Source organism: Macrotis lagotis, chromosome 1, assembly GCF_037893015.1.
Source record: "Macrotis lagotis isolate mMagLag1 chromosome 1, bilby.v1.9.chrom.fasta, whole genome shotgun sequence".
Taxonomy (NCBI): domain Eukaryota; kingdom Metazoa; phylum Chordata; class Mammalia; order Peramelemorphia; family Peramelidae; genus Macrotis; species Macrotis lagotis.
The window spans coordinates 676,274,222-676,346,310 of NC_133658.1; positions in this window are offsets into that span (position 1 = coordinate 676,274,222).

Here is a 72,089-nt window from a genome sequence, read left to right on the forward strand (position 1 = left end):
ACATCTCCAATTATCCTGACCCATATCCGACCATGGACCCAGTTGGCTCCAGAGGAGAAACTGAGGCTAGTGACTTAGCACAGCATCTTCTCACTTAAAACTGAATCAATTGCATGTCATGACATCACCTCCCTGATGTCATGGTCCTCTTTGAGAGGGAAGGATAAACAAAAACCCATTGTCCCAGTGATGAAGGAGAGATCTTAGAGAAATATCTGCCTAGCCTTTCCTATATATCTGTGCTTGTCTGGCATTTTCTGTGGGCCTCTGACTTCCTCCTCATCTTTCAGTCTAAACTTCTTCCCAAATAAGATAATAGAAAGCAATCTCAGCCCTTTCCCACTACCCCTTCCTCCATCAGTTTGGCACTTAGTTTTCCAGAGTAGATGCCTGAATCAGGTCAAATCCAAATCCAAGTCCAAATCCACCTCCTTCTGAATCCTCCCTGCACAGGATGTGGAAGTTTTTTCCTTGTGAAAGTTCTGTCCCCTCTCTTCTCCATGTTACCAGATCCATGCCATCCCAAACCCAACTCCCTATCTCATGGCTAATTCCTTTCCCCTGACCCTCAATGTTCTCACCAACTCAACTTGTAGCAGTTTCTTCTTTGCTTAATTTCACTACTTCTACTGAAACTCACTTTCTTTTTTCTTGCTGTTTCCCAAAAGAAAATAACCTGTGACCTTTTTTTCAGTACGTGGAAATTTTGTGGTAACCTGTGAATTAAACTTTTAGCTTTTCCATACTTTCCTGAGTCAGAGAGACTTTGTGATTTCTTCACCCATAACAAATCCTAGCCAACTTCCAGACCTGGCTACACCAGGAATTCATCTCAATATAGATAAAGTTGAATATTACATTTTTGTAATAATTGCTATTTTAGCCATGTCTATTTAGTTTTAAGGTTCTGTATTTAAAAAAAAACAATTTCATTGTTTATTATTATCTTCAGTAAAATCTGTAAGTCCTGGGGAACTTTCATGAATTATTTATAATTATCTCTTATAGAAAAATTCATTCCCTGTTTCTCAGATTCATCTCTCGTCAAGAGTTCCAGAACAAATTAACAAAGAGTATCAAGGTATCACTGTAGTTTCATGAGGGAAAGTGTTAATAATTACAGGATCAAGAAAGACCTCATGGAAGAAATGACCATTGAATTGTGCTCCAAAGGAAACTAGGAATTCAGTGGAATAGAAGTGAAAAGGCAGTACATTCCAGATACTGTTCACCATTAGTTCAAATGCTTTGAGATGAGTGAGTATAATGAAGGAAAAACTACTACACAAGTTTGATCAAAAATGAAAGTTCGTGAAGTGGGATAATATGAAATAAAACTGTAAAGGGTAGGATCTAGATTGCAGAGGGCTTTAAATGTCAAGCCAAAGATTTCATATTTTACTCAAAGGCAATAGGAAGCTATTGAAGTTGTCTGAATGAGGGTATAGGGGATGGTTTTCAAAATTGTGCTTTAAAAATATCAATTCAGCAGTGGAAGGTGGTTGGAGAGAGAAAAGACTGAAGGCATCTATGTGACCCTGGGCAAGTCACTTAAACCTGTCTGCCTTGCATTCAGAGTCATCTCCAGTCAACTTTATTCATTTCTGGTCACTGGACCCAGATGATTCCAAAGGAGAAAGTGAAGCTTGTAACTTAGCACAGCACCCCCCTCACTCAAATCCAATTGATGTGCTTGTCATGACATCACCTCCCTGATGTCAAGATAGGAAGCTATTTCAATAGCCCAAAAGAAATGTAATAAGGGTTTAAATTAGAATAGAAGTTGTATGTGGTGATAAAAGGACAAATGCAGAGAGATGCTGTTCAAATCAATTATTGGAAGATTTATGACCACAAAGTGACAAAACTTTAGAATTTACTTTAAACAAAATTAGGAAATAGGCAAAGTACATTTACAATACCTTCTTCCCTCTCTTTCTAAATCCTTTAGCTGTATCCTGACACTCCATTTTCTCTGCTCCTTGGCTGTTGAGTACCTTCATCATGCTAACTATCCATAATCATTCAATTATGTTTCTCACTGATATTTTGTTCTCCTAGGGAGCATCCCATTTTCCCTCATAAACTACACAAAATTTTCCTCTTCCATGGAAGTTGATCTCTGTTGATAGTAGAAAAAAACATCTATATTAACTAATATTGAAATAGAAATGATTCTTAGACTTGAGATACTATTACTAAATAAATACTAAAATTATTTACATTATCAAACATTAGCATATCAAGAAATGAATCTCTGTCAGGGATGTGGTTTGAGTTAAAAGTCTTATTGATGTTCCTCAAATCACCTCACATAGGTATCCACTTAGCCTGTCCTCAAAAGAATGACCTTGAACACTTTCATATCCTATTTCTATTCCATTCAAGTCTCAGAATCATTCAGTGTCCACACAAAACTGTAAGGAGCTGAAAAGAGAACATTTCAGTCAGTCAAGTGATTGCTATGTCTACTTGTGCCAAACAGGTGATTTGAGAGACTTTTTCACTAAACTGACAATCTCCTGATTGTTTTTGCATCATATAGTAATTTGTTCTCTCTTCTCTCAACTTGAAGCAGTATCATTGCTTCATGCCCTCACTTAGCCCTACAATACTGGATCAAGAAGCAAGAGACTTCTTTATAACATCCTATTGGTATGAAATGGTTTTAAATAATGTCAAAATTTCTAAGTCTTAGATCCTATATTGCATGATTTCTTCCTGTGACCAAATAATTTTTTCTTAATATGAGATAATACACACACACACACACACACACACACACACACATATATATATATATATATATATATATAGTTGTTGCTGTTGATGCTCAGTCATTTTAGTTATGTGTAACTTTTCATAACATCATTGGGGTTTTCTTGGCAGAAGTCCTTGTAGTGGTTTGACATTTTCTTCTCCAGCTCATTTTATAGATGATGAAACTGAGGTAGACAGGGTTAAGTGATTTGCTCAGGGTCACATAGCTAGAAGTGTCTGAGGCCAGATTTGAACCCAGGAAGATAAGTCTTCCTTAATTTGGACCCAGTTCTCTATCCATTGTGCTACCAAGCTATCCTATTTAATGCATAATATGTGGGTATACATACATAAATATGTATATACATATATGTATGTATACTCACACATGTATATATAGATGTAAAAATAGATTTTAATCCTGTATTTTCTAAATTATCTTCATCCCTTCTCTCTCTCTCTCTCTCTCTCACACACACACACATACACACACACACACACACACACACACACACACACACACACACAAACCCCTCACAGAGAGATCTGTCAACCTAATCTCAAGTCCTAAAAACACACAAATGCATATGCATGAATATATGCCACAACCATTTTCTCTTTAAGTCAGTTCCTGTGTCCTTTACTTAGTATGTAGAACATCCAGAAATATTTGAGACCTTGATAAAGGTCAAATTCCAACAACAAAAATCTTTACTTCCAAATACCCTGAGACAGCTTTTCAAGAAAGATATTTTCATTCCAGGATCACTTGGGTCTGAAATTGCTCTCTTCTCAGGAGCACCTTCTGCATTCAACATGATTCAAAACTTAGAACAAAGTTCTTATTTGCCTTGGATCAATTTATCTTCAGCTATCTTTTTTTTTAATTGAATAAAAGAGTAAGAGTATCTTCTGGTGTCTGAAAAGTACATTCCAGTTTGAATCCTAAAAACTAGCTTCTATGAAACTAAGCAATTTCACTGTCTTATTCTCATGCAAAATAAATTTCCAGTGAGTTCAAAATGAGCATGTTGCTGTTATGTTCTCTATAAACTGAGGAGATTGGGAGAGATGACCTCTAGCTCCAAATCTACTATCCAATGATCCTACATCTCTAAGTTCGGGCTGAAAAGACTAACCTCTCTGCAGCCACTTTCATATACAAACAAATACTTTTTAAAAGTTTTTCATAAAAGCTTTTGTCATAGATTAAACTGAGTGAATGTTACTTCCATTGCTCCTACAAAAATCTTGTTTCCCAGTCTCTAAATTTAGGGTCTAAAGAAAGCTGGCAGAGTATTGTTATTTTTTAAGAATATAAACTGCTGCATACTTTTCATTTTGAAAAATCCTCACCAAAATCATTTTTTTTCCTTCTCTGGCTCACAAAGTCATCTGCAAATGTATTGTAGGGAATTGGCAAATGACTCCTAGTAGACCCAGTACTTGGGCATGTTATTAATATGGTTTGGGGAGTGTTTATGTGAGTAATCACTTAAAGTGCTAAGAGTTGGTTAGTGGAATATGGATATTCAACCAGGGAATTTAGGCTGCTATGTTGATTACTTAGGTCTTTGATTAATTTCTTTGCTAAATAGATAGATATGCAATTACTTTGAGCTAAGGCAAAAATGGGGGGGGTTCCCTTTAAGGACCAGATTAAGAACAATGAGTCAGCCCCCCCCATTTCTCCCCAAGGCTGCTCTTATTCACAGCCGAGTTAGATACTTTTGAACACAGTCCAAGAACAAAGCTCTGGGTTTTCATAAGGATGAATTTTTCTAGGATTTCATTTTCCTGAGAAGAGAAGTAAAACATAAAATGACAATTTTAGGATATCCTAACTTCAGTTGAGCTTGTCATCTGTTATTCTTAAAGTCTTATTACCATGTAATGAATGATGCCTGAGCTATACTAGAGTGACCTAGAGCAAGTTCTTGAGCTCCTTGGACCTCAGTTTTCTCATATGTGGAAGAATGGAGTGGATGGATTTTTAATTTCCTCCAAGCTCTGAATTTATGGTCTAAGAATTCTGTGACTGACAGACAAAAGCATTTCTGAGGAAAGGGAGTATGTACTTATCCCTCTTCCCACATTAGATTGTCAGCACTGGAAAGGAGAGCCTTTGTCATGTCATTTTATCCCAGTGCCTCTCATTTAGGAGGATCTTTAAAAAGATTTGTTCAGCTATACAATTATAATATCAAACAACCTGAAGAAGTGGTGAAAAAATTGTACCTCCTTCTTTTTAACTGAAGTGAGCTTCTATGAGTATGGAAGTTTGATCCCCAGAAAGATAGGAGAAAATCCACCTCAACTCACTGTTTTCAGGAATTCATGGGTATGGACCTTTGCATATCCTATCAGACAGTTGATTTATTGTCTAGGTTTGCCAAAATGCTTTTCTATGTATATCTCTTTATAATGTTATATGACAAGGTTCGGTCCACTCAGTAGGTAGGGGGTGTGAGGGAAAGTTGGCATATTTGAAAAGGGAAAAGTGTTAGACAAATAAAAATTTTAAATACATTTTAAATGCTATTTTAATTGACTCTACATGTTTTCATAATGCTGAGATTCAGATTCTGTAAAAATTCAACCAGCTCCACTTTTACAAATGGGAAAACTGAGTCACCAAGTGGGATATGCCTATAAAAATTCTATTAAATAGTAACCATATGAAGGCAGTTCACCTATCCTGAGGATGGCAGAAATCCATTTTCACCACATGAAGAAGTATAATGTGAATACACACTGGCCACAGGCTCTGATCCAAGAATATAGCTCCCAAGAAGCGTAATCTTGGAATATTTAAAAGAAGGAGATGAGGTTTACGATGCCTTAAAGCAACTTATAGCTTTCCTAGTCTTTAACACACATGGTTGACCAGTGTTAGACAGAGGAAGACCTATGATCAAATTCTCCCTCTAATACACGCTTGCTGTTGTTGCTTATCTTTTCCAAGAATACCAATGTCATCATGGTATATTGTCATGACCAATGCAAGAATTGAATTTAAGTGAAGAAAAGTTGCACAAATAAAATAAATTCTCTCTTTGAGGGTCATCAAAGTCTAGTGACAAGAAAAAAGTCAGGAAACATGTCAGTGACCTTGGATGCAGTGGATGACTTCGCATCTTTAATGCTTACCCAAGGTCTAAGTTCTCCATCTACCCATCCTGCTAAGGGATGGGTGTGTATCCCATGCTTGTGATCACACACACACACACACACACACACACACACACACACACACACACCCTCTCTTCCTCCCTCTTGTTTCCCACAAGCAACTCACAACAGATTTGAAATCTTTCAGTTATCCTCCACCTGATTCAGCCCATCTATCAAGATGATCAAGATGGACTACTAGGGTGTATGTACTGTATATACTATAATTTTCAGACCCACAGTTCAGAATTGAGCACCAGGTAGAAAATAAAGTGTGTTTAAAATCAAAGCTACAGACAATTTGTCAATTAAATCTATTAAATCAGAGAAAGTTTCCATTAAAGGTTTCCTACACCCCTACACCAGTGAAATCATTGATATAGACCCAAAAAAAAAAAAGAAAAAGCTTATATACAACTGATTACTAGTGTTTTAGGAAATCTAGAGGCAAACAAAGCAACTTTTTCTCATTTATCTCCAGAAGGGAAAAAAGTTAATTCCTCCTTAATAATTTAAAGCGAATTAGTAATAACAATAATAGTAATTAGAATTTACATTTATACAGCACTTTTATTGTCATCATTTCATTTGATCATTACAAAATCCTTCAAGGATTATTTTGCTCATTTTACAGATAAATAAACTGAGGATTAGAGAGTCGAAAAATCATATTAACAAAGTAGTAAAGTTAGACTCAAAACCAAGTTTTAAATCCTGCTCTACCATACCAGATTATCTTTCAGTCAACAAAGTGAAAAGAATGAACAGTATACATGGGAGGAGACCATACATTTAGCCCTTAAATTCAGTAAAGGAAAGATGTGGTAATGTTTAAACTACTTTCTCTGCATGAGTAATCATATACCTTCAGCAGGCTATTCTTTTCAAGCACATTTGAACTGCATTGATAGTTGAATGCATTAGACATCTTAGTAAGCAATACTTAAAGATAAATAAAAATAAATAAGTATATATTGATATCACACTCTGGCACTATTCATTTATGGTCTAAATGACATGAATTCTCTCTGAAAGGTTAAACTTAGAAGAACTGGCAGCCTCTCCAATCTAACTATGCATAGCAGACACTATGTAAATAGCTGTTGTCAGAAGGCAAAGAGACAAGTGTCAATTATGTTCAATTTGACTGTGACTGTGTGGGAGTCTTCTTACTCAGACTCACCAAGAGTTTCAGAATCAGATATGAATGCAAAACTCAACCTTTTGTTTATGACTAGCCTTAGCAAACATTCCCCACTTCTCTTTAATATGCGCAGTTACAACAGGCAGGCTGTAACAGTGCAGAGAAAACAGACCAGTCAGAAATACCCAGGCGCAAGTCTCATCTCAGACTACGTGAACCTGGGCAAGTCACCTAAACTCTCAGAGCTCTAAATAACTCTCCAAGTTTCTAAACTGTGGAGAGAGTAATAGCATTGGGAAAAAGAGTTTCCTTCTCAAGAGATCTCTAAAGAATAAACAGGTCTCCTTTAAAAAAAAATTACACACATGAATTGAAAATTGAAGCTCCCAGACAGCTGCATACACTAAAGAATTACATAATTACCATATCCTATGAATATATAGGAGGCAAAATGGACAGAACAACTCGAGTCAGAAAAACATGAACTAGCTGTGAGACCCTGGGCAAGTCACTTAAGAAGGAAATGGAAATCTTCTCCAGTATCTTTGCCAAGGAAGCCTCAGATGGAGGTACAAAGAGTCAGGCATGACTGAAATTCACTAGACAGAAAACAGTAATAATATGATAAAAATAAATAGAATTCCTATCCAGCCAAAAAGCTTCTGTATGTGTTTTCGACTCATTTACAGATTAGAAAAGAGTCAGGTCATGAGAAGAATAGTTTTAGTGGCATGGATTTCTCTGACCAAGATAAGAATTGGGGTCTCCAATAGAGATAGAGGGGTTTGAATAGTAAATGAATTCACATAAGTCCTTGGATTTTAAACTACTCAAGATTTATTATAGATTGCTGCAAAGTAGACAGATTAAAACTTTTTCTCCTCCTAGAGAAAGGACAGACACTTTGAGGATAGAAGTGAATAACAAAAGTCTAAGTGAGTTTGCTTGAAAGATAGAGAGAAAGAGAAAGAAAGAGAAAGAGAAAGAGAAAGAGAAAGAGAAAGAGAAAGAGAAAGAGAAAGAGAAAGAGAAAGAGAAAGAGAAAGAGAAAGAGAAAGAGAAAAGAGAAAGAGAAAGAGAAAGAGAAAGAGAAAGAGAAAGAGAAAGAGAAAGAGAAAGAGAAAGAGACAGTCAGGGAGAGCTGACTGGGCTAGGTAGGGTAGTAGCCTGGACTGGAGTTTAGGCCAGGTTTTTATAGTCTTGACCATTATCTGGGCACAGAGGACAAAGGGGAAAATTTCTTCCCCCCCCCCATATGATCAAAACCGGTTAGAAGCTGGGGGTTAGGGATGAGAAGACAGGTACAAATTTTACATTTAACAATGGAACAATATGAGTCAATTTACATCTTGGGAGCAGATAGCATTCTACATTTTAATGAAATTTAACAGCATAAAAGATTACAAAATTTGTTTCTAATTACAAATTTCCTATATTCATGATTCTCCGCATCAGGAGGATCCTGGGCAAGTCATTGAACATTTAAGTTAACCCAAGCTATTTTCTAAAATTATAAATTACAGACAGGAATTTACATATTGGGAGCTCTCTACACTGATAAAATCATTTTTGTTGATATTGTTATTGTTGTTATCATTGGTCAGTCAAATCTGTCCAAATCTTTGTGATTCCTTTTGGGGGGGATTTTCTTGACAAAGATACTAGAGAGCTTTGCCATTTCCTACTCCAACTCATTTTACTGAAGAGGAAACTGAGGCAAACAGGGAAAAGGGACATAGTTAAGTAAATATCTTAATCCAGATATGGACTCAGGAATTCCTAACTTCAAACCAAGCATTCTATCCACTATATCAAGTGGAAGGAATTTAGGTCAAACCAGAATGAATGATTAAGATGTTAAACTGATTCAAGAAATCTTCAATTGCATCACTCTGATTTAAGTGAAGAAATATAAAAAGAAGAACTCTAATCAGTGATATCTTAGAGTTCACTGGAAAAATATCATAATAATATAATGAATAAGGACCATCTTTAAAGGTTAAAACTATGGAATAATCAAAAAACAAAGCATTTAAACTGGCAAAAAATAAATAACCTGCTTTATTCTACTCATGGTTTAATTCCTTTTTTTCCTAGTTAAAGTTTAAAAAAGAATCTACTAATTCAAAAAGATAAATGATTTTCTTTAAAAAGTGAATACTTCTTTAAAACATCATTCAACAACTTGTTTTCATGCCTTTACTTTGGGGAACTATGTCTGCCTTACCATACCTCTTCTGTACTTCAAGCCAATATTCAACATCTCTCTCCAGATTCCACAACAAACAACTTTTCTTAATGATTGTTTCAGAATTGGTGCAGAATTACTGCATCTTTATCCTAACCTAACATGTACACCAATTATCTTCATTTTATTCGAACCTCTAATTCCCAAAGCTGGTAGACTGCCAAACAAATCCACTTCAGCATTCTTTCTTTTTAATTTAATACAAACTTCTTGTTATTCATATTCAAATACTCTAAATTTCTATTATCATTATGTGTCCTACATGGGTGATCACAACTGGCTCCTCATCACAGGTGTAATAATGCCAGCGCCTGCACTTTCTAAAGCTAATGAATGCTTTAAAATGACTGTTTGTGGCTCACAATTTTAATTCTTTTCAAAACAACCACATTTTCAAATGAGGCTATCTTTTCTTGCAAAATCCCTTGCTGCTACAAGTCCCATTTTCTTCTCAGATGTTATCTTGCCTTTCCCACTATTGCTCAGAGCAATGGAACCCTTTCTCTCAGTCTACAGAGATTTCCCCAACCTTGCAGGGGGGGGGGAAGAATAAAAATACAATAAAAGAATCAATAAATATGCCATTATTTGGACAGATGGCAAATAACATAAGCTAGATAAAAAGAGAGAGAGCTATTAACAAGCTTCCTGGGGAAAAAAACAATAACGAGAACTCTGGTTTCTTTACTAGAGATTTTTGGGTTTTTTTTTTACTTTTCCTCATTTATTCTTATTTTTTTTAATCTCACCAATGAATTTATTCTGACTAGATACACTGTTTTGGTTGCTATGCCACTTTCAAGATGAGTGACGTTAAAAACAGGTGCAACCTGTAGTCTGTTAAGAAGAATGACATGGGCTGGAGTGACTTTCAGCAAAGAGTTTCAAATTCTAGAATCACATAAATACTACAGTCATTCTCATTCCAGTCTGCCTGTCTGTCTCTGTCTGTCTGTCTGTCTGTCTGTCTGTCTGTCTGTCACTCTCTCTCTCTCTCTCTCTCTCTCTCTCTCTCTCTCTCTCACACACACACACACACACACACACACACACACAGCTAATCTTTTCTCCCACTGGGAAACAGAACTCCAGAAAAAAAATCTCTCAAACAAAATTCTAATATGACTTACATCTATAATCTCTCTAAAAGAGATTCACATAGTCCCTTCTAAAAAAGTATTCAGTGAACAAAATAACTGTTAGGTTTAGAGTAAATATGCATTTCCTCTGTCACAAAAAATGTATAGCACAATAGACTTGTAACACCTTATGTACTTAAAACATAAAACAATAACCCATCATTATCATTATCATTTTCTTAAAAAATAGAGGCACTTTATATCAATGCTGAACTGATATTTCACTTTTATCTATTTCATGCTGTCTCTGCAATTCACAAGGTCTACTAGCCAGTCAAGAAAAGGTCATTAGTCCAATTAGATTCATGATCTTGTCTTAGTCTTCTTTTCTGAGAAGAACTATAATAGCAGAGAACACTTCCTGTTTGTCACCTGGCGCTAAATCAAGAACCCAGTAACTCTTAAACTCAAAAAATAGCCACAAATATTGAAAAAATTCATCTCAGAATCATTGGATGCTGGTCATTGACTTGTTTTCAAGGAGAAACACAAAGGCAGAAGAGTGAAAGGTCTTAAGGTACAATCTCAAGTTCACCTAACTAAGCAAGCATACGTTCTTATTGTTGCTGATGGGATTTGGGGTCACCAATAAAAGATAGAAATTGAGGGTTACTGAAAAAACACAAGAATTCATATGCTTCCTGAGATTTTAAAACTGTTCAGTATTTATTGTAAAATATTGCAAAGTAAACAGGTTAAAACTTTTCTCTTCCCAGAGAGTCAAACAACAAAAGACACTAAGAGAGGTTGTTTGGGAGAGAGAAAGAGAGAGAGAGAGACAGATAGACAGAAACAGACAAAGACAGAGACAGAGACAGAGAGAAAGAACAGTGAAGCAGAGCTGACTGGGCCAGAGGGTGGACCAGCCCTGAGTAGGGGTCCAGCTCAGGTTTTTATAGCCTTGCCCATTATCTGGGCACTGAAGGCAAAAGGGGAGATCCTTCCCCCCCCCCCACTTATGTGACAGAAACCAGATAGAAGCTTGAAAGTTGGGGGTTGAAATGGATACAAATTTTACATTTAACAATGAAATAATAGGAATCAATTTATATCTCAAGAACAAAGAGACTTCCACACTTTAACACGATTTAATAGCATTACAGATTATAGAATTTGATTCTGATTATAATTTTTCTACATTCATAATTCTCTGCATCATTATCATTACCATGCATGTGCTTGTAAATATTATTTCTGTGGGAGATGAGAGAGTGGAAGGAAAAAGGACAGAACCTCCTATGTCTACTTACTAGAAGTCCAAAGAAGAGTAGACAAAGTCATAAGATGATATTCCCTGAAAGAGAGAAGGTTGAAGTCTTCTTTTTTTAGTCCTATTTTAGGGAATGATTCTGCCTGCCTTAGGCATCAGTCATCTCTGACAGAATAGCCCAGTGATAGGGAACAATGAGGTGTTATTGGTGTCAACCTAGAACTTATTTCCATCAGAAAGCTGGGAGAACATAATTCCACAGAAAGACCAGAATAAATACCCAGCTTCTGTAAGATGGAGCACTTCCAAAGGAAGTACCTTAATCCTACAGGTTACTCTGTTATTTAAAAAAGGAAAGATAGTAAACAAAACAAATGGGCTTACTAACAAAGAAAATAAACAGACATTTGTCACTAGAATTAGTTTCATTTGAAAGAGAAACAATCAATTTTAATCAGAGGGAAACCATGAAAATAGCCTTCCTAAAAAATTACAAACATACTACTCTACATATGCTCAAAAAATCATACCTTGTACTAATATAACTTGGAGTCCTCCATTATGAATCTGTTCCTTTTGGAGAAGGAACATTAGTCTCCTCTCTTTGAGTTCTTTTAAGACATAAATACTTCTGCAAGAATAAGACTGAATTTATTCCATTAAATTGTCAGATCACCAAATATCTTCAGATAAATGGCATAAAGAAGAGATATGGGATAAAAGACAAAGACAGAAAGACTGGGACACTGAACATAAATTTTATCTTCTTAATAATATCAACTAAAGAACCATGAAAGACCTGCTTTATGTCATATTCTGGTTTCTAATCACTTGAGGTGGCTAAGAGTATATACTGTGACCCTCTCGACATAAAAGCAATTAGTTGTACATGGGTATGACAAGTGATTTCTTAATTATATAACAACTGTCAACATAAGACTTCATTTTCCCCACCAGTTAACTAAAAGTGTAGTGTAGTGATCTACTTAAAGCATCCCTTATCCCAGCCTTCTCCAATTCAAACTACAGCTTGCATTGATAAAATTCCACCTTGGGCCAAGATCTTTTCCTTCTACAACCTCAAGATGATTCTTCTCAGAGGTTCAGGAGATAGGACCAGAAGGGGGGGGGAGGTCAGGGGGAAGGAGCAAAAAAGGGGGGGAAAAGGGAAAAAGAGAAAGCAGAGATAGTTTTTACCTTCTTAAATTTTAAGATGCAAGGACCTTGGTAAGTAAAATAGTTTTTACCTTCTTAAATTTTAAGATGCAAGGACCTTGATAAGTAAAGGTTTTACAACCAGGAAAAGAATATTCACAATGTAATGCTCACAATGTAATATTCACAATCAATGATAAGTGCAAAGAAAAATAAAACAATGAAAAAATAAATGTTATGTAATTACAAGGCCCAAGTTTAGCCCTCAAGAGACATAAATAGGTACTTTCTTCCACCCCTTTACAGTTGAATGTCTTTAAGTTCCAAATGTTTCAAATGTTAGACATTTTCGGTGTTTATTTGGTCTTTTTAATTTTTTCCCTATTCTTTTAAAAAAATTCTTTAAGTTATAACTCTTTGAAAAGAGAAAGGAAAGGAAATGTAGGTGATGAAAAACTAAAGGAGATCAATAGAAAATGTATTATTTTAAGTGAAACCAGGTTGATAAAAATTTTTCCAGTACATAGTGTTAAGCATAATAATATCTCAAAACTATAAAACTGGCTTAAGATTGAATTCCTTTAGAGAGTATTGTCTTCACATACCAATTAGTAAGTTAGAAATTAAGACTCCAAGGTATCTCTCCCTATGTTAATAACAAACTTAGGAAGACAATAAGTAAAATACTGAAAGATTATCCTGCTAGGAAGAGGAAAACAAGAGTTCAGATAATATTGTACAAAACATGATAATCTTTGAGGTCCATTTTTGGGCAGCAATATTGTGAAACTTCTGTTTAGGCCACTAAGGAGGTTAATGATTTTCCCTATTCTCTGTTATATAAAGTCGAATTTCTTTCCCAGTTTGAGGTGATCATCTTGAATAGTCTCCATCTATAAGTTAGATAGTAAATCCCAGAGAATAAAACTTCATATCTAATTATATTTTCTGTTATTTTATGTTAACCCTATATTTTTCAGGTTTACAGGTTTTAGAGTTGACAATAGTCAGTATCTAGGAAACTGTGCATGTGATTTTCTGTATTATCACTTCCTTAAAGACTATTTTGAAGATCAAATTTTGACTGATATATTTTTTTTCCTGCTTTGCTTTGGAGTTCTAAAATGTGTGGGCTCAGATATTTGAACTATGTCCAGTACCCACACTGTGAACTTCTGGAAATGGCATATTCCCCAGGCCACCTAAAGAGCAGGTGCAAAGCCCCCATGCTGATCTGTAGTGGGGCCAGCTCCTAAGTAGCTGCCACAATTCCAGTCTGGGAAATGAAAGAGGAGGAGGAGGAAGGGAAGGAGAGGGGGAAGAGGAGGAGAGGGAGGAGGAGGACGGGAAGAAGGAAAGGAGGGGAGGAAGAGGAGAGGGGGAGGAGGATGAGAGAGCAAGGGAGGGGAGGGGAGGGGAGGAAAATGGGAGGAGAGGTAGTAGAAAAAGGATGAGTAAGAAGGAAAGAGTTAGGAAAGGGAAGGAGAAGAGAAAGGAGGAAAAAAGATAAGGAAGAGGAAGAAAAGGGGTGATGGGCAAAGGAATGTGGAAGGGAAAGGGGAAGCTGTTTATACATTCTAGATATCACATCTTCTCAATTAGATCTCATCAAATGGAGGCAACTACTGGGGATGGGATAGTGGGAGGTAATTATTGCCCTCAACAGAACAAGAGTTTGCAGGATGTCCTCTTCATTAAGATGCATTAAGTGCCCATTTGCATTTTCTCCCAAAGCCTACTTAACAAAAATTTTCAGTTTTGAATGTGATCAGTGGTCATTTAGTTACATCACTTTCCTAATTCCTCCTGAATTAAAAACAGCTCTCAGTTCTGAAAGCACATTATTATCCTTATGTCAGTTACTTGTCTTAGATCAAAGATTTGTTTTCAACTGAATCCTAAAAAAAGAAAATTAAATTTAAAAGCTTCATCATTTCTATGCTATTTAGAGGTTAAATGATTTTTTGAATGTGTTCCTCTTTCCTGTCCCATGTTACACATAGTTTTGACTTATAGTGAAACTGGTCATTAATGTGCTTGTGACCGGGCACCCCTCAGTAGTTCATAATGTTACTAAAAATTTATTCATTTTTTGACAGCACTTTGAACTTAACTACAATGTCAAACCTTTTTCTCTGACCTTTTAGTTATTATTGGTTCCTTCATGGCACTACTGAATATAGACTTCAAAAGCAATGGATGTTTAAAGCTACAAAAATATCTCATCCTCATCAACCTTTGAAAATATTAAGTGCTCCCTTCCTTCCCCTTGAATGTTCTGCTGTACTCTTAACAGAATAAATTTTTAATGAAATAATTTCCTGAAAACATTCAATATAGAAAAATAGGAATCTGTTAACTGAATAATGTTCTTATTAAAAGGAAAATACCACATACACACAGATTGAGTACCTACACAAAAGTGCCAAAAGATCATCCTGGTCAGTCAATATAGCCCAAATGAAGAAAAATATTCTGAGAGCAAAATCACAGATGACTCTTCTTCAGGTTGCCATCCTCTGATATAATCAATATTTATAGGAGAGAAATCAGAGACTAAAAGAGAAAGAATAGGGAGTGGTGATAAAACACTTATGGTTCAGTTAAAGAGAAGTAGGAGATCACAGAGAATGATTTCTGTTTTTTCAGTAAAGTAAGCTCAGTTCTACATGATGTCTTTCCTCATCTCCCTTGCTACAAACATATTCCCTCTGAGTTTTATCTTCCATTTACCCAGTATATAACTTGTATGTGCATGGTTGTTTAAATGTTGTCTCCCCCATTAGAATGTGAACTCCTTGAGGACAGGGCCTCAGTCATTAGTACTAAGTAGACCTGATACAAACTAAGCACTTAATAAATATTTGATGACTGACTATAAGAACAGTTGAACACTCAATCATTCAACAAATATTGGATCAATCATCCAATAAATATTTAAGTGCCAATCACTATGTTAATTACTTGACTACTTGTTACTTATTAACTTATTATTATTTATTATAAAAAGAAAAAAAATTTAAAACTGCTCATTGTGGGGTATGAGATATATTATTAGTAAAGAAGGAATGAAAGGACTGTCTGGCAATTTTGCAAGGACACAGAGAAGATTAAATAGCATAACTTGGTAGCAGAGCTAGTCATTGTGGTTCTAGGACTCTCTTCAGCTCCATCTATCTCCAAGTATATTAAAGTAGAAGAGATGGATAGTTGAAAACAATCTGGATCCCTGGGTATGACAGAAATATCGGGAAAAGGGATATATTCAATAAATTATTAGATTCTTTTTCTAATGACCTTGTTGAAAAAACAAAATTTTATATTGACACCACTAGCAAATAATAGAGAAAGCTGGGTGAAATGCAGGATATTGTATTAACAAATTAATAGTCATGTTCTGGGTGGCTAGGTGGCGTAGTGGATAAAGCACCGGCCTTGGAGTCAGGAGTACCTGGGTTCAAATCTGGTCTCAGACTTAATAATTACCTAGCTGTGTGGCCTTGGGCAAGGCACTTAACCCCATTTGCCTTGCAAAAACCTAAAAAATAGTCATGTTCATGCATATACTAATTAATATTTTGTAGACAGAGTTACAGGATTTCCTCTAGTGAATAAGCAACTGAAAATAATATAGAGTAAGATTTTCCTATGTCTTTAGCTAATATTATAGAGTGAATAAGGTTTGTCTTCAATGTCCTAATCTCCCCTTACCTGTATCTTTTTTATTATTTCCATTCTTCCAACCAATGCTATTACAAGACATAGACCATAATAGAACAAAGGGTTGGAGATTTGCAAGTAGAGGATAATATAATGTTAAAATTATTAATTCTAGGGTCAAAATTAGAAGGGGGAGGGAGTGAATCTACAACAGGGATGATATCCTAACAAAGGGTTGGAGAACCTTTTTTCTGGCAAAAGTCATTTGAATATTTATAATATCATCTGAGAACCATGCAAAAATTATTAACTGAAAAATTAGTCTGCTAAAAACTTCTAGAATTTCAAATATGCACCATTTTGCAGGTCTTATATAGTCTGAAGGCCAGATGTTCCCTACCCATTTAAAGGATTAATGACAGGTAAAGCAATTGGAGGTCATGATATTGAATTGAGGAATATTTTTAGGAAATGTAAGGCACAAAGAAAGATGAAATGATGAAGTTGGTGATAAAGGAATACCAGAATTATTCATCATAGAAATAGAATGTTTATGGATGATGAGAACAAAAGTTTAACTCATAAATGTAAACAGAATGAGGGATTGCTGGCTTTATTGATATTTTTACATTTGTTAGAAATATTAGCTTGAAACGTCTGAGGAAGAGGAAAAATATTATAATCTGAATATATTGGTTCCACCTTAATTTACTAAGTGCTGGCATAGGATACTCAAAGTGTATATATAATACCTTGCCTCATTACATTAATTGGTTCCTTTAAAAATGTTGAAATCACATTTCCAGAGGAAATGGGGATGGGATATTGTTGGAGGTTAAGTACTAGTCAAGATTAGTATTGGTTGTCTTCTTTATATCTCGGAGCATTGGCCAGATGACATGACAACAGAGTACCCAACATTTATGGTGAATGCTGGTTATAATCAACTAGTGAACTGGTGAATCTGAGATACTGGCTGCAGTAATATATGGAACATGCCTACACTTTGAAGTAGAGGGGATATGAGTGACAAAACAAGAATGTGAAAACAAAACAGAACTGTAATTTTTAGCTCCCTATAAGAGCATAGACAATTTAAATCACCTATCTGTTCAAAATAGGCAAAAGCCTTCTGGCATTCATTCAACTAATAACTGAAGTAAGGGTGGTGTAAGTCACATAACAGAGGGTTGTATCACAGTCTATAGCACTCCAGATTACACTATAATTAAACCAAATTAAAATGTAATTAGGAAATATTTTATAAAATAAAAACACAACAGAGTATAGATAATGCTAACATGTAGTTTTTGAGTCCATGTGTAGTTGCAGGGATACTTGAGTACAATTTAGAGGGCTCTGTTCTATTTGAGTTTGACACTATTGATCATTAAATTCAATATTATGCATCTAAAGCAATATTGAGTTTGGCTATACCTCAACCAGAAAAGTTAATATAATCAAAAGTAAAAGTAAAAACAAAAAAATCACTTTCCTGTGACCACTAACTATTAGCACATTAAAGGAGTTTAGTTAATCCAGCATACCAAATACACATGAACATCACTTCTACATCCTTTTAGACATTGCAAGGGAGAAAAAGACAAAATAAATGTTCATTCTGCCCACTTCTCACTCTATTTTTGCCCTGGTTTTGGTCAAAAGATTTATCCTTTCACTAGTACATTGTTTTAATATAGTAACTTGTAGAGTTGTATGATTTGCTTTCCCAAGGCAATCCAGGCTGACAATATTCAATTATATTTACTGCTTGCTCTTAAATGCTTCCTGAGTGGCTTGACTAGAATCATGGGATGTGTGCCAAAGAGAAACTTCATCAACTCTTCATGGAAATTGAAGAAATTAAGGAACTAGAAGGCTAAGAATCTTAAGCAACAGTAAATGTGTATTTTAAAATTCCCCTAACATGAAGGTGTAGCAATTAGGTGACCCCATGGACTCACCTAGAGTCATGAAGACTCATCTCCATGAATTTAAATTTGATCACAGATATTTTTCAGTTATTTGACTCTATTGCCTCAGTTTCCTCATCTATAAAATGAGCTAGAGAAGGAATTAGCAAACTGCTCTAGTAACAAGAAAATCCCAAGTGAGGTCATGAGGAATTAGTCACAACTGAAAAATGACAACAAAAAGTATAAGACTTCAAGAGTGGGGAAGAGTATTATGCAGATGGTTTGCACTATGACTAAAAGAAAGGAAAATTACCTAGGGACCAATAGGTTGTAGAATATTTTTGGATAGCAAGAGAGAAATAGAGAAAAAGATATAGAAAGAGTCAGAGAGAGTCAGAAAAATGAGATAGAGATGACAGAGATAGAGATAGAGAGATCCTGTTTCAAAGGAGGACAGGTTAGCCTAGGAACCATAGGTAACTAAACTGACTAGCATGTTGGAACAAGGCCACAAATACAATAAGTCAAAAAATGAAACAAAATAAAACAGAAAACATCTTAGAAATTAAGTAAAAATGAGAACTAGGGAGTAGGGTCTTAACGTGAGTTATTGTCATCTTCTAGAAAGAAAAAAACAAGACCTTAATGTCCTTTATTGTAAGTAAAACATTGAGCAAGTGGAGTTTGAGGCTTAAAAGAATAAATCCTGGCAAGGTAAACAGGCTGAATTGGAAGTCACAAAGGGGCTTAAAGGCCCACTGAGAATAATAGTGTTTTTCAAGGACAGTTAGATTGAAAATGAAAGTTTGCCTCCAGAACAATTCAGGTCCCTGTCCCTGTCACTCAAATCCAACAAAATTACAGAACTGGGGGGGGGGGGGGGGTACAGAAAAAATTTTATCCTTCTCTACTCTCTGAGTTTTTCTTTTATTAAAAAATTACCATTTATGATGATAATGTTCTTTCCTAACAATAAATTACATACAGTGACCAAATATTACGTATACATTATTTGCATTTATGAGTATATTAACATTTCTCAATTTCTTCCAGATAATTGCCAAGAATGTTCAAATCCTAATATTAAACTTTTTGTAACAAATGAGTGAACAACTTCAAATCCTCATATACAACCAAGACGTAAAGTGGGATGCAAGACTCTAATATATCTCTTGTCACATACTTTGAATAAATACAATAGAGGATTTTTGGCAGTAAATCTTATTAAATTATCATTTTTAAAATTTTAAAATTTTAAAAAATTTTTAAATTTATTTAAGGCAATAGAATTAAGTGACTTGCCCAAGGTCACACAGCTAGACAATTATTAAATGTCTGAGGCCAGATTTGAACTCAGATACTCCTGACTCCAGGACCAATGCTCTATTTACTGTGCCACCTAGCTGCCCCTAGAATTATATTTTTATAAAATTATCAACCTCACTTTGGAATTAAGGATACTTGAGCTCACTTTTTTCCCTTTTCTTTAAAAATTGGTTTTTGTGAGTCAGTGGGATTAAGTGACTTGTAAGGTCACACAGCTAGTAATTATCAAGTAACTGAGGCTGGATTTGAACTCAGGTCCTTCAGACCTGGCATTCTATCCACTTCCCCACATAGTTATACCCCCACTTCTTTTTGATTTTTTAATTTTGTTTGTTTTTGTGAGACAATGGGTTTAAGTGACTTACCCAAGGTTTCATAGTAAGCATTAAATGTCTGAATCTGGATTTGAACTCAAGTTCTCCTGACTCTAGGTCTCTATCCACTGAACCACTTAACTTCTTCTCAGGCTCACTTTCATTGTGACCCCTCTCTACCTTGATTTCTCAAAAAATAAAAAATAAAAAGATTATTTACTCTTTTTAATTACATTTTAATTTGTCACAGTATCCTACCATCATTTTCTTTGAGGGGAAAGTTGTCCTCTCTAATTCTGCCCATCCTGCTTTACTCTCTTCTACAAGTTCAGCCAACCTTTTTCTGAAATGAAGCTTTATTCACTGATGACAATCCATTTGTTACAGAGAAACACTCAAGTAAACATTATATATTACAGTATGACTTTTTCATTCATTGATGTGCAAGTCAACTAATTAGTATGAGCCTCATTTGGCAACTGATCTTCTGGCTAATCCAGTGGTATAGCTCACCTAAATGGATAGGTTTGAGTGGTTTTGTTTTTGGTTTTGTTTTTATACTAGACCACAGGAATGTGATTAGTCAGATGAGTGCATATCCTTGCATCTTTAATATTTTAGATAGTCAAAATCTCTTTTTTAAAAAATCTAATATACTTATTTTCTATTTTTTATATCATCATAGTTTTCCCCAGTGCTCTTCCTCCTTCTCCTTCCAGAAAAACATTCCATAAAATAGAATTTTTTTAGATTAAAAAAGAGGGAAAAAATTCAGTACCTCTGACCCATACATTGGAAAACCTTGAAAACATGGGCAATATGCAACACCTGTGGATCTTCCATAAAGGAAGGGTGGGTTGGGAAGTGTTCTCTCATTTCTCTTCTTTCAAGTGCTGGATCTTTATAATTTTATTACATTAACTTTTGATTTTTAATGTATGTGGTTGTTTTTCCATTTACATTGTTGTTATCATTGTAATTATTTTTTCTTGACTCTACTTATTTCATTCTGCACCAATTCGTGTAGCTCTTTCCATATTTCTTTGTATCTACCACACAAAACATTTCTTCCAGAACCGTAAAATTACATCAAGTTCATGAATTTGCTTAGCTTTCCTAATCAATAGACATTTACTTTTTCCTCGAAGGAGGCTGGTGGTGCAGTGAACCTAGAGCATTGAACCTAGAATCAGGAAGGCCTGAGTTCACAGTAAGACAGACACTAGTTATGGGATCCTGTGCATGTTATTTAAACCTCTGTTTGCCCTAATTTTCTTACCTGTATATGCACCAATTCACCAAGTTTCGTGAGGACTAAATGAGATATTTGTAAAATGAACTTAGCACAGAACTAATCACATAATAGGCACAGCAAAAAGTCTTTTTCCTGTCCTTTTCACTTCCCCTTCTTTGGAGTATAAATCCAATAAGAAAGTCACTAATTCAGAGAATATGGACATTTTAGTAATTTGACTTGCATGATTCCAAATTTCCTTCCAAAATGATTGTACAATTTCACAGTTCTATCAATGATGTATTAGTGTGCTTAACATCCCATATCCCTTCCAACGATATTAGCTCTCCTTTTCATCTTTGCCAATTTGCAGAGTAAAAGGTGAAATCTCATGTATTGATTTGCATTTCTACAATTACTAATTGCAACATTCATGCATGTGCCTATGAACACTTTATAATTTTTATTTTAAGCACTGATTATTCATATCTTTCACTTCTTTGCACTTCTATTGCAAAATAGTCATTAGTCTTAAATATATTTATTATTTATATATCTTGTATTAATTGTTTATGAATCTCAGAGAAATTGATATATTTTTCCAATTCAAGCACTACATTTTTATCTTGTATACATTAGTTCTGTCTATGAAAAACTTTTTCAGTTTTACATAATTATAGTTATCTTTATTATGTTTTGTAATTGTCTCTGTCTCCTTTTTGATTTTATATATATATATATATATCCTAGAGGTGGCTAGGTGACACAGTGAATAGAGCACTGGCCCTGGAGTCAGGAATACTGGAGTTCAAATCTGGCCTCAAACACTTAATAATTACATAGCTGTGTGGCCTTGGGCAAGCCACTTAACCCCATTGCCTTGCAAAAAACCTAAAAAAAAAGAATATATCTCCTACCCATAGTTAGAAGTATATGATCTGTTTCTTTTGTTAAGAGTGTAATCTTAATATTAAAGTTGTATATCCATTAAGAAAGTATTGTGTAATATGGTGTAAGTTGTTGGTTTCTAATTTCTAGTTTTTCCATCAGTTTTCATCAAATTAGGAGTTCTTTCCTAAGTAATTTATGTTTTTCATGTCATGAAACACATTGTTCCATTGTTTCTGGTTTTCCCTTGTCTAGTCTATTCCATTAATCTACCTATTTTTAACTAATATCAGATAGTTTTGATGACTGCCACTTTATAACATAATTTGAAATCTGAAAGTGCTATTCCATTTCTGTCCCCACATCTTTTCATCATTTCCCTTGATATTCCAGATCTTTTGTTTTGCCAAATGAATTTTATTTTATCAAGTTCTATAAAGTGTCCTTTTAATAATTTAATTATATAACATTAAAAATATAATTAACTTTTCTAGTCATTGTCATTTTTATTACCTTGGCACAAGTACTAAATATTCCTCTGCTTAGTTGTTATACTTTATTTCTTTTTTTATATACTTTATTTCTTTAAGGAATACTTTGAAATTGAATCTATGCAAGCCTTTTTTTTGTTCTTTGCTGGATCATTGCCCATATATCTTATACATTTTTAGTTATTTACAATGGATTTCCCTTTCTCTTTTTCCTTCCTGGGTTTTGTTATTATCAAATAGAAATGCAATTGATTTTGAGAATTTATTTTGTAGTTTATAATTGCTAAAGTCATTGATTATCTTGCTTATTATCTTTGTTGATTCCCTGGGATTTTCCAGCTATACCAGCATATCATCAGGAAATAGGGATAATTTTAGTTCACTTAAGCTATCTTTATGCCTTTGATGCTTTTCTTTTTCCTTATTGCTGTTACTAGTTTTCCCAGAATCAATACCAAATAATAATGGGAAGAGTGAACATTTTTACAGTAGTCTCTTACTTAATGGAAAAGGCTCTAGTGTATCTCCATTGCCTATGAGGCTTCCTTTTATGATCAAAATTGTTGTTAATTTGTGCTTCACAAGATTCCATTGGAAAACAAAATATACAAATGACTATTTTTTAAATTTTTTCTCTTGTCATCAGCCCAATAACTATTAATCATTGCCCTAAATAAAGGTCAAAATTTCAATAATACATATACTCCTCTTGCAATTTACTAAATTAAAATAACTTCTATTCAGCTTTTAATTAGCTAGAAGCACTCATATCAGCAGTCATGCTCCAAATATCGATTTCCAGTTAGACATTACATAGCATTATCTAATTCTACTTCATGCTTTAATACTTTAGGGATATATAATTTTATCCTCTTTCTTATCCACACAGATTATAATTCAGTAAATCTTAATGGTTTTTGTTGCTCTGAAACTCATCACCCTGAAGGTTAACTCTTCAAAATTAGATAGCTTGATTATGGGGGGGGCGGAGAAATACAGAAGTCTTTGCCTAAATCACTGCTTTAATTCTTTTCAAGGTTGTACCTTTCAAGATTGCACCCTGTTGTCAGGGTTTTTGAAAATATAGATCACTTCTGTGCCATAATGAGGAATTAGAATATAATGTTGGTGAATTATTCATATCAGAAGTTATTTAATTAGCTAGTGAAGCCCAGATAGAAAGTCAATGAAAGCTGATTTCAGAAATTAGAACATCTAAATTTCAATCTAGCCTCTGACACTTAGTGGCTTTGTAACTCTGGTCAAATCACTGACCATGAGATTAAAGGAAGTTCAGTAGAATTTCTTTCTATATCAATAAAGTCACAGATACAATTCAAATAGAGATAGAGAGATAGATAAATAGATAGATAGATGGGTGGATAGATGATAGATGATAGATAGGTCAGAAGTCCCAGTTCTCTGTTCTGGTCATTCTTCCCTTATCCCTCCATATTATTTCACTTAGTAATCTTCCCAACTTCCTTTGTTTTTCAATTATGATATCTATGCCAATGATTCTCTTATCTATTTATTCAGCCTTAACCATTCTTCTAACATATAGTCTCACATCTCCAATTACAAATTGGACATTACAAATTGATGCCATAGGCATCCTGTAGATATCTTACATGTAACATAATAAGAAATGAATTCATTTCCCCCCACAAGCATTCCATTTTTTCTTAATTTCCCTATTACCATTGAAGATATCACCACTCTCCTAGTTAACCAAGCTCATCATGACTAGATGTGATGCTCTACTTTCCCACCCTTTCACCTCCAATCAAGTTCTGTCATTTCTACTTTCATAACATTTCTTAAAAATGCCCACTTCTCTCCTCTGACACTGAAGTCACCTGCTATAAGCTCCCATCCCCTCAGGGCTGTACTATTACAGTAGACATCTGGTTAATTTTCCTTCCTCAAATCTCTCTCTACTCCAGTCTATCCTCCATTTAACTGTCAAATTGTTCTTCCCTATATTCTTCAAATTCTAGCTAAAATCTCAACTTCTACAAGAAGGTTTTCATGATTCCCCTTAATGCTAGTGTCTTCTTTTTGTTAAATATCTCCATTTTATCTTGTATATATCTTGATTTTTATATCAGTTCTTATCTTGTGAGAAGAACAACAAAGAAGTCAATCTCCATGGATCAGAAAATATGTGGAAGGAGGAAGATGTAAAAAATATGTAAGTGTGGGAGGTTGATGATTTATGAAGGGCTTTGAACATCAAACAAAGGTTTTTATATTTGGTCCTGGAAGTAATGGAGAGCCACTCATTTTTTTGAATGGGGTGGGGGAAGGGTGACATGGCTAGACCTGTGTTTTTAGGTAGATACATTTATTATAGCTGAATGAAAGATAAACTGAAGTAGGGAAAAATGAGGCAAGGGGCTAACCAGTCTACTGCAACAGTCCAGGAATGGCATGATGAAGTCCTGTACCATAGTGTTAACATTGTGAGAGGAAAGAAGAGGAAATATGTGAAAGATGTTATGAAGGTAAAATTAACATTTGGCAACTGAGAAACTGGGGCTAAGAAAGAATGAGGAATTGAAGGTAATAGCTAGTGAGTCAGGATGAATGGAAGGATAGAAGTAGCCAGATGACTTGGGGAGAAATATAATGAATTCTGATGGTTGAATGCAAAAGCAAAGATTAGTAGGTAGTTTAAGGATATATATAGATCTGGGACTTATTATCAGAGAGATAATAATTAAATGCAAAGGAGATGATGAGATTTTGCAGGTGCTGGATTTATTTTAAGGCAATCTCTAGCCCTGCCTTGCACCATTTTCTATTACTTTTCATTCCTTAACTTGGAGTGTATCAATTGTTATCTTTGGATATTTTTCTCATTTTATTCATGTGCAGTTTAAGTTTTTCTGCATTTAACATTTTAAATTCCACTTATTATAAATAAAAATGTAGGCTATCAAAACTCATTTATGGTAATTAACAATCTGAGAAAGAGATCTCATCTATCTCTGAAACATTCAGTTAAACTCTACAAAATCTCTTTTCTGCTCCCCACTTTACATCTTGTCCCTTTTCCTTAGCTGCTTGATTGCTCAAATGTCTACAATTAATGGGGGTCATTGATGAGATATTGAACTGGCCACCAGGTTTTATCAGCTATTTTGCCTCCTGCTCCCCTCACAATGTAATCTGACCTTCTGGCATAACTTCAGGACCTCTGGGTCTTTCCATCAAACCAGCAATGGAACTTTTTGCTTTGCATGTGTCTGTACTACTTAGAGCTGAACTTAAGAGCAGGAACTGTCTTGTTTTTTCTGTTTCTATTCTCCTGACTTAGCATAGTTGTTGGTACCTAGTAAGCACTTAAGAAATGCTTTTTTTTCATTCATTCATTTTATTCTAGAATGGCAACTACATCCCAAATGCTCCAGATTCTAAAAATAGCTTTCAAAATGCAGATTGTTGCTAGATTATATGAAATTTCTTGAAGTTCCTCAATAAATCAAACTTTTATTAAATCATTTTCAAGGAACCTAACTTGTTCATCTATACATTACAGACAAATTTCCTCTAATTTCCTTAAATAGTAAAATAGCAACCATATAGTCCTATGTATTCGTTAAATCATAAACTAAGCTATGAGGACTAGAATTGCCTGTTACCTTCAATGCTGAGTCTCTATCACACTGGCATTTTGAGCTATATTTATGGCAGTAAGAAAAAATGATAATTACTCACTCTCTTTTCTCTGGCTGTCAGATATTTCTATAGAAAGCAAAGCAAAAAAATTGTGCTAGCTTTCTTGTTGGACACTGTCATTTACAAATGCCACCCATCTCAGCAATTGACAGTGTAATAAGAGAAAAGTTTTGGGGGCTTTTTTATAAATTTTCTCATATTAAAAAACTACCAAAATAAAGGAAAAAATCAATAATGAGATTGATGGCTATGCAAAATGTTTAAGTCTCCCACACACTAATATGTCATCAATTGGAGCACATCATCAGAGTGAATTAGACTTAGTGATTTAAATGACAAGATTTGAAACCTACATACTCTGGATTTTACTATTGCATCATCTAGACTCCCCAAACCCAGAGATTCAAAGTCGGTCAAGAGCAATTTTAGAAAACTTTTGAGCCCAACAACTTGGATCCTATTTTGTGCAAATGTGTCTCAGAAAATTCAGAAGAAACATTAACCATGAGCTTGATCACCTTGTTAATGATCCCTTAGAAGATTTTTACATGTTGTTGTTACACTCTTAATTGACAGATTTTGACAGCTTAATAACATTCTTGATGAATTTGAATCAATTTATTCATAAGAACTAGCACTGCCTTATGTAGCTAATGAAGCAATTAATGCCAATCCTGGTGTGAAAATAAGGTTTACAAAGGGGCATCATTGATTGTTTAGTATGCCGCACTTGTGACTCACAAGCATAGCCTCTATATACTGCTAACTCTGAGACTGCAGTCTTGTTTGTGTTTCTTAAAAAAAAAAAGTCAATCATGAGAATATTCATTATCTGAGCAAAAATAACCAATGTCATTATCTACTTTAGGGTTTCATTTTAGAATTGATTTGTTCTATCTAATCCTAATATGTGCATGTGGAACTAACTGTCAAAAGAAAAAGATAAAAAAACATTGATGATTTAATAAATGAGATCATTGGCTACAGAGAATTTTAAGGAATATGGATCTCAATTATTGACCTCAGAATGGTAAGTTCACTTGTCATGTGACTGTACCCTCAGGCTATCCCTCAAGCTTTCTTCCAGTCATCTAAAGACATAAAGCTTAATCAAAAGTTATTTTAGAATTCATTATTCCATGTTCCTCTTTGAAAAATGCTTCTGGCACTATATGGCCTAGGAATAGGCTTACTTTGAACTAGCAATAAATAATAGTAATAATAAATCTCATAAAAGTAATATGAAAAGATATAATGTATTTTATGCACACACACACACACACACACACACACACAAACACATTTTATGTAACTATATATGTAGACTTGAGGGTGGCTAGGTGGCGCAGTGGATAAAGCACTGGCCCTGGAGTCAGGAGTACCTGGGTTCAAATCTGGTCTCAGGCACTTAATAATTACGTAGCTGTGTGGCCTTGTACAAGCCACTTAACCCCATTTGCCTTGCAAAAACCTAAAAAAAACTATATATGTAGAATTGAAAAGAGACATAAATGTTAAGAGGAGACAGAAAGAGAAAATGGAATCTAAAATGGTTAATTGGTTCCATAATAGCCACTATTTTTAGGGAAACAGGATTAGAAAGATCAGTGATGGAAATGATGATGTTTATCCTTCATTCTCAAAGATGAACCATGACATCAGGGAGTTGAGACCATGACATCCATATGAATTGACTCTGAGTGGAGGGGTGCTATGCAAAGTCACCAGCTTCATTCTCCCCAGAGTCGTCCAGGTCCAGTGGCCAGATATGAACTAGGACAACTGGAGATGGTTCTGGATTCTAGACCATAAGGGTTAAATGACTTGCCCAAGGTCACCCAGCCAATAACAAGCATCTGAGTTCAGATTTGAACTCAGATCCTCCTGACTCCAGGGTAGATGTTCTATCCACTGCACCACCTAGCTGCCCTGTAAAAAAACCAATAATTTATGTGGCGTTTGTTTATGTGTATATAACTAGATAATCTTTTTTTGCTTTATGGACCCCTTTGGCAGTCTGGTAAAGCCTATGGACTCCTCAGAATAATGTTTTTAATTACATGAAATAAAATGCATGGAGTACCAAAGAAACCAATTATGTTAAAATTCAGTTTATCCTTCATATTTTAAAAACCAGATTTATGGACTCCAGGTTAAGAACTTCCATGGATAAACAATCTAATCACTAAGTAGGGAAGTTAGTGACACTGGTCTCAAACACTAGCTTACTTTGTCATCTACTATACTATAGAATCTTTATCTAAACCAATCCTGATATGTTTCTCAATGTTACTATGATATTTCTTTTTATTGATAGTGTTGTGAATTAATCTTTGTAAGGGCAATAATATCCAGAGTTTGCCATTTTTTTGAGAATCGATGTGTTTCTATGTATAGAGAGTTATATAAGTAAATTAATTCAATTTAATTCAATTTATATCTCAAACAACAGAAATGCCACCATACAATTTAAATCTTGCTACCAAGTTTCTTGAAAATATAATAAATATTGTATATGTGATACCATTAGCAGTAGTACCACAAGAAAGATATGAGAACACAAGGATGAGTAAGCCAAAGTGGCTATCTATTGTGGCCCCTGAGGATAGCAATACTTATTATAATTTAATTAATCTTATCAAATTATAGACCAGTTCTGAGAGGTAAAAGTGATAGGGACTAACTAGCACTATTTTGGATTAGGAGGATAAAAATAAATCAATGATTTTTTTCAGATCTGCCAACAGATCTCACATAGTTTCCCAAAGTACTAGTCATGAATAAGCTAAAGAAAGTAAGATAAGGATGAAAATCATGACTGGGATAGTTCCACTGATAGGACTGTACTATGGAACTATCGATCATTCTATTTGTTTCAATCCTTTTCCTTTCAGCTGTGGTGAAATCTGACCCAGACTGCTTCTCATGTGCAGTCTGATCGTCCTATATCAAAGATAATTGATGAAAGAAACATGCTAGGGGACGGAAGGAAGGAAGGAAGGAAGGAAGGAAGGAAGGAAGGAAGGAAGGAAGGAAGGAAGGAGGGAGGGAGGAAGGAAAACTCTCATACTTAGAGTGATTTTTAAGTCTCTTAGTTCCCATTAATTTTAGTACAACTAATCAAGCAGTAGTCCTCTACTCTACATGGTTGGGCAAGCAACAAATACCCAGATGTTTAAGTCATTCCATTTATGCCACTATGCAGGAGAGCTCTAACTGTTTTTTTTTTTTTTTGATAAATTATTACAGGTGAAAATATTCTGAACAAACAAAAGTGATCTTTAATAAAACAAAGTGTACAACCCACTTTAAGTAAACCAAAAAAGAAAGAAAGAAAAAATGACAGAAAGAAAACAGCTGATAACTTTCTACTGTCTCAACCTCTCTCCTACATCTGCCAATTCAATTGATTAGAGGCTATAGGTTGTAGTGCCAACCACTGAATCTGTCTGAAATCCTAGTATCTAGCATATATAAACATCTTCTAACTGTTGGAATAAGGGTATTGAAAAATGACAAACATAATTATCTCTAATAAGAGAAAATCGAAGAGAAGATTAGACTGGGAAATGACAATTTTTTTTTCAATTAGAAAGCAAAGACAAGAAAGAGCCCAGAGTCATCTGATGGGAAGTCTGATATGAAGAAAGACCTTACCCACCAAAGATGGGAAAGAGAAGATCATAGAAGGGAGCTTATATGATTCAGCATTAAGTTCCAGAGTCAGAAGTTAAATAAACAAACTAATTCTAATATAGCGATTCCTTTGTTATGTCATCTTAATCTGATCCCTGGTCACCCTGGCAATTATTTTACTCACTTGTAAATTGGAAGAAAAATAATAATAATAATAATAATAATAATAATAATAACAGACATTTTGTTTAGTTACTTAACATTTATAAATCTGATTTGATGTTCACACATCAATCCTATGAGATAGTTATTGAGGATACTAGTAAACCCATTTTATAGATCAATCAACTAATTCTCAGAAAAGTAAAATTATTTTTTCAACATCATAGAATCACTTAGCATCAGACCTGGACTTGTAACACAGTCTCTGTACTCCATATCACATAAAATTCCATTGAACTAAAGCTAGGCAAGCACTTTCTAAATCAAACCTAATCCAAATAGACTTATATTGATGTACCCACACTCTCCATTGACCAGTGCTCACTGCTTGACTCAAAAAAAGGAATTTTGAAATCAAGAATATGTCAAGGAAACAGTTTTCTTTCTCAGGAAGCAGCAACAACCTGGAGTAGGTAATGCTATATAGTTTGAAAGCCAATGCCCAAGATCATGAACTCAAAACTAGGAAACACCTCAGAAGTAATCCACTTCAACATCTTCATTTTGCAGATGAGGCAATTGAGACCGCAAAACAGATATTAAGTCACTTTCCCAAGTCACTTAATGATGATGAATGAAATAGAATTTATTAAGTCAGGGTTTCCATATTCAGAAATAAAGATAAATCCTGTCCTTAAGGACGAACAACACATTTAGAAGGAAAAAAAGATACAATTTAAATACTAGATTGAGAAGAACAATGACAGTGTTGATTTGATCATAGTTAAAGTTTAGATGTGAGACTGGTAGGAAGGCGGAGTTAGGTGAGGAATGAAAAGGAAGAAAATGGGGTGGAGCTCAAAAGTTCTTCCAATGCATGATGACTGGTATGGGCTAGAAGGCAATTTATTAAGAGGTTTTGAAAAAGATGATGGGAGAAGAGGTAGGTTCTGAACTCAGGTCCTCTAACTCTACAACTGTCTCTCAACCTTCAAAATTTAGAAGATTTGTGAGATGAGGGATTAAATGAAAGAAAAGAACATTTTCCTCTCATTTTAACAACTTCCTTATAAGAGTCATATGTATGTGTCACAGAAAAAATAATCTCATCAGTCTGAAGATTTCTATGACTCAACACATGCTGTTGAAGGTTACATGAGTCTCAATGTGGATTTAATAAGCATGGAGCTCTTCAGTTCTAAAAGTTCTTTTAAAATGTTAGACTATGACATTTATAATTTTTAATAATAGAGGTACCCATTTTGAATTCCACACATGCAAGTTAAATATGCAAAGCCTGCTAATGATTTAAGATTTGAAAGGGCTAAGCCAATGTGCATAGTGCCAAAAATTTTCTGCCTAACTATACATTCTATGATCCAATAATCAATAAAAGCAAAATATAAGCTACTGCTACTTTAAGAGTATTCACTAAAGCTAGTTTTGTTTTTTTTTTAATTAAAACAGTTCTCTCTCAGTCTAACCTTGGTAAGCATGTAACTAAATCTGATCTGGTTTTGGTACCATGGCTAATAGTATTAGGAATTGAAATTCCTCTTTAATGTCAAAACCTGACTCCAAGACCACAGCCCTTGCCAACACTTGTCTTTTTAAAAATAAAACTGGACAGACCAGTAGCCTTGATTTTCTTCCTTTCCCCTTGACATTTCCAATCAGAGCTAAGTATCTGCTTAAATGCTTTCAGGTACCATTAGGAGAACCAATTATTTGCCTTCTTTTCCACCTGGGCTCAGAGCAGGTTGACAAGGTTGCACCAGCTAATCCTAAGAAGATTTACTTCAATTTGTCCTTGTCCTGAAGCCTGAGATTTTCTCAAATATTAAAGCAAAATTTCATGCTCAAAAGAGGGCAGATGGCTTTGTAAAAAACTGGTCACAGCTGTTATCATGTTTTTATGGCAAGCCATCTTGCTACATGATCATCACTATTAGTGGAGAAGAGAAGACAAGTTTGGGCTCCTCAGGTGCCAGCTACTGAGGTGCCAGCTCCACTTCTGACACAAAAACCAAAAATACATTTTATAACCCTATCATCAAATTTAAACAAGTACCAGAACCAAGATTTATCCAAGATCTAGTGAGACTTTGCAATTCTTCTTTGATGCTATGATAAGATCTAAACTTAGAAAGTCATGCACTACAAATGTTGATCCAATCTTTAATAAACTGTTTTCAGGTATAATGGGAAAGAATATAGAGAAATCACACTGAATCAAGCAAAATGAAATGACAGCATTTGGAGCAAAGGCATTGACAATACCACTGTATATTTATGAAGAGGGATATTTTTATGGTAGTTAATGGACATTTTCATATTCATCTGCACAACATTCCCATGAGGAGACCTAGTGACAAATTTATAACCCCAGTTTCCTCTATCAGCATTGGGAATAAAAACACAAGGGAGTAAAACGAGTTTGTGTTCCTAGTCAGTGGCAAAATTGTGAAAATAATCTAGGTCCTTTGGTTCCTGGTGGAATGTGCACACAATAGGATAACCTATTTATTAAAATGCCTATACAAGAGGGAATACAGTTGTAAGTTTCCTATTAAATTTGGAGGTTCTGAATCAGAAATGAAGTCTTATAAAAGGAAGACTTAGAAAATCCAGTGGCTACAGCTTGAGAGAAAAGATCAGTTAACTTGTTAGAACTAAAGTTTATTTTATTTTTGCAACCTTTAATTAAGGCTGGAATGGGATAGAAGGTAGATCTTTCTTACAGCCAAAAAAGCAGGTTCAAGTCTTTCATTTCACTCCTACTAGTCGTATCACCATAGGTTTGTTACTTAACTTTTCACCACTTCCAGACAACATTCAAAGGCTAAAAGACTACCACATCAACCTGTTTCTTGTTACCTGTGTGACTTTAGACAAGTCTCTCATCCTCTCTGAACTTCATTTTCTTCATCTGTGATGATAGAATTATATTAGATGTCCTCTTATGGTCCCTTTTGATCAAAATCTGCATTATTAATAACAGCATAAGTAAATTTCACATGAAGAATTCTCTACCCAAAAATCAAAGATCCACAAGAAATAAATAGATAAATAATAGATAGATGATAATATTTTTGTAGACTATGGATTTAACAAAGTAGGATGATTTATTCTATTTATTTCAAGAAGGAACCACAATATTAAATCAAATTGATAATCACAAAAGTCTCGTGACCCTGGTTTCTATCTTATGGAAAATTAGTTGTAGAATATATTAATTCCATCCTTCTTATTATAGATTACCAAAGATAAAGTTGACTTCTCAGGATATTTTACTGTTCCTCTACACCAGTCATACATTTCAAGTTCAGAGCTATAGTGAAACAGTTGGCAAAGGTCCCAGCACACTAAGCTGTAGTCTTTTGTACACTAGGGAAATTAGGAAATTTTTTCAGTTGATTCATTCTCCTTCAGTGTTATTTCCAAAATAGATTTATTTCTAGTCTTGTGTTTGCTTCAGTGTTCTGTCCCCAAATACATGGTCTTCTCCAAGTCGAAACTTGGGCAAATTTTTAAAATAAGTATATTTTTAGGATTCTTCTTTTTGGACAACATCCTTTCACCATTTAGGCAGCTCTACCAGAAGTTTAGTGTCCTCATATTCTCTCCCCTACTCAAGATCCCAGGTGATGTTTGTCCTTTGTTCTTGAAGAAGACCATGGACATCAGGGAAGTATCATGACAAGCACATGAATTCGCTTTGAGTGAGAGGACTGTGCTAGACACCAGCCTCACTTTCTCCCCCAGAGCCATCTAGGTCCAGTGGCCAGATATGAATCAATATGACTGGATGTGAGGCAATCAGGGTTAAGTGACATGTCCAAGGTCATACATCTAGTATCAAATGTCTGGGGTTGAATTGGAACTCCTGTCCTCCTGACTCCAAGGCTAGTGCTCCATCCACTGCACCACCTAGCTGCCTCAAGAGACCCCAAGTAAAATCCCTCTGGAGCCTAAAAATGTGCTTCAGACCATACCTCCCTCTATGTTCTAACCAAAATTTACCTGATCTCTCCAGTATATCTATCATATCTTGATTAATGTGATAATGGTGGTCAGGGGCTGACTGCTTCTCTCACATGAATTATTTCTTTTAACAAAATGGTTATCTCCAAAGGAGTGAATGACATTGAAAATTTCAGGTGCTATAATAGACTGGTGGAAGAAAAATTTATGAGAGGCTACCTTCTCCATAGGATCTAGAAATGTAAAAATTGTTAGAGGTCATCTAGATAAGAAGGAACTAAATTCCAGGAGAATTAAATTAATTACCTCATATTGCTTAGGTAATTATATAGCAGAGCCCTTATGGAAAGTATGTCAGGCCTAGAATCAGGGAACCTGGTTTCAGATCTTATTTATGATGTTTACTTTCTGCCTCATTTTGGGCAAGTTATTTAATTTCCCTGAGTCTCATTTATAAATGTACCAGTATATCTATCCCTGCAGTCTTTATATGTTACTATTTAGGATACCAGAAAGAGGTACAAAGTAAAAGATGGAGTTATAAAAAGAGAGAAAGAAATGGATTCAGAACCTCAATAAGAGAAATTTGGAAAAGAATATCCAACCTCATTCAGACTGAGAGTGAGAATCACAGACTACAACATCCATGTAGGCCCAAAGGGAAAGCATGATTGGCATATCAAGTAACCATTTGAACTGATGATTAACTTTGACCTATCCCTTTTCTAGTGAGTTAAATAAATTATATAGGTCCAAAAGAAAAAGGTGAGATCTACCAAAAAAAAGTTATTTGATTCTTACCCAAGTGGGAAGAGTTTGGGGGTGTTTTGGGGGGTGGTTGTTAAAAGAATTAGATATGAGGCTCATTTTAGTTTGTTATTTTTGTTTAGTTTTGCTTTGCTCAGGTTAAATAAAAGCTATACATACTATGTCATGTTGTGTCTTATTAACATGAAGGAAAACTACAGATTCTTTTGGTGAGAGATATAAGCCAAATGTTAATGTTCTTGGAGGAAACCTCATGTGAGAGCACAGTCCATGGAAATTATTATTGAGAGAAGTTCCCAAGATAAGAGTCTGTCAGATGAATAGCAGTTCATCTGACATTTGGATTATAAGAGTAAAAAGAGAGAAGATGCCACTATCTTGTGAAGACTAAGCCAAGTTTAAACTTACATAAGGACTCATTCACACATCATACTGAAGTAAATGTTTCCTGGATCAGACTGACAACAGGTTTTAAGATTAAAAGTTATCAAGAATAATTTCAATAAGAACTCTATTTGAAATCTCATCTCTGACACTGTGTCATTTAACCTCTATGGTCCTCAATTTGTTCACCCCTTCATTGTTTTTACAACAATCAAAAGGTGATTTTATCATGGTTTCATTTAGAGTTGGAATGGACCTTACACATTAAATAGTCTAATTATGTCTTTTTCAAACACTTCTTGCCATAGGTAGAGAGTGGCAAAGCTGCATTTTGAAACTTAGTCTTCTAATTCCAAATCCAGGACTCTTTCCACCAAACCATAATTCTGACAAAGAATTATTTTTAAATGTTACTTTAAAATTATGTCAATTCTTACCATTGTTATTAAATAGACATGACCTCAAAAGTTAAACTACAGAAAACTTCAAAAATCTTAGTATGAAGATCATAAGACCTAATTGGTTTACTTTTTGGCAGTGATTAGATGTTTGTACCTTGTTTGTTTGGTTTTTAAATCTCTGAAGTTGTTAGAAGATAATATTATCTCCATCAAAGAAACTAATGTATCCTTCCTTCTTACCTTCCATTCATTCCTCCCACAACCTTGTGTCCCCAAACCCAATGGAATGGCTAGGTGGGAACAACTACCAGTAAAGGTACTCTTTCCCTTTGCTTATCTAAAACCTGTTGATATATCTTAATTGATCCTTGGACCTGACCATTACTGCCCCACCCCATCATTTAGGGGGTATTTCCACCTGTTCTACCAAGAACTCTTTCATATGTGTCTTCTTCCCAAATTAGTCTGAGCACTTTGAAAACCAGAACTGTCTCATTTTTTTTTGTTTCCACAGTACTAGCTCAGGGTTTTGCAAATGGTAAGTGATTATAAATGACGTTTTCTGGTCATTAATAAAGAATTAAGTGATTTGTTCCAGTTTTCAGAATCTGACTAATAATGTATATATTCTAGAAATGACTAGAAAACTAAATTTCTAACTCAGTTGAATGCTCTTCATTTTAGGGCCAGATAAGATGGAAAGCCAGACAAAACAGTGACCAATAAACAAACATTTTTAAAAACTTAGTAAGTGCCAAGAATTTTGCTATGTAAACAAAACATTTCTTGTTTGAGATAATTCATGCCAGACTAGTGACACTTTTTAGTTTATATCTTTCTTAACCCTCAGGTACATTTAGATATTGTTGGCCACTCTTTTTCTATGTGCTCCTTCTTGGATTTCTGAAATGCCATATTTTCTTTCATCTCTTATCTCTCAACATTCATTTTTCTTTGGATATATATTATTCATTACTATTTTTTGATACTTCATTATTCTTTATTATTTGCTAAATCTTCTTCCTCTTTCCAATTCATTTAAATAAGTGTTCCCTAAGATTCTGTTCTGGGCCATCCTTTCTTTCTCTACACATTCTTTGGTAAAATCATCATTGCCATTAGAAAGATGACTCCCAAATCTAAAAGCCCTGACTCTTTTCCTGAATGCTGAACAATAATTTCCAACTGTCTATAAGACAGCTCCACCTGTGTGTCTCACAACTGGGGTTGGGGTGGGAGAAGTGCAAAGGGTATAGTAAATGATCTTCAGAAATATTTCCCATAAAAAGAAACTGAGGAAACAGAATAGTAGAGGTGAGGTGGGAGAATATTCTAGACTTGAGAAATAGCCAGTAAGAAGGAACTGAATCAGGAGATGGAAAATCTAGTGTAAGAAAAAAGTAAGCTATTGTGCTGTGATCATAGAGTGCATGAAGAGGAATAAAGTATAAGAAGACTGAAAGTGCAAGAAGAGATAATGAGCTTTAAATGCCAAGGCATTTCAGATTTGATCCCAAACGTAATATGAGGCCAATGGAATTTAATGAGTGGGAATGACATTATCAGACCTTAGCTTTAGGAAAAATCATTTTGGCAACTGAAAAGAGGAAAAACACATGGCAGAGAGAGAAAGAGAGAGCAATTAAAGGCTATTATAAGGACAAGGGCCTGAACTAAGGTGGTGGCTTAGGGAAAGGAGGAGACTATAGATGTATTTAGGGAAAGGAGGAGACTAAGTGACTGATGAAAGAAAGAGAGAGAGAGAGAGAGAGAGAGAGAGGAAGAGAGAGAGAAAGGAAGAAGGAAAGAAAGAAAGAAGGAAGGAAAGAAGGAAAGAATGGTATAATGGTAGGAATGTCAAGGTTTGACAACAGATTGGATATGTAGAGTGATACTGATTGAGGAGTCAATGATAACAATGAGGTTGCAAGCCTGGATTCCTGGAAGGATGCTGATAGCTTGAATAATAAGAAGAAAGTTGAAAAAGGTGAGACTATGTAGAAAAAAATATATATAATGGGTTCTGTTTTGGACATATTGAGAAAGATTTTGAAAAATAAAAGGAGGAACTTTTTTAATCAAAAAATACCATTAAAAAGATAAATGGGTTTATGAGTTGCCTTATAAAGTAATGAGTTCCTATCTCTGGAAGCATTCAAGCAGGACTAGATAACCACTTGACAAAGATAGTGTTGGGAACTGGATGTTGAATTAGATGACCTTTGAGGCTCCTTTCAACTTTAAGATTCTATGATGCTAATATGGTTTTTGCAACTTAAACCTTTCATATAATTTAAGTACATTCTCAGTAGTTCTGTACTCAATGGTGAAAGCGAGCTGGTCAGTCAATGCCATTCTTACAATAATATCCCTTCAATAACTGAAGACAATTATTAAATCACCCTTAAACCTCCTTTTCTCTAGACTACAGAATTCTCTCCTTTGACCTTTTTTCATCGATCTAATTCTTTAATCATGTCCTTTGCTATTCTCCATTAATGAAGAAAAGAATTGACTTCTTATACTTCATGATAATTCCCTAATATTAGAGCTGTGGAACATTGGTAGGGCTGTGGAGAGGGTGAGACAGTAAAAAAAAGGCTGATTTCTAGTTAATTCCGCTGTGTCAAAAGGACTTCGTTTTCTTGGCAGTCAATCCAGCAACTTTCTCCAGCACTAAAGAAAATTAGAGGGGAAAAAAGGAAATATCACATTACTGAAGCATATTATTCAGAAAATACAAGGATCTGCCGAAAAAGGAACTGACTTGGGGACAAAAGCTCCAGTTTCCAATTAATGAGCAAAATCATTTAATGGAAAGAATGTATGAATAAAGGCAGCTTGGTATATAACCTTACCCTAAACCTCTGAGAAGACAAAAACCACACTTCCCAGGAACAGCTACCAATAAAGAATTGGTGCAGACCTTTCTTTTTCTGTAGATTTCTTACACCCAGGCTCAATAAATCAAAAAGGATTATTTTATCTGTGGCTTAGAATTCTGCAGAGACATATTGAACTTATAAGAGATGGCAGAACCTGGCCAAGTTCTGTCTTGCAGATAATAAATCCTACTCTGATTCTGACATTGCTTTCAGAGATTTTTTTTCCATTTTTATTTTAGGGTGGAACATTAGGGGAGGAAGAATGACTACCTCTGGCTCAAACTACAGTGTTAGAAAGATTTTCTTTTCCAATCTTTTCTTTATCCAGTCTCTTTTAATTCATCTTGGACATCTCTGAAAGGTTAATCTTTCCTAAGTAAAGTTCTAATCATGCCACTACCCAGTTCAGAAACTTTCAGGGGCTCCTTAATATCTATCACAATGGATCAGAGTCTAGAGGATTTGGGTTCAAGTCTCAACTCTATCACACACTACCTGCATGAGCTTGAGCAAGTCCCTAGTAGTCTCGGAGTCTCAATTGCCTTATCTTTAAGTTGGGGATAATAATAATGGTACTATCTAACTCACAGTATATTTTTGAGGAATAAATGTGATGATGTATGTAAAGTATTAAGTTGGAAAGCAATTTTTAATAGAGTGATAGACATGAAAATTTTCTTGAATATTTGAAGAGCTGTCATGTTAAAGAGTAATTTGATACTTATTCTATATGGCTCCAAAGAACTAAGAAGTTAAATAAAAAAAAGATTTGGTATCCTTTTAAAAAACGATCGATAGTATTTTAATTCATTTGATGGCATAGACTATTTTTCATTTTGAATTTGGATTCCTCACACATGAGGTTTAACAAAAGACATAGACTGGAAAGAAAAGCCAAAATCTTTATCCTAGCATTCAAGGCTCTTTCATATCACAATTTGAATCTAGCATTTCAGAAATCCTTCCAGATTTTCCTCCCCCCACTCCCTATGATCTAGCCAAATGGAACTACCCATTGTTCTCTAAACTTACCCCAATTTTTTCACCACCCATGCCTTACTTCATGTCATTTTCTCTCTCTCAAACATTACTGTCAACATCTTCAAGTCTCAGCTCAAATAATATTATTATTATGGTTGACACTTATGCCATTGTATTTGACATACATTATAGTTATTTGTGCACATATCTTACCTCCCATGAACTCTTTGAAATCAGAAACTATGTCAAATATATATATTTTATATCCTCCTATAATGCCTATTACAAAAATTTGTATAAAGCTGGTGCTTGCAAATGTTTTTTAAAAAATTAGAATGAGTCACACTATGAGAAAGTTATAAACATATCAAAGTAGAAGAAAAATATTTGATGTCCATCTTACTGACAGTTTACCTTGATTATTAAACCTTAATTTATTGTTTCTGAAAGCTATTTTTTTCTCCTCACTTTGATCAATACACTTGGGAAGAAAGTTCTCTTTTTTAAACAGTGAGACTTGATTTGACTTATTTACTTTTCAAAACACTTGGGAAAATGAGAACTGCTTTTTATTATCTTGCAACCAAAAATCATGAGAGCTCTGACAATATGATACCTGCTACTGATAAAGATTTAATTTTCCAACAATGCCTTGCCACCACTGACAGAAATGATTACTTGGAAGGAAGGATTTCCTCTGATTATATGACAATTGCTCACGGAGTTTATTTGAAATGTCTCCTCTTGCCTCCTGTCTACTCTTACAAATGGTTCTGAGATGGTTCACTGGGGGGGGGGGGGGTAGTAACTGGAAAGAGATGATACATCTATGATTATTCTATTAATAAAAGTATGATTATTCCTTTTTCTTTTCCTGTTCTTTTCCTCATTTACTAAGAAGCAGCAGATCAAAAAAGAAAATAAAAAATAGTGACTCGGAGGATCAGATTATCTAATTGTCACTTGCCACCTTGAAAACTCACTTCACATTTCAATCTCAGTTTCTGCATTTTAAAAAAGAAAAGTTTAAACTAGAAGATCTCTGTCCTTTTCCCATTCTAATTTAACAAATTTTCTCTCTTTTCTTTTTATATAAAGGAAAATACTAAAGAAATGAAAATGTAGGAAAATACACTGTGGTCTAGTATTCATCTACTAAGCTCCAAATAGGACTTAGTCCTTCCTATTTCTAATGGAAAGCTAAGAGGAGTTGAAGCTTCACAAAAAGGCAATGACATAAGAAGACTGGCCTCAGGGAAGAAATGAAGGAGGCTAAGACCACCATGTTTTCAGTCACAACCCAGGTCACTGCTACCAGAAGTAAATGCAGATACACAAAGGGATACAGTGGTGTGCAGTTATACAGAAGTAAACTAGATATACAGATCTATGGAATATCCAAAACAATGGTTCCATTCGGCCTGTTTGTTTCTTCCTCTCAAGAAGAGTATATATTCATTTCAAAGTTTATATCTCTTTATAATTCATATTTATATGTCTATTGAACTAATTTCAAAAAGTTGACATGAAGTTAAAAGTGTAGAAATACTCGTCTTACTGGTCTGTACATATTTCATGTGCTCAAAAGAAGCTGAGTAGGCTATGGTTAGTGAGAAAGAGAAAGGGAAGTAAAGGGGAGAGGGATGGAGTAAGAAAGGGAGAGAAAGAGGGAGGAAGGGAGGGGAGGAAGAGAGAGAGAGGGAGAGAGGGAGAGAGAGAGAGGGAGAGAGAGACAGAGAGACAGAGAGACAGAGAGACAGAGAGAGAGATTGAGATTGAGATTGATTCTTTTTTCTAAACCCTTGAGGTTTATCTAGATGCAGACTCAGAGAAAGACATTAAAGTTATTGTTGATACATAGTTTTATCCCCAAACAAAGAAAAGAACAAGTGAATCTAAAACCCTGTGGACATAAAATGATCCAAGGATCTTGTTGGGTCTGCCTCTGGTATGTGCCACAAGCATTTTTCCTCTTTCGCATTATTTTATAATGTTTGGAAAGTTTAATTGGAACCCCACTCCACCCCCAAAAGTGGAGTTGAAGGTTTGACTAAAGAGGAAGTCACTGCACTAAAGAAAAGCTGGGAATAAAAGATGCTTCCCAGATAATGGTGGGGGCCAGCCAAGAGGGAGTAATTAGTTCTTGAAAATCAAATACCTTCTATCCCATATACTGCTAGAAGAATACCTCCACCATTGAAAGACAAATAAAACAAAAGCATCCAATTTCACACTCAAGTAACTCAAATATTGAATTTCACTATAATACTTCCATCAGGTTTTTTAGAAACATCCATCCAGATATTTGACCCAGACACTTAATACAACCTTTTAGTTTTGTTATTGGGTATGCTTTGCATTTTTAAAAATTTTGTTATTGGGTATGCTTTGCATTTTTAAAAATTATTAGAACTGGAGAAAAATTAAATTCAGCCCACAAAATTCTGATTAGCTTACTTTGCCTAGTATTTCCAGTCTCACTTCCCCTATAGAAAAAAAATAGAAGAATTTGCCTAGAATCAATATCCAGACAACTTCACAACTAAATTTCCCCATGAAATTACACAATACAAATAAAAATAGAAGGATGAACATTACCCATTTCTACAAACCTTCCATGGGATTTTTTTAATTGAACCAATAGCCTGATTTCCTTTATGCCCAACCTAGATGTTTTAGATCCTGATCATGAGATATTTGTTTCAATAACAACTTTAATGATACATGCAAATAGTCTTTGTCATTATCATCATAAGTACAGATATTTTTTCCTCTACTTGAAGTTTTAAAATAACCATAACATGACATTTTAGAGAACTGTAGGAGAACTTAAAGTCATTTGGTCCAATCTCCTCCTTTTACAAAAGAAGATGCTGAGGGACAGCTAGGTGGCACAGTGGACAGAGCACCAGCCCTGGAGTCAGGAGTACCTGAGTTCAAATCTAGCCTCAGACACTTAATAATTACCTAGCTGTGTGGCATTGGGCAAGCCACTTAACCCCATTGCTTTGCAAAAACTAAAAAGAAAATACTAAGAATCAGAGAAAAAAATTATTATGCTAAAGTCCCAGCAAATTATTAGAAGACTTGGTAACAGAACCCCAAATCTATTTATTTTTCTAATATATAATACTTCCTTTGAGTACCAAAAACTTTGAGGGGAAGAAGGGAAAAAGGGAAAGAGAAAATGAAGGAAGAGAGAGAGAGAGAGAGAGAGAGAGAGAGAGAGAGAGAGAGAGAGAGGAAAAGAGAGATAGCTACAAGAAAGAAAAAACAGTCAAACTTTTAGGATGGTAAAGGAGATATCTGAAACTCAATGGACAAGGAGAAAAAAACAAGTAATTAAATCTAAGCTATAATTGAATTTCTGTGTGTGGAATGGTTTCTGTCCAGTTGCCTTCATTAGGACATAACAGTAAATTGCTAATTTTCATTTAAATGTAGCTTAGCAGTGCTAGCATAAGAAAAAGGTGGACGTTTGCCATAAATGAACTCAGTTCTCTATGAGTTTCCACTAAAACAGAGGCAGAACAATCAGGCAATTTGTCATAGAATTTAGTGAGGAAAATTAACCAGAAATATTACCATAAGAGGATAAAAGACTAAGGTTCATAAGTCAAACAAATATAAATTTCTATGTGACAACACTTTAAGCACAAAGTGCTTGTTGGTTTCTGTCCTAGTAGAGAAAATGAAAGGGCTAGAGAGACACATTTCTACTCTCCAGGTTATCAGAGAATTAAACTTTCATCAATGAATGGAAGGAATGGCTGAAGCATAAACAAAGAATAAAAACTGAAGAAAACTAGAGAAATGTTCATATGTATCAATGAACTGGACATGTGGAAGAGAGAGATGAGATGTTAACCATTTGAAACCACATAATAGTTGGGAGACTCATTCCTTAGAAGAAGGAGGGGAGGCATTGTAAGAAGCAGTTGGCCATGTGCTCCAAAGAATAATGATATAGATCCATCTCACTGAATGAGAAATCTTACAAAAAAAATGGTTAGAAAAAGAAAAGAATATCCATGATTGGTGCCTTGTTACTGCAGAGTAGGAGGGCAGCTGTGAACCGATCTAAAATAAACAAGAGATCAGCTGCCTTTCTGGGGTGTGTATCTTGGATGACAGTCTCCCATGACTTGTCAAACCTGACAACCACTATCCAACCAATATCTATTCAGATATGGGACAGAACAAAAAAGGAGCCATAAATTATAGCTAATGATTTTTATGAAATTCTGAAGAAAAAAAAGAAGACCATATGGATACAGGTGGATTTTTTCATTTCTAGTCTACTCCAAGTTGAAGGTAGGGATTCAGAAAAGAAAGGCCAATTTCAGGAATAAACAGTTGGTTAGGAAGATGATGAGGAGAGAATTTAGATTAATGGACCATAAATTAAAGTATAGGAATGCTGAGTGTTTGACTGGCTAGAGGGGTGTATGTAAAGAAGAGGTAAAATATATATTTATATGGAATTCTGCAAATCAAAAGGACTTTAAAACCAAAGTGGAAAAGATGATAGAAAAAGGCTATCTACATAGCCTAGTAATATAGTAACTTTAACCCTATAAGCATAAAGTCAAAAACATAGTATGATAACAAGAGAAATCACCAATAATTTATAAGAAACAATATCAGAAAAGAGGCAACAAAAAAGTGGTGGTGTCAGATGGCTGACACAAATGCATAGAAAATGGAAAATAAAAATAAAATAAACTAGAAATATTAATCCAAGGAGGCACATTTGACTCCCACAGGTATCACTGAGATTCCATAATATAGCAATCATGGCCAGAATATGACTTTAAAAGTAATTATTCAGATTGGCAGAATAGATAAAATAGGGAATGGAGGAGAAATGCAATGGACAGCATTAAGGTGAGAAAACAATGTAGAATTTGTTTTGCCATAGGATCATTTTATTGATACTTTGACCAAAAGAAGAAATAGATTAGAAGTTTAAAAAACATCACATAGAGGCATGATGAGAGACTTCAAATGATGAGAGACTTCAAATAGTAAGACATCTGAGGGACTCTGATGAAAGTAGAACAGCTGATAAATCTATTATCTGTTTTAATGATAATTTCACTCTTGAAAAAAGTAGATGAAACAATGAAAGGACTTGTTGTTCTAGAGATGATCCTCACCAATTAGAAGAATTTTTCAATCCACAGAGTGCTCCTTTACTAGCTAACATTTTTAATGGTGGAATCCAATAGAAAGGATTCAGTAAAAAGTATTCCTAAAAGGAAAATTTTAATCTGTAAAAATCCTTTAAATAAAACAGAACTTTGGCTATAAAAATAACATTTATACTGACACAATTATCCAAATCTCTTAATAAATCAACATAATATCAGTAAATAAAGCCTAAAATCTTAATCCAACATATAATAGGGCTAACAAGAACAATATATCTTATAAAATAGCTTCTAGAAATCACTTGGTTTTGTAAACTCCATTATCTAAGTGATATTGAATACAAGTCTAATTGACTTTTTCATTATGTACCCATGTTCAAATGAAATATGGTTTCTCTTTAAATCCTTATAAAAATAAAAGTCTCTTCACATGTATCTTAGCAATTTAAAATGTAATAAATGTCCTGAATGAAGTAGAAAAAATAGGAACATCATTAATCTCCTAATTCGATACACAACTGAAATATTTAACCATACCAAACTTTCAATATTTTAACCCTGAATTTGACGTGATGGCTTCCATTACTGAGATTCTGAATCAAAGGAAGATGAAAGAAGTAAGAAATATATATAATACCTTTGTTCTCACCCTGGTTATGTAGAATTTTGCCCTAGGGTAGGAGTTTTCTTAATCTTTTTTTTTGCATCATGAACTCCTTTGGACATGTTCTTAAAGCCAATGGACCCCTTCTCAGAAGGTTTTTTAAATGCACAAAATGAAATCCATGTGATTTCAAAAGAAGCAAATTGCTTTGAAATGCATTTATCAAAATATTTGTTAAAGCAGATCCAAAATTAAGAACTTCTGTTCTAGATAAAGATAAAACTCTTCCCAAACATTAGGGGGGGTATAAAAAAGTATTTTGAAAGGCCTTCAAAATGGAGTAACGCTCAATGCCAGAATTAAGATTTCAATAAATGGATTCCAAAAAATATGATAAATTAACAACATTGCTTAAATAAAATTCAGTGACTAGATACTAAGACATGGGCACCAGCCCAGGTCAAAGGCTAATTTGATACTGGGGAATAAAACCAGAAAAAGGAACTCAAATGTGAACAGAGAGATCTGATTCCCAAAACATGCACTTGGGAGACTAGGTTTTATAGAAAAGATCTGGCTATTCTCATTGCTTGTTATGTTACTCTTTAATTCTAATGGAGTAGGACATTTTTAAACAATTCAACAACTATTTATTGTGTCTGCTAAGTGTTAGGAACACAAAGACAAAAACAAAACAGAATGCGAAATACAGATGGAAAAGTAAATACAAGATAAATTGAGGGGGGGGGAACGTTAACTGAGAGATTAGGGAAGGACTTTGCAAAAAACAGCTGGCATCTTGAAAGAAGCTAGGAATTTCATGAGGTTTCTATGAAGTCACAGGGAAACAGTATGGAGGAGTTTATATTAAGTCACAGATATAAAAGTGTGGTGAACAACTAGTAGTCTCAGGTAGGACATAGAGTTCATAAATGGAAACAGGTTAATGTGAAATAAATGTGGAAATAAAGGAGGGAACCTGATTATGAGGCCTCTGCTGCAGAGTTTTTAGGGTTTTGTATTTTATCCTAGAGGCAGGAGGGAACAATTGAACAGGAAAGAGACAAACGTCAAAAATCTAAAATCTAAAATGAATTCAAAAGTTTGCAAAGGTAACTTCTGGTCCATAATAACTAAATAATCAAAAATAGTCAAAAATATTAACAAACAAATTTCAAAAGAAGATATGCAAATCATTAATAATCATTTGGAGCATTCTTTGACCTCATTAAAATACCATGTGTACTCTGACCCTCACTCCCAGGGCTGTTATCACCCTTCAGACTTCAAGAAGGGCACTCAGAAAGAGGAGATGTCTCCTGCTCCACTGAGATCAGCAGGAGCCTTCATTACTATGATCTTTCCCCATATTGGAGAGTCAGTGACAGCACCCTAACCGCTTAGCATCAATTAGCTTTAAAAAAAAAGAAATAGTCATTTCAAAACAGAGTAAAAACAAATTCACAAGCATTTCTCCCAATACCTCTGGGACATATTCTCCCTGAAACCTGCAGTCTCAGAGAATATATAGCCCAGTTCCTCATAGTTTTGATGCCAGATTGCCATATGGATCTTTTCACTGGGTTCAGAGGGTCTCTTCCCCTTCCTTCTTTATTTCTTATGAGATACCATAAGAAGAAAGAAAGAAAGAAAGAAAGAAAGAAAGAAAGAAAGAAAGAAAGAAAGAAAGAAAGAAAGAAAGAAAGAAAGAAAGAAGAGAAAAAGAGAAGAGAGAGGGGGAAGGAAGGAAAAGGAAAGGAAATTAATAAGACTTTTTGAATGCCCCCTAGAACCAGTCAGAGAGCCTCCTTTATACCAAAAAGTGAACTAATCAGAACCAGTTAAACATAATGTCAATACAAACTTCACAGTCTCTCAAGGTACTTTCCACCTTATCCTCTAGGAAACAAGCTCTCTAGTAAACTTAATGTGGAAAGGTTGCAACAGTTGAGCAAGTTGATGGAGTCTAAAGAAGCACTAAACCTCCATTACAATAATCATCAGAACCACAAATTAAAACCACTTTGGATCCCATCTCACAATCACCAGATTGGCAAAATTTTTAAAAGCAAAGTATCAGTAGGGGCAGAGGCATGAAAGAATAGGCATGCTCATTTATCACTGTTAGGATGAGACATTGTAGAAGTTTGAAGAGAAAGTTGACTGTGCACAGTAAAAATTGCAAAAAAATACAATAAAATGTGTTTCTGAGGACTATGAGTAGTTTACACCATATACTTTTCCTTCATGCTGAGGTGATCTATGGCATATAGAGGTCAAACGGGGAGAGGGTGACAATTAGAAACTAGAAGGAGCAACGAGAGGTTGAATCCTAAGGCTAGTTGACTAAAGTGTGAAGCCATGAGGCAAGGACCAATAGATCATGATACACATCCTTTTTTGTTTTACACCAGAGTTTCGATTACATTTTTCCAAACCATGACCACCAAACCTATATTTCTAACCCAAATCTCTTGAACAGAAATGTAAATTCAACAAACTATTTTCATTTCCCCTTAAAACTATTCCTCCCTCAAAGTTCCCTATATTCAATGAGGATATTTCTACACTCCTATAATCTTGCAGTCATTCTGATTTCTTGCCTCTGCTTCATCCCACAACCAATCAATTAGCCAGTTTTGTTGATGCTGTCTCCTCCATAGCTCTCATAATCATTTTTTTTTATTTCCACTCACTCAACCCCTATTGCCCTAATTCAGGTCTTCATTGTGATTTGGTTAGCTGCCAAAATAATCTCCTAAAGCATCAGAAGTTCATTGCCTTAGTCAAAATTTTTCAGTGACTCCTGAATGCATCTATGACAAAATACAAATTTAGCCTTATATTTATGACTATCCATGAGAAGCATTCATTTTTGTCTTTATTTCACATTATTCCCTTTTATAAACTGCATCTCAGTGAAACTGAGTTATCAGCCCTCAAACTTCAAATTCTTTCTCCCACACCTTTATCTGAAATATAATTCTCATAATCCTTCTCTTCCTCCCAGGTTCATCTCACATGTCACCCCCACTTTCAATTCATCTGTTATCCTCCCCATTCAGTGGTATTTCTTACATCAAATTTACTTTGCACAAATCTAGTATTATTTACCACCACCTCCACCAGATGTGGGAGGAAACATAGTATAGGATTTACAACTGGAAATGACATTAAAGATTATTTATCTAATTTATCTAATCCTTTCCTATGAGAATACTGAGGCCAGAATAAATTGAATGAATTGCTCAAGGTCACATAGGATGGAGCAGTACCAGAGCTTTTTCTCTGGAAGAGAAAGACTGTCATTGTGACTAATATAATGCCTTTCATATAATCATTGCTAAATAAACTTTTATTGAATTGGATTGAATTTGGAGTCAATGACTACATTCAGCTTTTGTTCCTGCTACTTCTCATCCGTTTTTTTTCTTATACAAGTCATTTTCATATCTCTTGAATTTGGTTCTCTTATCTTAAAAGTGAAGCTGACAAATTTGTTGATCCCTAAACTCTCATCCAGTTTTAAATCCTTAAAATCTAAGAATGGAATAAAGGACCTAAGAGCTGTGTTTATTCTTGACAAGGCAGAGAATGACCTCATCCTGAGAGAATGAGAGAAGCTGGTAGTTCAGGACAAACAGAACTTTTAAGAGGTCTGATGAGAAAGTTTATTCTAAACAGTCTCAGACTATTGGGAGAAGAGGTCACTTGCTGAAAGGTAAAGATGAGAGTTGAAACTAGGGACTTGAGGAGAGAGAAAATTTGGAATCAGTGCTATAGGGAATGTGATAACAGTCAAACAGAAGTGAATAAAAATACTGCTGTGCAGCTCTAAGGGCCTAACTGAAGTTATATAAAATGCAATTTTAAAGGAGTCAGTCAATACAATTTTGTGACATCCTCTAGCTTGTACTTGGTTGCTGACCAATAGAAGCAGGAAAAGGTATGACAGCAATAATCTAGAGTTGGGGGTCAATTATCAAATTTATATAAAGCTTTAAGCTTTATATGCTTTCTATCATTTGATCTTCACAACAATCCTTTGAATAAGATCTACAGGTATTATTTTCCCCACCTTTACAGATGAGAAAAAAGAGGCCAGCACAATAAAAAGACTCATCTATGGTCACATATCTGGCAAGTCTTCCCTGATTTCAAATACAGTACCCTTTCAAAGAGCACAAAATATCCAAGTGTCAAGTTGATATGGATAACTATTGGGTCAAGACTATAAAAGAAGAAAATAAAACTAGAACAAGAATAATGGATGATAAGAATGGAGTGGAAGGATAATAAGAATTGGATTTACTAGGTTTAAATATTTCACAGTTAAACTTTTCCTGACCTTAATTTCCTCATCTGCCAATGTTAAACCAAAACATCTCTAATATCTCTTCCAAATGCAAATTCTGTTTCCATGGCGAATTCTACTATGTTCACTGGGGTGAATATGTCCAGCTCAAAGAAGCATAGATAAGGCAAGAGGAATGTCTGTTAGTGACCAATCTAATGTTCACTGAAGTATCTTTTAAAATTTTACTTTTCTTTTTTTGTGTGTTTATGTTTCTTTTTGCTAATACAGGAATGTGCTTTGCATGATTTTACCTGTATAATTAATATTAAATTGTTTGCCTTCTCAAGGGGGGGAGGAGGGATGTGAGACAAGGAGATAATTTGCAAGTGAAAAGTTTTTAAGAGATGTTTAAAATAAGGAAATAAAAATAATATTTGAAAACAGATGCTTTGGGATGAAATAAGAAGTCTTAAGAATAACCTCATCTCCCTCCATTCCCCCCCCAAATAATTCTTAATGTATCATGTTACATTTATATGGATATTGAAAATGTTTTATTAAAAACTTATTATTTAGCATAAATAAAAGCAACATTATAGGAAATTTTATACTTTAAATTAAATAATTTCAAAGTATAAATGTCAAAGCACTATTCTAATAATTCCCTATCAGAATGCTTTGTCCTTTCATTCTCATTTATTTTCCCTCAAATGACTAGTTAATATGAACTTCATTCTCCTAGCTCTGCTTTTTTAAATTTTTGTTTTTGTTTACTTGCATTATTTCATTAATATGTCTCCAGATTCTTTCATTAAAAAAATTACTGCTGATCAAAAATGAAACACCCAATGATTAAAGGTTTTTAATAAGAATGCAATTCAAAGAATAAAATGGCACCAGATGATTTCTTTTCTCTCTTTTTGTAAATTCTCATTCACTTACAGGTTTTATTCCTTTACTGAACTGACCCTTGAGGATGGGTAGTAGATGTAATTCATCTTTGTTTGTCCTTCAATGTCTAACACAGTGACCTATACGCACTAGGTACTTCATGAATGTGGGCTCAATAAGTTCCAAATGCTTACTCAATCTAAATATAAAAGGTCACATCAATCAAAAAAAATAAAAGTAGGAGAAAACAGAAGATTATACTCTCCAAAATATGGCTGAGGAGAACTTTTAACAAAAATGCAATATATACATATATATATATTATGTATATATACACATATATGTATATAGTAGTAAAAGATAATTTCAGTTATATAAAATTAAAGAGATTTGTGAGGAAAAAGTGAAGGTAACTAAAACAAAAGGATATGCAGTCATGTGAAAAAAATCTTTGTTTCTAATGAGAGTCTGATATCAAAGACTAATGGATAATTGATGCAAATATTCAAGAGACAGAGGCAAGTGATCAAAGGATATAAACAGTCTTCAAATGAAGAAGTGTATATTAACAACAATTTCAAAAAAATGTTGCAAATAACTGATAAGAGAAAAGCATATTAAAGCAACAGACGTTTTGCCTCTCAGCCCCTATCCATTTATGAACTCATCAATAAAAGTACTCCCTCCAATAATGCAATAATTCATCACACTCCAAAATAGACCATTTCTACTTATTATTATCTTTGGCAATTTGTTGGATATGAGGTGTAAGACTTATGGGAAATTATATGGTTGTTATGAGTAAACTGTGACATGCTACAAGCAAAAAGCTATGCAGGTAAAGCAATTTTTAAAATATTATAGAAATGTCTGCTCAGAAAAAAAGATAATCTATTCATCAGTGAGAGAAAGGGATAAACCACTGTCAGCCCACATTCTCCATTGGTAGTCATACTAAGTCATAAAAAATGAGAGGAAGGTCACTAGTCTATTGTGTGGAACGTTGTAGTGGATTTACAGGAGGGCATAAACAAAAATGCCATATAAGGTGGGTAGCTATTGTGAGAAATGGTTATTTCTTTGTGGTATAAGAAGATGAACACAGAAATACAAGGTTAGTTAAACTGTGCACTGATCCAACTATTCTGGAAAATGATTAGAGATTATTTAAGGAAGTTCACTAAGCTATTCAAATCTGTTAAACCAATCATCTCACTACTGAATAAATTACCTAAAGAAATAAATGACCACAAGAAAGTATTCCTATTTAAGTACCATATTCCTAGGGGAATTTTTAGTGTTAGCACAAAGCAGAAAACAAAGTCAAAGTCCATCAAATGGAAAATAGCTAAACAAATTGATGTACATAAATATGATGGGATATTATTGCACTACCAAAAAGAATGAAGAGTTCAAAAATACTTTGAAAAAATTGTATGAACTCACACAGACTAATGTGAACAAAAGAGAATATAGATAAGATTATGAAAATAAAAATGAAAACATCACTAAAGAAAGCAGGCAACCTCAGATTAATTTCAATAATCAATCTTGGTCCTAGAACACAAATATTATAGCATACTTTCCTTTTCTCAATAGAGTGGTAGAGGACTCAAGATATAAATACTGTCAGATGTGTTAATTTTGCAAGGTAGAAGGGAGCATCACCTATGTGTTTACTATCAAGCAGATAAGAATGAAGACAATTAGCATTATAAAGGACTGATTGCAAGAGAAATACAGTAGAGGTGAGGAAGCTGATAAAAATATGAAACTTCCCACAAATAAGAAACTTCAATTCCCTGTGACTTAAATCACTTATAGAATTCCAATGCTGCCTCTTTCTAGAATTCCCTTTGTCAAATTTTCTGGACCTGAAATGATCAGAAATATTCTTTTCAAAATAAGCATGGATTTAAATAGATGAAAAATCCAACTTTGAAGTCTGTACTTAACAAGAAACTGTCATCCCTGAGATCAGGGGAGGTGGTTTTAAAGACCCATGGTCCCATCAGGAAGGAGTTAGGTAATTTAACCAGAAAGGATTCATGTAGGAGAGTCAGATCAATATCTAATTTTATCAGGATTGCTTCCCTATTGTCCTTTGGATCCTTGCCAAAGGAGCTCTCTGGCTGATTTAGGACAATGGGTCAAACTAAAATCACTGTTTTGCAACCCAAAAGAAAACATGAAAGTTGGCAAGGAGGCATTTGAAAACAACCTGGAACTCCCTTAGTGTTTCAGTCGTGAATAAGGTGAGATGGAGTTTCTCTGGCTGTCAAATAGGTTCATTATCCCCAAAGTCTCCCAGGGCAACTTCAGTGATGCATTGATGATTAAACTCCTCATTTTCTGTTACATTTTCTCTCTTGGACCTTAAAATAAATGCTTCTTTTATCTGATTCACATTTCATTGAGCGTCATGATTTGGAAAAGATAATAAAATGCTGACTGATGCTGCCTCTAGAGAAAACATTGAACCTACCTCCATTCCAAAGGAAGATACTTAAGGGAATAGATTTACCTACTGAGAAATTCCATGATTCTAGCCTACAAGGAAAAGAATCATCTTGAGAGAAACAGTGCCATAAGATTATGATTCTCCATTTAAAAGTAAGTCAGCAGTAAGAAAAGTAAGTAAGAATTAAATAAAGGAAATCTCTAATGTTTAATAATAAAAATTAGTAATTATGATTAATTTACTCCAGTCAGATACTTTTCTATTAATAAGCCATTGAAATTAGTTAGATTTGGGGCATACTTCTACATTGGAACTTTCACACTAAAGATCAAAAAAAAAAAATCCTTTGGACAAAAGAAGTGTTTTGATAACAGTTTGACCAAGTTTGCATTCTGAAGTTTGAATTTTGAACTTAGGTTTGAGGGAATTGGAGTTCAGTAATGTTTATCCCTTCAGGAGAGTGAAGTAAGGGAAAGGAGAAAGGAAGAAAAGAGTGGGAAAAATAAAAAAGGAAAAATTCATGGGACTTTTAAAAATCATTAAAGTTACTTTATAAAAGAGAAATCAGGGGCATCAACAACCAGAATTTGATACGTAATTTTAACAGTAATTACCAAAAGAAATGAAGTTTACTTTTTTTACTAGGTCTGATCATCAAAATATAAATAAAATTGCAAAATAATGGCTTGAGAGAATATCAACATGCCTCACATTATGCAAACCATTTTATTTCTTTTTTACCTGGGCCACTACTTTCCACCAGTCTAATTAATGTATGTTAAATACACACACACACACACACACACACACACACACACACTCTCATATACACACTCACATGATACCTATATTGTATTAAGTTCTTTGAGATAATTATTTGACTAGTTCTGAAGTCACAGTTTTTTCCTTCAGAATTATATCAATGTTTTAAATATTTATTAAATTGTCATTACTATATTTAGTTGACTTATAAATGCTATAACAGAAAAACAATGGTGTGCATTGAGTCTTACAGTATGGATTAATTTATAGCTGCAACTCATTTCAAATGAACAAAATACAGAAATGAAAGAAGGTATGTGGTACAAAATAAAGTCTACCAAAAGAACTATGAAAATTGGAATTGAGAAGGATTTGAATTTTTTTAGTATATTAGCATTTTGTAAAATCTAAATCTTAATAAACTTGCATACTTTAATTGCTAAAAGTTTTCTTATTCAACAAAATTCTGTTCTAGGAAGCTACATTATTCTACGGGGGAGAAAAGACAAGGTGATGAAGTAAAAATAAAACATTAGCACTTAATTTTCACTGAATAAATATATATTTTTTGCTTGTGTAATTTAAAAGTGATTCCCCAGCCCTCTCATTTCCTGTCCTCAGAGAAAATAAATTAATTAATTGAATAAATAAAATAAAAAATTTACCCATTGAAATTCTATCATTGGAACTTCATTCATTGATTCTTAAATCTTTTGTTCTTATCTTGATAATACAATTATCAACCATATTTTCAGAGGACCAAATACTTGGGAGTCTACCTTCTTGCAAATATTCCCATAGGAATTACATATAAATATAAGCAAAAATGCTCTTTATACCCTTTTGTGCATATATATATATACATACACATAAACATATATATATAACACCCTTTCAATAGATCTAAATAATTATTAAAAACACTCACTGTTCATGGAAAAGTATAGCTATTATAAGAAAAATGACAATACAATTCAAATTGATCTACTTATTCAATACCATAAAAACTACCAAAGTTACTTTATGGAGAAAGAAAAAATATTATGAAATTCAACTGGAGGAACAAAAAAATCAGGAATCTCAAGAAAATAATGGAGAAAAGTGGGAATATAGGGGACTTAGTGGTATCACATCTCAAACTATACTACAGATAGCTAATCATCAGTTCTTCTGGTATTCTTTAAGAAACATAGTGGTCAAATGCATGGAATATATTAAGTTCATATCATAAATAACAAACAATTGATCGGTGCTTGATAAATCCAAAAATCCCAGGTATTGAGTTAACAACTAACTATTCTAAAAAACCACTAGAGAAAAAAATGTAAAACAGCTTAGCAGATATTAGTATAGTCCAACATCTCACATCATTTACCAAGTTAAGCTCAAAATAAACACAAGACTTAGACATAAAGGGTAACATCACAAAGAAGTTAGAGGAGCAATGAAGAAATTCCTTTCAGATCTATGGATAGTGGAAGAGTTCACAACCAATAAAGGAATAGAGAAGATAACAGAAGGTAAAATAGAACATTTTGTTGACACAAAATTTAAAAAGTTTCGCACAAGCAAAATTGATTAGAAGAGAAACAGGTAAATGAGAAAAAAATCTTGGCATAAGGCTTTTCTGTTAAAGTCCTATTTCTAAGATATATAGGAGATTGATTCAAATTTATAAGAACCATTCTCCAATTAACAAATGGTGAAATGATATGAACAGACAGTTTTTGGAGGAAGAAATCCAAGCTACCAATAATTACATGAAAAAATGACCCAAATCACTAATAATTAAAGAAATGCAACAAATATTCATTTAGTATGCCATCTTTGCCTATCTAATTCACTAACTAAATCCTATCTATTCTACATTCACAATATCTATCACATCCAACCTTTCTTCTCTTTTTGTACTGAAACTAATCTAGTACATGCCCTCATTACCACCTGCCAAGACTATCAAAATAGTATAACAACTTTTTCTACTTCTACTGGGTTTCCATCTAGCCCATCCTTCATACTACTTCCACTCCTACTTTCTGTAGAAATCAAAAAGAATGACCCCCTTAAATTTTAGGAAGCTCTGGAAGAAATATTGCTTTCTCTCCTCTACAAAAGACAGTATGGATATAGTGTTAACTCTGAGACCCAAAGGAGTTAAAGTCAAATCCTAGCTCTACCAATGCGCAATCTTAAAGAAAATATTTAATGTCCCTGGCCTTCTTTTCTCATCTATAAAGTAAGGGACTTCAAAGGCCCCTTCTAGCTCTATAGCAATGATTCTACTATGACACTCCTTTCTAACTTTAATTACTTGTTAGGATTTAAAGTTATGATGAAAACTAGTTATTCTACTTTTATTTGGATTTGGAAATGGTAAAAGGGGAAAGTTGGCTTGCTGAAAGAAAAAAAGGAGCTAGGGATGGCAATGAGCCTTCCAGTGAGTTGACAGGCAAAAATGAAAAATTTGAGAACAAAATGAATTTATCATTTCAAGCTTCTTTTGCTCTTGTTTCCCTGACTGAGATTCCTTTCTGTAGATTTCTATTCTATCCAAAAACACATTCCAAATACCTGATGAAAAAATTTCACATAAATAGCTATAGTGAAGATCCAACTTGAGAGATTGAAAGTGAATCAATGGAAACAAATATACATAAGAGCCAAGGACTTTACTTCTTTTTTCATGCTTCAAGGAACTGAGTGTGTTCTTCAGAAGGAACTAAAGCTGTCAAAAAGTCTATAATCAACACACTATAATAGCACAGGGATTGAATCATAATATGTGTTCCTGAAGACTTAAGGGATAATGTGTACAATTATTTATGTCCCATTCTTCATACACTTTACTTGTCCAAAGTCTCTCAATAAAATCAATAAAAGGGGAAAAAGCTTCACTGGAATACAAACTACAAAGCATGAAATCATGTCCCAATTCAGCCCCTAAAGCATTCATACTCTGCTAATCTTCAATCCTAACCCTCTTCTCTACTCTTCTTCTATTTATTTGTCATTTTTAGGTCCCTTTGGAATTTTCTTGGCAAAGATATTGGACTGGTTTTTCCATTTTCTTCACTGGCTTATTTTATAGATGAGGAAACGAAGGCAAACTGGGTTAAGTGATTTGCTCAGCATCATAAAATTATTAAATTTATGAGATTGGATTTGAAGTCAGGAAGAAGAGTCTTGCTAACTCCAAGTCTGGCACTCTATGGATTGTACCATCTAGGCAACCTAGCTCTACTACCATGATGTACTCAAAGTCACTGGAATAAGTTATATAATCATGCTCTTTAGGTCTACCATACAATCTAATCTCAGTTGAGTTATCCCTGTTATATAATAATCCTTACATTATTCTTCCCTATTAAAGTTTCTGTGCCTCTTCCCTCAGTGGCTGTTCCAAAGCATTTCTTCTCTCCTAACCCCTTCTCTCCACTCTTTCTCTCTGTCTTGATGGCCTAACCTACTTCAAAGAGAAAACCATCAGTCATGAGGACCAACAGTCATGGGCTCACACAAATATCAAGCTTCATTCCTCAAAACTAATTTACATATTAAACCATAATTTTTTGCTTCAGTGAAATCCCTGAGGAAAATTGGCCTTTACCCTTGCCAAAGCCTACCCCTCTTATACCCTTCATCCTATCTACTCCCATCTACTCTAAGAATTTACTCCATCAATCAATTCCACTTTCCTATTGCTTACAGATTGTTACAGATTCTTTCTCCAGAATTAGAGCAAGATTAGGACCCAAGTCATGGTAAGGTAAAAGTTGTAGACTTTTTCCTAGGAGTTTTCCAACAATATTTCTATGCAATTGATAAAAAAATAAATAGATTGAAGACAGGCATGACTGTGTTTCTGTTATTAGGAAGATAAAAAAAGAAAATAATTCATTCAAAAACACAACTGGATTAATGGAAAAAGATAACAGCTTTAAAAATGGAAAAAATGCAAAAGCTAATTGAAGAAATACCTCCTTGAAAAAATAGACTGGAAGTAGCAAAAGCTAATGACTCCATGAGATACCAATAATCTGTTAAACAAAATCAAAAAAATGAAAAAAATAGGAAAAAATATAAACTATCTTTCTTAGCTATACCAAGGATCTTTCATTGCGGGGAGGGGCTTACTCATAGACCTTTGGTGCTGAGAACACTAAGGACTTGCTTAATGGCCTGGGGCTGTTTCTGTTAGGAACTCCAGGGATTTGCTCAGTAGATGGACTGGTAAAGAATGACAGAGACTCTCTCTCTGGACAATGAATACTGGTGGTGTCAGTTGTCCACTCCCTGAGACATTGGGAATAGTGGGAATACCTGAAGCTGTAAAATATCCCATTGGAAAAACAACTGACCTGGAAAATAGATCCAGAAGAAACAATTTAAGAATTATTGGACTACCTGAAAGTCATCATTAAAAAAAGAACCTGGCTAGCATTCTTCAAGAAATCATCCAGGAGAACTCCACTGATATCCTGGATACAGAGGGCAAAATAGTCATTGAAAGGATCACTAATCATCTCTTGAAAGGGATCCCAAAATGAAAATGCCAAAGAATATTATAGCCAAGTTTCAGAATCAGCAGATCAAGGAGAAAATCTTATGAGCAGTCAGAAATTCAAATACTGAGGAGCCACAGTCAAAATTACACAAAACCCAAGTAAATCAACATTAAAGGCTCAAAAGGGCCTGGAATATGATATTCTGGAGGGCAAGGGATTACAGGAATCAACCAAACAGCAAAATTAAACATATCCTTTCAAGGGGGAAAGAAGGACTCCTAATGAAAATGGTGACTTCCAAACTTTCCTTAAGAAAAGATCAGAGCTAAACAAAAAAAAATCTTATCATCAAACAAAAGGCTCAAGAGATACATGAAGAGGTAGACAGGGGAAAAAGAAGAAGACTTATTCAATAAGATTAAACTTGTTACATTCCTACTGGGAGGCAGATTCTCATAACTTTTGAGAATCCTAGAGGGAGTATACTTAGACTGAAGATATGTACATAAGTTGATTTTGATGGAATGATTTAAAAGGGTGAAAGGGAAGGGAAAGATGGACTGATAGAAGGGAGGGAAGGAAGGAAAAAAGGAAAAGAGGTAAGAAAAGGGAGGATGACTGAAAGAAGGGAGGCATTTTCTGAAGTAAAACACTGGTGAAGAGGGATAGGATGAAAGAAGGGGGAAAGTGCAAACAGAAGGGAGAGAGCATAGAGGGAAATAAAGAGTTAGTAATTATAATTGTGAACATGAATAGAATGAACTCTCCCATAAAATGGAAACAGATAGCAAAGTGGATTAAAAGCCAGAATTCTACAATATGCTACTTAGCAGAAACACATTTGAAGCAAAGAGATACACAAAGAGCAAAGGTAAAAGACTGGAGCAGTATCTGTTATGCTTCAGCTGAAGTTGAAAAAAAAGCAGGAGTAGCAATCCTTATCACCAGCAAAGCAAAAAAAAATGGCTCTCATTAAAAGGAATAAAGAAAAAAACAATATCCTCCTAAAAGACAGCATAGACAATGAGGTAATTTTACTTTTTAACATATATGTACCAAGTAGTATAGCATCCAGAATTTTAGAGGAGAGGCTAAATGAGTTATAGGAAGACATAAACAGCAAAACTATACTCGTAAGGGACCTCAACCTCCCTCTCTCAGAATTATAAAAATCTAATGATAAAATAAAAAAGAAAGAAATTAAGGAAGGGAATAAATATAAAAGGTAGATATGAAAGACCTCAAGAGCAAAGTGAAAGGGGATAGAAAGGAATACACCTTTTTCTCCCCCTCTGGTAAATAGAACCTACAAAAAAATTGACCTGCATTAGGGCAACAAAACCTCAAAATCAAATACAGAAAGGCAGAAATATTAAATGCATAAATTAAAATAGGCAATAAGAAAAGACCTCTTATATTATGGGAAAATATTTCATAAAGACCTAAAAAAGATAGTTGATATATGAGAAGTACCCAAGTTTTCAAGGATGAATATCATGAAACCTTTAACTTAATTTAAAATTCTCATACACCCATATAACAGTTGAGTCTGATAAATTCCATATTCATTGCCTAGCTCAGTCTCTCATCTGTTCCTTTGCACCAAACTATAGCCTGAAAATCTTTCTAGACCCTTCTTGGACCTTGAAGCAACTATTTCTGTCCCTGTCATTGCCTTCTGTCTCCGATTCTTTCCAGATAAACATCCTGTCCACCTAAATCCAAACTTCTAAACTCCATCTGCACTGGAGCTTCGCGATTTATCTCTCTTTCTCTATGATCCAGGTCAGCAATTGATTTGGCCTATAACTGGAATCATTTTCAACTATGTACTTCATTCTACTCCAGCAGTTTCCCATTCCAACTGGCAGGCTAGGAAGTGCATATAAGGCAAAATATCATTGAATAGCAAGGATCTGGTTTGAAAGAATTTCTCAAATTCTTTAAAGAGTCTTTCTATTTCATCCTCTATAGCAGATTTTGATATATTAGCTATAAATATCTTCATAGTGGTCTCAACTTATATTCAGCACTAGCACTGCTCATCTGGGTTTTAATCCCAACTCCACCAGAGTGTTTTCATCAGTAAATTAAGGATTTTGGACTACATTATTTCTATGGTTCCTTCCAGATTTTTGAACTAAATAATTTGATAGTTCAAGAAAAATCTCAGGACAATTTAAATCATATTTTCCAACAGTCTGATTAGATAAATTTTTCCTAAGGTTCATTATAATATAGTATATAAGAAGTCTCAGTATAGGTTTAGGGGAACTATTTATTGTTCAAAATATTTTATTCTAAATTAAATCCAAATTTGTTCAAAAGAATCTTAACCTCTTTAAAGAAAAGTCAAGAAAAAAGAGTCAAACTGAAAACATGTTGAAGCTGCAAGAGCAAGATGTCTAATACAAAATTAAATAATCCTTACAAGAGCTGATGTTGGGTGAAGATGTGAGAATCCATATTCCTATCAGTACAATAAAATATTCAGGAAGAGCATATGCACTAGAAGTATGAAAGTGAATAAAGGCAAAAAATGGAAAATGTGCATAAATTCACACCTAGATTTTAGTCCTCCATAATAATAAGCAATTGAAAATCAAACTCACCAGCTTGAGACAAAGAAACTGATTTTATTTAAATGGCTGTAAGCTTCAAAGGAAATTTTTATTTAAAGGAACTCACAACATATAGCACTGAAAGAAGGTACAATAGCAGAGTGAAAAAAATCAGTCTTGCTCCTAATAATATTTTTGTTCTGTCTTGATAGAAATGTAATGTAATAGCATTTCCAGGATTGCTATTCTCTAACCTTCACTGCTGGAGCCACTTAGCCTCCACTTACAGATATAGCCAATTCTAGCAATAGGCTGTGAGGTTCAAGATTTTCCTGGCTTGACATAAAGTCAACCTTAATGCTATTTTACTCTAACTTTACTGGTTCAAATAAGTGGGTTTTTCCTTTACTCTCATATGATTAAAACCCTCATTGAATCCCAGGTCCAAAAACTTAATTCCTATCTTATTGTCTCCTTTTGGTTCCTCAATTAACATGCTAAGTTCCTTTAGGTCTTGAGTCTTGCTTTTTTCTTTCTTCTATTTCTTTAATGTGTTATCTCCTTTTTAAAGATGAAGAAACTTTGACTTAGAAAAATTAAGTGACTTGTCCAGTCATGTAACCCCTAAGGGTAAGAGATAGGATTTGAATCCAACCTTCCTGACCCTACATCCAACAGGTTATCCATTATACCAAGATGGCTCTGTAGCTAGATTAGAAATAACACACAATTTTAAGCAGACCAACAATGGACACTTTTTTCCTTGGGTTTTTTTTTTTGCTTTTTTCCAATCTATTTCCTTAACCTTAGATTGTTTATAATCCTTCCATAGAGCAGGTCCTACACAGACTTCAAGTAGTTCAGAGAAAAGTTTTTTAAAAGATAACTTAGTAGTAAACAATTATATCAATCTCCCCATCACTACTAAAAATCTTTTCAACTTAAAGGAGCTATTGTAAAGGTCTCTCAAAGATCTAACTGTTGCATTTCCTCTGAATTTCCTACTATTGGAAACTCCCTTCAAAATTGCTGGGTTGTACAGCAGACCGACCACTAGACTCTGAGTCTGGGAAGTAGTCTTCTTGTAGGAAAATACAAATCCAAATTCTGCCTCAGGCCTTTCCAGCCATGTTACCCTAGGTAAGTCATTTTATCCCTTTCTGGTTCATTATCTCATTTGAAAAATGAAGGGGTTAAACCTTTGAAGTGCAGATTGAATTTGATGATTTTTAGGGTCCCTTAAACAAATGATTTCATGCCCTGACCCTTTGATTATTTATCTCCAGACCACTTAGCCTGCAGCTAACCTAGATGGAGTTATAGTAACACTACTACTTCTACTAGTACTAACAGTACTACTACTACTACTACTACTACTACTACTACTACTAAAACTACTACTACTACTACTACTACCACCACTACTACTTCTACTAGTACTAATAGTACTACTACTACTACTACTAATAATAATAATAATAATAATAGTTAATGTCAATATAGAACTTTACAGAGTACATTAGTTATATAATCTCAGTTGATAAAAACACTTAAATTACAATACCTAAATTATATAATTTTTTGTTAGCAAAAGCAAAACTGCATTGTGGCCAAAAAACACACGTACACACATGAAATCTTTATCTGTCTGTGTTACCTAATAAAGCAGCAGTGGCATCTAGTGGCAACTATCTCAAACTGTAGTCACAAATCCCAGGATTGATGTCAAAATCTCACCAGAAATTAAGATGGAAATGTCCTTAAAGTTCCTAAAAATATGCAATATCTTGAGTCTATTTCTACCTCTGACTGGATTTAGTTGCTCAAAAAAGCCTCTCTAAGTGTTTTGAAACTTCTGCCAAGTGAAGCTTTGTGGATTTTTTTCCCTCTAAACTTTTTGAAAAGTCTCTGTTTAATTGTTGATGTTTTATTTTTATGTTATAGTTGATATTCCGCCCACTTCATGAGAGAGCTCTTAAAATAAAAGCAAAACAGTTAAGTAAAACTAATAACATGGTGACATCATCAGAAAGTATATGAAATATTTCACATCTGTAGCATCTCTACCTCTTTATTTTTTAATCAACAGAAAACTATTTTCTCTCCCTCCCAACGTCAACCATAGAAAACAAAAAAAAAAATAATTCTTGTAACACATATGCATAAGCACAGTTTCCTGAATATCATGTGTCATCATTTGGAATCTGTAATCATGAATGGTCACTGTAGCATCCAGTTTGTTTTTATAGCATTGTTATTGTATAAATTATTCTTTTTAGGCTCATGTCATTCTTCATAAGTGGACAAAAATTACCAAAAATGTTTATTTTTGTAATATTAATATTACATTATAAATTATCTTTCTAGTTCTGCATACTTGAAATTTCAAAAATTAGTATTTTCAATAAAAGTTCTAACACTAAATGTGTGACCTACACCTTCTAAGTTACATCTCACTTCTCAATTTCACACCCTGCCCATAATCCCACTATATTTTTTATTTTTCATTTAACAGTTGTCTTTTAATTCCTCAGAGGCCAGCCATCTAAGTTATCCCATACATGAAGAAGGATCCTTTACTACAATAGAGATGATAATTGGTTATCTATACTATGTTTGAAGACCTCCAGTGAAGGAATCTGTAATTCCTAAGCAATTCATTCCATTTTGGACAGTCCATATTATTAATATGAATTTCATTTTGTTTTGTTTTACAATGAGCCTAAATCTGTCCCCATGCAGATTCTACTCCTTGTCTTCAGTTCTGCTTTCTGGGACCAAGCAAGATAGAACTAGTTCTGTTTCCACACAATAGTCCTACTTAAATGCAACTTTCATGTTTCCCCCATCTTCTCTTCTCAGCATAAAAATCCACAGTTCCTTCACTTTATACAGTCTGCTCTTAAGGTCCTTCACCATCCAATAAGCCTCCTCTGAAGGCTCTCAAGTTTGTCAAAGTCTTCCCTAAAATGTGCTATTTATAAATGAACCCAAAAGTCCCTCACAACACAACAGGAGGTGTATCTAAAGGGCAAAGTGAGGCTACAAACTGCAAGGAAGCAGCAGAAGCAGAGACCAGAACAATGCATAGTTTTAGATAGATGGTAACCCTGAAAGATTATCACTGGCATAGTTCTAATCAAAGCAACAGAGAAATAAGGAAAAAACAGCATCTTCAAAAACCTTTACCTTCAAACTTAAAAAATAGATTTCGGCAAATAGAAGGAAAAGGAAAGGATTGTTGGTCGGGCATACACTGCCCTTATCCGTGATAATTTCAGTCATAATTACTAATTGTAGTATCATCTTCCAAAAGGAACCTAAAAGGGACCTGTGTTTACATATAGGAATTATTCTTAACTTGTATTCATTTGTGATGTGGAAATAGGGAAGAGAGAGAAAAGTAAGAAGCTAAATCTTTAGAAATTCCCTATGAAGACCATCACTTGACCTGAAATTTATAGTGTTATAGACTTGCCTGTGGTCATACCTTCAGTATCTGCCTGAGTCAGGATTTGAACCCAGGTATGCTGATTTAAAGAACCTTCATTTTGTTGATGGTGATGATGTCAATCATTTTTTTAATCATGTCTTAACTCCTTGTGATCCCATCTGGGGTTTTCTTGGCAAAGATACTAAAGTAGTTTGCCATTTTCTTCTCCAATTCATTTTACAGATGAGAAAACTGAGGAAAATAGGGTTAAGTGACTTGCCCAGGGTCACACAGCTAGCAAGAATATGAGGCTAGATTTTAACTCACAAAAATGACAACATAAAAATACTAAATATGAAAGCTTAGAATCTCCAAGTTCCTGTCTACCTTGTTAGCCAAAGTCTGAAGCAAATTTATTCTTCAATATTTCCAATAACTTCTCAGGAATCACAGGAAAAAAACTGAAAAATAAAATCCTTTCTCTGAAGTTTTTTGCTATAAAAATTTTAGCTTGATAGTATCTGTGTCTAATGATACTGACAAACCAAGATAATCTCAAAGTGTCAACATTTCTTCCCATTTTTTGAAGCTCAGTCTATAAGAAATCATATTGAAAGCTTTTGAAATTATTGAAAATATAATTATCATATAAGTTTGAATGCTCATCCATGCAATGTCTGGTTCTGGTTCCCTCTCTCCTCCTTCTTACCACCATTCATAGTTTCTCTTCAAGGCCCAATCAAGATAAGATAAGCAAGGAGGGAGAAATCTATTCTCCATGTTCTATATAATTTATATATGATTACATATATTATAAATCCTACTTACTAGGTTTCAGGTAGAAATTTAGATGATATCTTTGAATATAGCTAACATTACTTTGAAAACTGTTAACTCTTGATTTATAACCTAATTTGGCACAACTGGGTATCCTATAAATATTATAACTTTTTTTAGGGCCCTTATCCTTTCTACCAAATCCTCGTCTTAATTATTTGCTTTGGTTTTCTTGAAATCTAATGTTATCCAATACAATCCAAAGCAACGAACTTCTATTAAAGACTCATAATATGCAAGGGGCAGCTTGGTGATGCAGTGAAAAGAGCCCTGGCTTTGGAATCAGGAGGAAGGGAGTTGGAATTCAATCCAGACAATTGATAATGACTAGCTGTGTGACCTTGGACAAGTCACTCAACTCTGATTGCCTCGCATCCCAGGGCCATCTCCAGTCAAACTGAATCATGTCTGGCCACTGAACCCAGATGGCTCTGGAGGAGAAAGTGAGGCTGGTGAGTTTGCACAGCTACCCTCCCTCAAATCTAATTCATGTGCTTGTCCTGGCATCACATCCCTGATGCCATAGTCTTCTTTGAGAATGAAGGACAAAAAAAAAATTAGAGAAAGAAAAATGAATAATATGCAAGATAGTCTATTAAATGCTGAGGATCCAAAAAACAAAACAACATGAAATCAATTCACAGCCCTGAAGAAACACTCTACTTGAGGGAAAAGCATATAAATATATTATGATAATTTAAGGAGGGGGAGATTAACTAACTATTCTCCATGGGACAAGATCTTAAAGGAAGCTAGTGATTCAAAGAGACAGCAATGAGTAATTCTATTCCAGGGATTTGGAACATATTGAACAAAGAAATGGAAGCAGGAATGGAATGCAAAGGAAGGAAAAACAAGAAGAGAGTTTTGGCTGGAAGTTAGAGTATGTGGAGAAGAGTAATATGCAATAAGTTTTGAAAGGCTAACTAAAGCCAAAGCATGTAGGGTTTTAAATGCCAAGCTAATAACAATAACAACAAAGAGTTCATATATTACCTAAATAGGAAACCATAAGCATGACATAATCAGATTCAAGTTTTTACAAGATTACTTTAGCAATATAATGGATGAGAGAAAAGAGAGAACAAAAGAATCCAAGTCAGAGACTATTATTGCAGAGAGTTAAAGTAGAGTGGTGGCCCTGTATATAAAGATAAGAAAATGAATGTGAGAGATATTGTGAGGTAGGATCCTCCAAGCTTGTCAACTTATTGGATATGAAGGAAGGGAGGGACTGCCAGGTTGGAGTTGGAGTGTAGGAGGAGAGACTGGGAACAAGAAAAAAAAAGAGAAAGAGTGAAAGAGATAACAACAACTCTAAGACTGTAAATTAGATTGCCAGAAGAGTGGTGATAGCTTCAACAGAAATAGGTAAATTCAGAAGAGGATGGGTTTTAGGGGAATGATAAAGAATTTTATTTTGGACATATTGATTTGAGATGCCTTTGAAACATGCAGTGCAGTTAATGGCACAGGGAATAGAGTGTTGGGTCTGAAATTAGGATGACCTAGCCCAAATTTAGCCTCAGACACTTACCAGTTGTACAATCCTGGGCAAATCTTTTAATCTTGTCTCAGTTTCCTCATCTGAAAAAATTGAGCTGGAGAAGGAAATGGCAAATCACTAACCAACAAAAATGAGACATACGGTTCTGAAAATCTAATAGGTAGTAGGTGATATGTTGGAAAGGAGAAGCGAAGAAACTTTTATATATCACCAGGAATTATGCTAAGCACAATTTACAAATATCATCTCATCTGATCCTCACAAGAGGTATTGAAGCTGAGGCAATTATTATCCCCATTTTACATTTAAACAGGCAGAGTTTAAGTGCGATGCCCAGAGGACCATAGACTGCAAGTTTCTGGGGTCAGAATTAAACAAGGTCTTCCTGAGTCCAGGCCCAGTGACCTATCTACTGCATCACTATTGCCTAGCTCTGATATGGGAGTTATCTACATAAAGATGATAATTATCCCTGGGAGTTTATGAAATCACCAAGATAGTGTTCATAGTCATCTAAGGTTCCAAAACCTTCAGAGTTTCATAAGTTGTTCTTGAAGAAAATGTTAGAAATAAAATGTCTCTATGAAATATATAGATTAAAGGTAATCAAGAGGCCTGAAATAATAGAACAAAAAATATGCAGTGTTAACTAGCAGTAATAAACTAAATATTAACATTTTTATAAATATTACTGTAGCTTTTTGTTAATAATACCAATTAATTCTACCTTCAACTCTTTGTCAAACTGATGGCCTTGGGGCAGCTAGGTGGCACACTGGTTAGAGTACTGACCCTGGAATCAGGAAGACCTGAGTTCAAATTCAGTCATAGACACTTAATAATTACCTAACTGTGTGTTCTTGGGCAAGTTACTTAATCCCACTGCCTTACAAAAACCAAAAACCAAAATCAAAAACAAAAATAAAACTGATAGCCTTGGTTTTTAAAGGATACAAATCACTTCCTAAATGTCCTTGGTCTTAAGCAACATAAGCAATTATATTGTACCTCTAGTTTATTGGCACGTTTCACTTAAAATCCCTGCTTCTTTTCCACCAGATATGATGCTACAGGGTGCAGCAAAATGCAGCCCTAGATCTGACCACTTGATTAGCAAGCTGAACCCATATGGGGTCCTTATACACTATAAGGAATTAGATATCTAAAAGGAGGTCAAAACAAATTTAGAAAAAAAGTCTCAAAGACAAAAACCTCTGGAGAAATATAATATGCTTGACTTCTTCCATTCATTTCCCTAAGTGAAAAGTAGACATTCAAGGGGCCAATCATTTACCAATTCAGATTAAAGTTGTTGGGTTTTTAATTAAATTAAATACTTGCTACTTTGAGAATTCAATCCATTTGCATCTGTTTTAATGCTCTACTTTGGTTGCCTTGATAAGGATGCACAGTATTGAATAAGTTAATGAAGAATTATAGCAAAATGCTTGTCTCTAATACAAATGTGTGTATTTGTTAGATGGCCAAGTGTTTTGGCAGCACTCACTGTAAATCTAAGCAAGTTTTTTTTCGGAAGAGTAAGTCTGAACCTTAACCTCTCTCCTTTAATCCCCCCACCCTCACCCAGGGGAAAATGAAATCATAGACAGGAGTTTGTCACTTCAAGGAAGTAGGGCACCAGTTTGTCAAGGACATGAGGATCAGTCTCAGAACCATTTATAAGAAAATAGATTACATTTTGCACTTTTAAACTTTTAAAATTTAGTAAAGAATCTTTCTGATCAATACTAGTTTACTTGCTAATCTAGACTAGAGGGGGAGTGAGAAAATTTTCCAAAAGTGAATGATGAAAATATCTTTGCAAATAATTGAAAAAATAAAAAAAGGAAATAGATTCCATTTTGAAAGTAAAATAGAAATTTTGGAACAAGAGGTATGAAATGGAGACTCATGATTTCATATGCAATCTTTGTGTTCTGATATATATAGAAATGCTCCTTTTGTTACTAAATTCCATAATTAAAAATAAAACAAATTTTAAAAGAATCCTTCTGATCAGATATTCAGGTGTTCCTCAATTTATGGGATGCCTCTGTTCAATTTGATTCAATTAAATTCAAAACATATATCACATGCCAATTAAATGCAAAGCATCATACAAAGTGATGGGTCACAAGAACAGCAAAAAAAAAAAATCCAAGTATCTTTTTTTCAAGGAGTTTACATTCTCCTAAGGAAGAGATGCCATGTAAACAGGAAAGTAAATATAAATTATGCAGCAAAAAATAAGGAAAAGTCTGATTGTTAGGTAGAACTTGAGCTCAACCTTAATAAGAACAGAAATGGAATGAGTTGGTAATACATTGTTAAACTGATACATCATTATAGATGCTACCTGAGTATAACCATATCTTGGAAGGCAATGGTTGTCCACATAGACCTTGGGAAGAAAGAAAAGTATTGGAGATCAGCCTTCAGAGGGGAGGTTGGAGGTTTTTCATGTACAGAGCATAGCCAGAAGTTTTGAGAAGAATGAGAAGAAAAAGTTAGAAATAGTTTTTGCAGTGTCAGAAATATGACTATATTTAGCCTGTTTGATATTTGCCTGCATGGTCCCTTCAGAACTATGAGAAATGACTTTCAAATGGATAAGTAGAGAAATGTGGCACTGGTAGGATCATTGAGAGTAAATCAGACAAATTGTTTTTAATGGCAGTCTTCAACCTTCTCCCTCTTAATCGTGTTTGAGTTTTTTTATGTTTTTAAAAAGTACATTAGGGGCAGCTACCTTGCACGGTGGATAGAGCATCAGTCCTGGAGTCAGGAGGACCTGGGTTCAAATCTGTCCTCTGATACTTGATACTTAATAGCTGTGTGAACTTGATAAGTCATTTAATACCATTGCTTCAAATAAACCAGATAAATAAATAAATTAGCAAGATTTTATATTTCTCAGAAATACCCAGAGTGTATATTGTTTTTATATTTCCTTGTGTCCCTCTGTTCACAGAATAAGGTCATAGGAGAAAGATCTGAGAAGATGATCTACTCAATATTGGAGTGTGAGGGAAGAGGAGGAGTAGAGTTGAGCAAGCAATTGGAAGGTTAATGCCTCAATTTCAAGGTATCTTTGACTTGCCTTGACACCTAGCAAGAACCAAAGATTCATCATCTACCTTCTAATTGCACAGCCCCTTTTTACTCTTTTGCAGGGAATTATAATGAAATCATCATTATTATTGCTTTTGTTGCCCTATGGACAATCTTTGGTCTTATTGCTCCACTTGGTTCCTGAGTAGAAATTCCTTTTCATTTACACAAAGAACACTCTTCATGACCATCTATCTTAGTCTCATGCTTTCTGTGTTCCAAGGCCTTCTATTGTACTCTTCCATTGTACCCTCTGGAACACCTTTTCTACTGTGAACAAAGTGTCCTTCATAATAGATGTGTGTCCTTCTGGGAAATTATTTTGTAAATATTTTGTTTCCTACATATATGTTATATGTAATAACTCTTCTTTGACACCCAGGGACTAATTCATTTTATGTGTGTCCCCAGCATCCCTCACAATTTCTGGCACACACACACACACACACACACACACACACACACACACACACAAACACATATACAGACAAACACACAGACGATTCTTTTCTTTCACTTATTGAATTTAATGGAACTGGACTGATTTGAAGAAACAGAGGGGAGGAGGGCAAATATTTTGGACATGGAAACACAGGCTCAGAAGCTAGAGATGGAAAATTCTCATATAACGAAAACCAAGTAAGCCAGTAATATGACGAGTTCATGAGGTAGAGTAATACAATGTCAGGCATAGGTTAGATCCAAATAAGGAAAGGCTTTACGTGTCATTGAAGTTCATGAATGACTGAATGAGGAAATTTATTCACTTTTTTTAAAATTTGAAACCACTGAGCACCTTTGTCCCTTTTGTGAAAGCAATATTTTTGAAGTGGAAATGCTTTCAACTTTTGTAAATTGAAATGAACTAATCCAATTCCATTTTTGAGATGTGATGAGCTTGCCAGTCCCTTGCCAGAGATTTTATTTTCCCTTGTGTTCAGCATTGCCCAGTTAATTTGGTGTGTTATATTTGCATTTTGGAAAAATGGAAAGAACCCTGACTTGAAATCAGAATATATCAGTTCAACCCTGGCACTGGCATTTAAATCTATGTGACCTTGGGCAAATTAGTTTGATTCTCTGGGCTTCTGTTTCTTTATGGTTTAGAAAGTTAGACTACGTGGCCTCTGGGGTACCTTCCAACTATAAATCTATGATACTTTGATCTTATGATCCCTCTAAAATACATAGGATTTTCCCCAAATGAAAAATGGTCAAAGGATATGAATGGGCAGTTTTCAGAAGAGAAAATCCAAGCTATCAGTAAGCATATTTAAAAAAAGCAAATCATTAGAATAATGCAAATTAAAGGAACACATACACATCTCATTGACAATGATGACAAAAATGTAAAATGACAAATGTTGGAGGTAAATGGGAAAACAGTGAAAACAGGGAAATGACAGACACAGGGTACAGATGGAGAAATACATTTTTAAGACAGGCTAATAAAGGAATTCATTTTACTTAACTATACATATTTATTACATGGACCCTTTATTGGATAATAGGTAAGAAGCAGAGAAAATAGATAATTGTTATGTTAAAAATTAAATTCAAAATAGAACACATTTTTCAGTGGTACAAATAATAACAGCTGACATTTGTAGTGCACTTTACAAATATTTTCTGCTTTGATAATCACAACCACCCATTGTGATAAGTACTACAAGTATTATTACCCTCTTTTTACAGATAAGGAAACCAAGGCTCAAGGAGATCAAGTGACTTGCCTGTGCTCACATAATTATTAAGTTTACAAGTAAAATTTAAACTTAGATCTCTTTGGACTCCAGAACCAGCATCCCTTCTACTATACAGATTGTCACTTCATTCCTCAAATCCAGAATTTCTGAGTCTACTTCTGGTCACAACTTCTATTTTCAAATAATAATTTGGGGGATGCAGTTTAAAGGGAATGTATATGAAACACTTTTCAAATTTTCTACTTCTCATCACAAGGTGGATACTGGATTACAATTAAGCTTGGGAGTTATTTGAAGAATCCTGCCTGAAGGAGGTCATCAGAGTTGAAGGTCAATTGCCTAATCGAATATGGCAAACATCTTAATAACCATAGACTATATCCTAACTAAAGGTCACCCCTCACTCATATGCTTATAATTAAAAATTGCCTAAAACAGGAAAACATTATAAAAAATAAAAGATTAAAATATTTGGAGCAAATTATATCATTAATAGCTGTACAATCATAAAACTCACTGTCATGTTATACCATATAAGATTATGCTATAAATATAATATATTTGAAATATTTTTATGAAAAAATTCATAAAGCTTTAAAGATAAGTTTCTTATGACTCTCACAACTTCCTTATGGTAGCTATTATTAATCATAGTTCTTATTTACTAGCAAAAATATATGTCAGATCAAATCACTAAACTAAAGACATACTTTCCACTAA